Source organism: Adiantum capillus-veneris, chromosome 12, assembly GCF_014529385.1.
Source record: "Adiantum capillus-veneris isolate H3 chromosome 12, ASM1452938v2, whole genome shotgun sequence".
NCBI classification, from domain to species: Eukaryota; Viridiplantae; Streptophyta; class Polypodiopsida; order Polypodiales; family Pteridaceae; genus Adiantum; species Adiantum capillus-veneris.
Window position 1 is genome coordinate 101999641 of NC_140942.1, and position 72089 is coordinate 102071729.

At 40.4% G+C, this 72089-nt stretch overlaps 2 protein-coding genes across 2 annotated transcripts; one reads left to right on the forward strand and one right to left on the reverse strand.

Annotated features, from left to right (window-relative positions):
- Positions 1-4464: 4464 nt before the first annotated feature.
- On the forward strand, positions 4465-23652 carry LOC147446235 (uncharacterized). Its single transcript, XM_086525498.1, has 3 exons — positions 4465-5231; positions 5341-5470; positions 22315-23652. The coding sequence occupies exons 1-3, from the start codon at positions 5129-5131 to the stop codon at positions 23243-23245; spliced, it is 1164 nt and encodes a 387-aa protein (XP_086381624.1). The 5' UTR covers positions 4465-5128; the 3' UTR covers positions 23246-23652.
- A 1534-nt stretch (positions 23653-25186) lies between these two features.
- On the reverse strand, positions 25187-48829 carry LOC147446236 (ultraviolet-B receptor UVR8-like). Its single transcript, XM_086525499.1, has 13 exons — positions 48657-48829; positions 48284-48428; positions 48012-48122; positions 47869-47929; positions 46985-47100; positions 46833-46918; positions 46551-46752; positions 46406-46459; positions 26207-26317; positions 26073-26129; positions 25789-25958; positions 25417-25519; positions 25187-25275 (listed from the first exon to the last, which is right to left on the reverse strand). Exons 1-13 carry the CDS (start codon positions 48680-48682, stop codon positions 25213-25215), a joined length of 1305 nt encoding a protein of 434 aa, XP_086381625.1. The 5' UTR covers positions 48683-48829; the 3' UTR covers positions 25187-25212.
- Between the last annotated feature and the right edge of the window lie 23260 nt (positions 48830-72089).

Genomic DNA, 72089 nt, shown 5'->3' on the forward strand with positions numbered 1-72089 from the left:
TCTCTCTCTCTCTCTCTCTCTCTATTTCTACACCTTCTCTATGTATTCTCTACCTAATCTACTTAATCTCTAAATCCTCTCTATCTGCTCTGTCCACACCTCTCTCCACACCTAATCTTTTTCTAAATACTAACCTTATCTATCTAATCTCTATATCTTCTCTCTACTGATCTCTCTATCCCCTAGTCTCAACTCTCTCTATTGCTACTCTCTACGTATTCTCCCTCTCTACCTAATCTACATAATCTTTACCCCCACTCTATCGAATCTATGTACACCTCTTTACACTCTAATCTCTTTATAAACCCTAACCTTATCTATCTACTCTCTACCTAATATCTATCTCTACCTTCTCTCTACTCTCTCTATCTCCTAATCTTGACTCTCTCTCCACATAATCTCTATCTCTATATCCTTTATCTACTCACTTTTCCTCTCTACACCCTATATCCTTGTTTCTCTCTCTAATCTAACAATCTCTCCCTACTTCTCTCTATCTCCACTCTCTCTACACCCTCTATCCCTCTTTTTCTCTCTCTAATCTTTCTTCTTCTCTCTCTCATCCAATCTACACTATTTTAACACTTCTCCTCTCTCTAATTGCTCTTCTCTCATATCTTTTCTTCCCTCTCTTTTCTCCTCCCTCTAATCTCTCTCTCTCTCTCTCTCTCTCTCTCTCTCTCTCTCTCTCTCTCTCTTCCTCTCTTCCTCTCTTCCACTCTCTAATTTCACATACACTAAGCTGAATATTTCTCTCTTTAGTTTCTCTTTAAACTCTTTTTTTAATGTACAATTTATCATACTCTATCACTTCTTTTTTTCTAATGTTTAATACCTAATGTTTAATTATTTTCTTTTTGTCTCTCTATTTTTATTTCTCTAATTTAACATACACATCTTTCACACATCAATTCACTCTAAGTTAACACTAAACATACAGAAGTTTAATGTGTAGGTGTGATGTTTAATTTGACTTTTTCTCTCTCTCTACTTAAACATCTATTTAACATTAATCATGAAACCTATGTTAATCTCTACTTTAACATTAATTAACATTAACCATTAAATTTTCGCTAATTCTCTTTCTCCCTCTCTTTTTCTCTCTCCCTAATTACACACCAAGCAAGCAAGCAAGTATCTACGAACTAATCACACGCCTACAACAATCAATCAAACAAGCAAAGTGAGGTCAATCGAGTAGCAAGAAGCACCTACACCAAACCTGAAAGAGGTAATAAATCTTTGAATCTAACTTTTCTAGTGTGTGTGTGTGTGTGTGTGTGTGTGTTTAAGACAATGGGGAGTTTGTAGAAGCTTACCTCTTGTGTTCCTCTAGCATTCGAGTCTTCTTGCAGTCCTCTTGTGTAGAGCCCTCCTGCGGTCCGCCCTCTCCTCTCCAACGATCGTCAAGTGATGGAGCGCTCCACCAAAGATTGATTGTGCACGTGTGCGCGTGTGCGTGTGTGTCTGTGTGTGAAGGAGAGAGAGAGAGAGAGAGAGAGAGAGAGAGAGAGAGAGAGAGAGAGAGAGGTGAGCTTTGAGAGGGAGAGACGGATGTGAGCTTCGAGAGGGAGAGAAGGAGAGAATACGACTGTAGGTGCGATGGCAGTAGGAGTAGAAGAGCAAGGTATGCTGCAAAAAACGCGGCATACTCCGCTCTCGTTCTTTTTGAAATTTTTTGAGGTAATATACATGATAATATGCGCGGTAATACACACGATAATATACGTGGTAATAAGCGCGGTAATATTCACGGTAATATACGTGGTAATATTTAATTTACAAAATAAATCCTTCTCGCATCTCTCTCTCCTAATTTGGCCACCCCATTTTGCTCTCTCTCTACAAAACGCGATAAAGGGATGCAGTAAACGCTTTGCAAGTTTTATAGTGGATGTTAAAAATTTTCAACTTTCTTCGTTTGATGTAGATGATACCCATGCAGCAAAGGTGAGCCTTGTCACTCCTATCAAAGACAAATAGGGGGTGAGAGTGAGAAAATAAGATGCTCAAATAAAGGGTGATACTCATCATCATCATGCCCATGCCTCAATAGAAGATGTCATCCATGTTTAGCTTCTCATCTCTGATAGTGCTTGCTTTACATGGAGACACATGCATAACTTTAGGATGGAGCAGGCTCTTCCTAGTTTCGTGTTTATCAACATAGCTAGTTTCATGTTTTAATATCATTTTTTCTTTTTTCTTTTTGAATTTTAAATAATGTTGTTTAATTTTTATTAACAAGCAAAACAAAAGAAGACACCCAACTTGAAGGTTTAAGTGCTAAACGAGGTTCAATGATGGACGCGGTAATTACAATGGCAATAATCGCAATAACATTAGTGATAATATGCACGTCTATAACCGCGATAATATTTGAAATACAAATAAAAAACCTCTACCCTCCTCTCTCGTTTGGCTAGCCCATTTTGGACTCTCTCTCTCTCTCTCTCTCTCTCTCCCCCAAAAATGGAAAGGACGTGATAAACTTTTTGAGATTTTCATAGTGATGTGCACTAATCTTAAGATGTTGGAGATGGCAATGTACTTTGTTTTAGGATGTCAAAGAGCAAAAGAGCAGTGATATATAGATGTTAATAGTTACAAGTATATACTTATTAAGTAATATCTTCGACCATATTATCAAGTTGCAAAAAAGTAGACAATTTCCCTCCCTCTTCTTTTCATCACCTCTCACCTCTCACTTCTCTCTTTGCCCTTTCGCGATAAGGGCCATGGTAGTGGTATCAACCTCTCTTGTGATTCGCAAGTTTATCCAAGTCTAAGCTAATACAAAGATGGTGAAACATCTATGCTAGGGTTGAAACATATGAACAACCTATTGCTTTTAACAAGCCTAATAGCTAGCTTTCACATCTTGATATTAGCCCTAAGGTTACTAATACATCTTATAATCAAGGGGTTTTGTCTAATGAACATGATCAATACGAGGTTGTTTTGCCTTCATCTCATAAAATGTAGGCAGTTTGACTACGCAAATATGGTTGGTGTCATTCAACCTCAAAGAATGGTAGATATCAATCTCATTTTCATTACACTATTGCATGTGTACTTATCAAGATTGAGAGAACTAGTAGTAATTTATCCTTAAGAGTGAACCTCTCCTTCTGAAGCAAAGCATGTATTAGTGTTCGAGCACTGTTTAAAGATATTACCTGGTGAGCTACAATTATAGAAACAAGTTCGGCAAGTTTGTCTTAAGTGCCTTCTTGGCGTGTATTGACTAGATTTTCCTTGGAAAGTTAGAGAGAGAGAGAGAGAGCGCAAAGTTGAAGTTTGGATACTATGCATATGTTAATAATGTAGTTATGAATGTATGTGTGTATGTGCATAACATGAGAGAGAGAGAGAGAGAGAGAGAGAGAGAGAGATGGGGAGAGAGAGTTTGTAAAAAGGTTCAAGAATCAAGTGGCTTTTACATGATTTTGTGCAAGTGTTGTGGAGCTTTCCTTTGACAGAGAGAGTTTTTGTAGTAGACGTTTCCCCCACTTTGGGCTCCCCCCTTCTCGTGTGTGCCATACAAAGAAGCACAGTGGTTTCTCGTAGATGGTACAACTTGATTGCAAAGCTACACCAATCTTGTCATACAGAAAAAGATGGAATTGGAGGCGCATTGATCTCACGTTCAATCAATCACCTGACTTTTATTTCAAAGCTTGGCTCCAAAAAACCGGAAAATGCAAAACAATTAAAGTCACAGCCAGCCAATCAAAAGGGAGGAGAGTGACTTGGATGAAATAGGAGGGAAAGAGAGTTTAGTGAAAGGCAAACATTTGGCCTAATTAGCAAGCTATAGAGAGAGAGAGAGAGAGAGAGAGAGAGAGAGAGAGAGAGAGAGAGAGAGAGAGAGAGAGAGATGTATTTTGAGTAAAGAGAAAAATTATGATTAATTATGATATTGGGTCCAATATTAAGAGGTGATGGCGATATATTTTGCAATAATAGGAAAAAAGATCAGCCTTAGTATAAATACTTTATATATATATATATATATAGAGAGAGAGAGAGAGAGAGAGAGAGAGTCTGTGTGTGTAATAAAAGAGAGAATTTTATACTTTATATGGTATTGAGATGTTGACCTTACAAAAAGCGCAAAATGTTTAAGAGAGGGATGTCTTTCTGTCTGAGAGAGAGAGAGAGAGAGAGAGAGAGAGAGAGAGAGAGAGAGCTCCAATTTATTTAGTTATATTAAAAAGTGTAAACTGAGAAGAAAAAGCTTAATGAGTATCTCACTTGTGTAAAGTGCATTGCATGGGCCCTTGGCTGAATTGTAGTCTTATTGACACTTGCTATCACTTGCCCATCAAAGCAAGCGGTCACTCTAAATCACTGTGTCATTGACAATAATCCGGATTATAGGTTATGGATTAATCAATATAAAGTCTAACCTTAAGACTGGATGGATCATGCACGCACAAGTATTTTCTTTTTTTTTAAGGGGCGCCAATGGTTTTTTGTTCTTATTCAGAAAAATTAATGGTGATTGATGGTTACCCGGGGTGATTAAGTAAGCTAGGTGGTAGTGGTCGGCATGCGCTCAGCCAACTGCAAAGCCTTGGGAGAAGAGAACCTTATAATACAATAGTACCGTGGGCGTTTTATATATTATATAGCGTATAGGCAGATGGATTCAGGGCTAGCCGCTAGAAGCTACGCGTGATCAGTGAGTGCAGCTAGCGCTGATAAGTACTCTCATAATTGTGCAAACCATGAATAGTGCTCCCTCTTAATTGATATTGCCTAGCGTAATTAGCGCTAACTGACGTCGTGTTATGATTATGATTATGATTATGGCTTAGTAGGGTAATTATCATCAAAAAGAATCATTGCACCTAATTATTGCTCATACCATTGGTCTAATAAATCCATTATAGATGCTAAACATTGCAGCAAATCACGTTGATTGGCTAATTATTATCCATAGCTTGATAAACACGGTTTGCTATGTTTGGAATATGGCGGTATTATATCTTATCGACCAGCATGCAGGGACCAACGCTAATTACTGCACGCAATAATTGCACTGTCATAGTAATAAAAATTGCATTTCTGTGTCTCCAAGCACTAAATATAGCTCAGCAAATTAGATTGGTTGAGAATACATATGATGAGGAAGGGATTATGGTCTCCAGAGGAGGACGAGAAGTTGAAGAGATGCATTTCCAAGTATGTGAATGGAAGCTGGAACGACATAGCCAAGAAAGCAGGTCTAAAACCAAATAATAATCCACAATTAATCCTAAGCTAATATGTAAGTACAAGGCAAGAGGTCCCTTATATTGCTAACTGTGATTGTTGTTATGTTATATTAATCAGGGTTGCAACGCTGTGGAAGGAGCTGCAGGCAACGTTGGTTGAACCACCTGAGGCCAGGCTTGCGCAAGGAAAAGTTCTCCAAGGATGAAGTCAAGCAGGTGATGGAGCTGCAAGCCCGCCTCGGCAACAGGTATAGGCTCTCTCTCTCTCTCTCTCTCTCTCTCTCTCTCTCTCTCTCTCTCGACTAGCCAAGCGATGGCAAGGTTCTCTTTGTCTCATTAGGCCATTAAGCCTGTTCAGCCCTAGAAATTACCCTATCCAATTTGGAAATCAATTTCAAATCTTACAAAATATAGTTATAAACATGAAATTTTACATAGATATTACCTTCTCCTGCAATGTGACATTTTCCTTAATTAACAAGTCACAATGAGAATGATTTGAAACTCCCCTCATAACTTAATTTTCTCATGCCATGGCCATGAGTCATGTGTGTGTGTGAGTGTGAGTGTGTGTGTGTGTGTGTGTGTGTGTGTGTGAGAGAGAGAGAGAGAGAGAGAGGTGTGCACACATTTACAGGCAACATTATTGAGGATTGGACTATGTCATCGATGTATGAGTTACCTCTAATTAAGGTCGATGTAGTCATGCAAAGCATAGTTATCAATAAGATGTTCATGATGCAACATTATTGAGGATTGGACTATGTCATCGATGTATGAGTTACCTCTAATTAAGGTCGATGTAGTCACGCAAAGCATAGTTATCAGTAAGATGTTCCTGATGCAGCTATGCCAAAATCTCCATAAAAAGTAACTAAGAACTATGCTTTGCATGACCACAACCTAAATTGACCTCAAACGAGATTGACCTTGTTATAACACTCGAAAAATAATTGTCACTAATGTCACGCAAATTTCTCAATTTTCACAACTTTTCTCTATTCTTAATTTACAATATTTTACACAACTCTAACTAATTTCGAAGGTTGTTACGATGATTTCTCAATTTTTGTAGCTTTTCTCAATTCTTAATTTACATTTTACACATATGATCATATCTAACTAAGATTTTACATATAAACTTTAAAGCTTTTAGTGCACCTACCCTAAATCTAGGTTTTTATCACGATCAAGTCAATATCCCTCATTTAGTAATTAGTGAAGCTTCCAAAACACATGAGGGGTGCACCTTGTAAGTATGTAGGTGTATCAAGTGGGTTTGACAAGAGGGTATATTATAGCTCATATCAGCTAAAACTTTACATTTACATAGCGGCATTTTATTTTACTTTTCAAAAACAATTACAAGTTTATGAAGAAAGAATGATAGTTTTATTCCAATCCACCAAATATGGAACGGGAGTTTTTTATTAGGCTCTGATCACACATGATATATAGGATTATGTAAGGACTCGACCCCCAACAAAACAGAGGGAAGTAACTTTGTAGCTTTTTGCATTGAGGGAGCTAGTGCATACCTATCGTCGAGGCTACATTCATTGAATTGGTGATGATTCCATTGCTAGTGAGTAAGCTTGCAAGCCAAAAGAATGCGCCAAGTGTTCTAGTTTTGGACATTTATACCTATAGGAGAATTTATTGCCATAAATGTGCAAATCTCATGTTTTTGGGATCATGATTTTTTTGTCTTGATCCCGGTAGCAATATTTTAGATAGTTATGGGCCATGAATTTTTTGCCAAAATACCTCTTGGCCAGTATCTCAAGTATACCCTCATTGGGCCAAGGGAAGATACAGCTACTGTGATATTCCCATTTGAGTGAAGATTTTAAAGATGCAAAAGATTATTACCTGAGGGGCATTGATTTGTGAAAGCAGTATCCAAGTGATGCTTACACACATCCAAAGAAACATAAGGGGCCATGTCAATTTGAGGGAGCTGGTCTAAAGCAATCATCAAGATTGGTGTAATGACCTTTGCATTGTGAGCACCACCAATAGTGTTTAAGACGTAGAAAGGCAGGTACAAAGATTCCACTAGCTGATACTTTCCCAGGGTATTCACTAAGGGTTACAATATGGTATCACATGAGTATACAATAGAGGGGTTTTGTAAGGAAAAAAGGGCAAAAACTACAAAGGGAAGTAGAGTAAATAAGGTTGTTTTGGTGCATGCATATGTATCTCTAGTAGTACTATTAAATCTCCTAGCTAGGGTATGTTTTAGGATGTCAAATTTGTCATAGAAGTTCGACTGAGCCAATCATAGGAAAACAAGGACACTCTCAAATCAAATCTACTTTGGCAATACCATACTTGAATTCTTGAGGTGAATAACCTTTAGAATGGTATAGGTTGACATCAGGTTTGGCATAATTGGTCAACATGAGCTATTTGGTCAAGCAATGATTGAAGACTAGAAATAAATCGTGTCATATGGGCTACAAATTTGTGTAGAGAAGATCCTTCTATTAGCTACTAGTCCAATTATAATGGAATCTCTATGTCCATTTGTGTAATAGTCATCAAGGTAACTAGTGGCTTCGATCAATTCAAAACTAGCATTATAGAGAACAAATACGTAGAAGATTTTTCTATAGTTTCTAATTTCATCCTACTGGAATCCTATGTCAAATTGCAATAGTCATCAAGGTAGTGAGTGGTTGCAAAACAACTTCAAAATTATCACATAATTTTAAGGGAAACGAAGAAGAAATCACATTTAATTAGTGGTAACTAAGTATTTATCAAGTCAATCTTTGGTCAAAGTATGGCTCACTGTATGCGTGAGATAAGTGTGATTCTAAAGAGGCATTCCCTACTTTTGATTTTAAATATAAAAACTCTTTCAAATGACCATTATTTCCAAGAAAAGCTTCCAAAAGGTAAGGTTGGCTTGGAAAGGTTTGCAAAAGCCCAACTCTTGTCAGTACTGTCTAATTGTAAGGCTTGCATAAATTGGCTAGATCAATGGGAGGTCCCTAACACCTTAAGGTGCTGGGGTCTAAATGCGCCCTATACCAATTTGTGGAAACCTCATAGTTAAGTGCATCTATATACGAACATTATTAGGATGGGTGACCTCCCACCCCCATGCCGTATCAATTGATATGAGAGCCACAATTTTTGGGTAAACATCATAAACCCAAGTTTTGAGTGTAAACTAGAAACCTCATGAAGTTGATGGCTACTTTACCTCCCTCTCCTAGTTTAAGGGGAGGCTCTTTAAGTAGCACCATGTTATGGGTAATTCTACAACCCTTTGTTGTGGAGTACACAAAAAACCCACGGTTGATGTAGGTTAACCAAAAGCTCATGACTGCCAGTTAACCAAAAACTCCATATGAAGGATGTGATGTCAAGGGGTAGACAACATAGAGATAAGATGAAGAAATTTCCAAGTTTAAGGGGGTGGTTGTTGGGTAAGCCCAACTTGCTATAAGTGACTTGTTGAAATATTGGCAAAAGAAAGCTTATTCTTCTAACGGGGGAGTGGTTGGTAAAGAATCTTAGCAAGCATGTCACTAAGAGAAAGTTTACTCTTGCAAATCAACATTTGACAAGTCATTGGTCTGCTTGTTTTGGTTTTGGGTCAGCTCAAAGCAAGGTAGCCTTAATGAATTACCTAACTTACCCACCGTACACTCAAACTACTAGGGTACTAGATTCCCAACAACACACTCAAAAGTTTAAAACAAAGGGGAGTGAGCAGAGTACACACTTACAAGAAGCTTAGTAGTAGAGGATCTACTTTCAGAACCATTATCCTTAGCAAGAATAAATCAACCAAACTAGGGTATTGTATGTTTTTGATACCATAATCAGTGTTCAAATATTTTGGTTTGCATCATAAATTTAGTAGTTGACAATGAAAAGTATGCAATATAAATTAATTAGCGTTAGTTTTGCACATTAAAATTTGGGAATTTATTTATAATAATCTCAATTGTTACCTTTTATTTGGCATGAATCTTGGTTGTATCATCTTAGTTTAGAGATAAAGGCCAAGAAAATGGTTTCCTCAAAACAAAACTGTACAGCAACAAGGTTTAGGAGTTTATGCCAAATTAAAATATCAAGAAGCATATCTATGAGTAATGGCATCATACACATCATTAATTGATAATTCAATAAAACATGCACACTGTTGTCCATAGAATTCTTGCTTCTTTATGCAGAATATATGTGTGGAGATTGTATTATTTCTAGGGATTCAACATCATTGAATGATTTATTTTTAGAAAAATACTTTTTCCAAACAAACACAAATCCCTTTGAGGAAAATCTCAAAAGGAACCTTGCATGATAAACTGTATATATTCTACATATGTAAAATATATTTTTTTCAAATTCAAAGCAAAATTTTTTCTCTTCAAATCTTTAATAGGTTGTTTTATATTAATTTCTAGCCCATTCAACATTAATCCAGGACACTTTTCTTGAAAATGGGTGCAAGCTTGTTATCGAAAGCCCTCATTATGGCACATTTTATTTTTGCAATTGTGGAGAAGGATGGAAACGTTCTGGTTCCAAGTAATGGCCTTTTCTCTTAAGTGAGTCAAGAAATCTTGAGTTATGATGAGGTTAGTATTTGTAGCACTCGTTATCGATCCAACAGTGAAATTTTCACCAACTACATAAGATTTCCAAAAAAATATGTTCCTTACTTCTTCTAGGAAGGACAATATATGCATCCCTGAAATCTTTGAAACATGGGCATGAGCAGGCCAAAAAAGAGAAACAAGCTACTTGATACCCAACAAGCTGAGGTGAGCTTAGGGAATGTTGGTTGTTGCAAGGAAATCTATGTTCACCTTTTGGAAGAGACGTGAGTGAGTCTAGGTCTCTCACAACATGGCATGATCTAGCTAGAAAGGAGAGACATAATGATATGGACAATGGTTATGTCTCCTTTTTATCCTAAGTATGCATGATTTTTCTTCCTTAGGAGGACAGAAAAGGCGTGTTCTCTTTTGTCCTAATTTAAGCAAAAGATGACATGATTGAAGCCCCTTTCAACACTTCATTTTCGGGAGTGAAAGGCTTGTTCTTGTCCTTAGCATCAACAACAGTTTTCTTGGCATTCTTCTACACAATACTTTCAAAAGGCTACAGTTGTAAAGCTTTTTCTCATCTTCACATGGCTTGACTTCTCTGGCATTCTATTCTTTTCTGATGCTAAAGTGAACAAATTTGCTAAATGCTTCCAAGTGGTTTTTCAAACATTATTTTTTATGTTTTTGAAATGTATTGTACTCTAAATAGTTTATTGTTACACTTTTTCAAGAAACATAATATTTAATTGTGATAACACAAATATTTTAAAAAATTAGTGCCACTTTCTTGCTTTCTCTCAAAAAAACCTTTTATTAAATTCTTTTCATAGCCTTATGTAGGCCATAGTGAACTTTCACCTTGTTAGCCAAGAAGTCCATAGAGAAGTGGTAGAGAAAACGTGCAATTCTCTCACCATCAAGTAGTCACCCTCACATTAACTTTTATATATAGGTGACATTTCAAGTCATTTCAAGCCTTACTATATTCATTTGAACATTTTCATTATGAAATGAGTTAGTCTCTCTCTCTCTCTATGTGTCTCCATTAAAGTGTTCACGAAAAAATATTTTTACAAACATAAAAAATTTCTTTTCTTGAATATGCCTAGAGAAAATGTTAAAAATTAGATTTATTTTTCAAGTTTTTACATTATTTTTCTCTATTTCGAGGTGGAACTTCTCCTTTTCCCCTTGCTCTCAATTGACATTTTTGAGATTGAAAAGGGACCAGTGTTAGAAAAAAACCAAAATCTAGTGTATTTTAACCGGTTAAAATTGAAAAAGCCCGACTAGATTTTAAGTTTGTCTTTAAAAAAACCAACAAATTTACACAAGTTTTAGTGTAATGGTCGGCAAAAGATTCAAATTTTGACCTATAAACCGAGAGAATTTCAAGTTTCCTCTTATTTTGACTGTTTAGGAAAAATGTATTTTTCTAGCCATGAACGACAAGATATTAAGTTGAGACACATTTTTCTCGAACACATACCATTAACATGTCAAATGTGTTCTAATAATTATTTATTACAACAAAAAATGATGCCTTCTTGAGGCCATTGTGAAGTGTTTACCTTGTTTATTTTTTCCCCACCATCAGCGCGGGGAAGGTAGTAGGGAGAAACTATACACAGATCATGTATTCTCCTCCCCTATTGGGAGGGGTGGTTCCCACGGTTGTAAAGATTTTTGTAATGCCCTCTTATTAATTGTCAATTAATGCCCCTAAGGAAAAGTTGGGTAACACAACTGCAAATGCAAGAAAGGGACTCTAAACTGATTATTAAAGTGGACATATTCATCTTTTATTCTCTTGTATGGCACCCAATATTTGGACTCCTACATAAACATACTTTCAGAGTGTGTGTGTGTGTGTGTGTGTGTGTGTGTGTGTGTGTGTGTGTGTGTGTGTGTGTGAGAGAGAGAGAGAGAGAGAGAGAGAGAGATCTGTGTCTAAATTTTAAACTATACATAATCATCGTTATTTGATAGTATGTGACCCATCTTTATTTCATAGTATGTGACCTATCCTTAGACTCAGAGGTTATCTACACTTGTGTGTGTGTGTGTGTGTGTGTGTGTGTGTGTGTGTGTGAGAGAGAGAGAGAGAGAGAGAGCTTGATATTGATTTTTGGCATATTAAAACATGCCTTATAGAACAAGGAAAAAGACGTAGATATTTTTTTAAGCTTTATTTTAAATTGTGAAATGGATCCTTTCGTTTAAAAGCCTTATGATTTCTTTTCAACTTGTTGTCTTCAAATGTATTTTTTGCCATGTTAAAGCATGTGTTAGAGAACAAAGAAAAAGCATACACATTTTTTAATCCAAGATTCTTTTTTTCTACTTTTGAATGAAGAGCCTCGTGATTTCTTTTTCAGCTTTTTGTTTAAAAAAGGCCTTATTTCCTTGGATTAGGATTGATGAGTCATGACTTTCTTTTCAGCGTTTTGTTTTAAAATGCCAATGTGAATCACATTGTTTTAGTAAATTGGTCCTCATGACTTCCTTTCCAACTTTTTGTTGGCTTTCTAAAAGAAACCCTTATTGTTATGTTGGGTTAGGAAGACTTTCATTGTTTTGAGTGCATGAATGATGGAGACTTACTTTTCATTTCATATCCTAACATATCTTTATTTTTCTTGCATTCTATTGTTTTAGAATGTTAAAGTGAAGTTTCAAATTGCATAATTTTAGTACATTTTACACACACATCTATGTTTTTTTTGCATTCTATTGCTATAGAATGCTAAAGTGAAGCTTCATCTTGCTTCTTTTTTTTTTTTTTTTAATAGCAAAACTCACAATTGTGAGTGAATTATATTGAACATCTCAAAAAATTACAAGAACTTGTCATTCTCGTGCATAATTTTAATAAATTCTATACACACACACATATATTAATTAGCTCTTTTTATTTCACCTTTCATTTCACAACTTCACATGGCTTTACATTTCTTGCATTTTATAGTTTGATGCCAATCAGTGTTAACGTTCAAGAAAGCTTCTTTTATTAAGCGGCTGTTGATCGAGTTTCCTCCTCACAAAGAAGAAAATCGAAAATACTAGCAAAAATTTTGAGATTTGTAAAGTTTTTGGACGACTTTCTCACATATTTCATCGGTTTTTCTTCCGTTTCCCATGGTTTGCAACTAGCTAGTCTCGATTTTCAATTGGCTCTCTCAAGACTAAGCTGAGGCAATCCTTTTTCAAACACTAATACGAGTTTAATTCAACCTAACAATTTTATCACTTTCTTATTGTTTTTGAAAGCCGTCGTGACCCTTTCACTTGTTTTAAAATGAAAGCCTGACCTTTATTTGTTTAGTTCTTAAATTTGTAAATGGATCTTGTCATTGAAATTTTTTATGACTTTCTTTACAAGCTTTTCATTTTTAAAGGAATTTTTGTTGTTAAATGGGACTTTCATTTAGGAGCCAACACTTGCTCTTCAACTTTTTGTTTTAAAATGCCAAGATGAGTCGTCACCTTGTTCAAAGACAATATATTCTGTTTTGACATGAGACTCTTCCCAAGAAGTTCGAGGGAGAACCACAAAACGAGAACCTTCATAGGACCTTGTGTGGTTGTCAACAACACTCCATTGGTTTCTCATTTCCCTTGACGCTTATGCTTCCACATCTAGGGTAAAGGGGCCAATAGGAGGCCACCTAAGGAAAAAACAAAATACTTTTGGGAGGATTTTTCATATCTTGTCAAATTTGAAATATGAAGAGTACATTGAATTCCTCATGAAAAGACGGACTAGATAATACCAAGATCGATATGTTTCTAGTTTTTCCTCAATAATCTATTTGAAAAAGTTTAATTTTGCGGGCTTTTTAGAGCACAGAGACACTCAAGTCGCAATAAAAGTACACTTTTTAGCAAATCAAATGAGGACACCTAAGTAAGCTTTCAAGCATATTCCTAATTTTTGTCTCTCTTTTGGGGGTGGGTTCATCCACCTTTTGGGGGGAGTCCACGTATTGGCCTCTTTACCCTAGGTTCTATTGAAGAAGGCACGGCGGGTACATGCACATTGCACCACCATAATTTGCAATAGTTTACTTTGAGTTTACTATATCTTTGTGTTCAAACTTTCTTGTTGTTCTATCATACATATGGTGCATGTAGTGGATTCACTTGACTTGACAATTGTGCATATCAGGAGAGTTCAAGAGCGTAGCATATTTCATGTAAGAACTAGGGAACTAGGCCTTGAGATCCTCCTCCCAACCTCCCTTTATATAGGCGGGCTCCTAGCCCCTTGCCCTAGACGGATCCCCTGTCCACACTACCTAGCCCGGCCCTTGGCCGTAGTCCGTGACTAACCTAGTTCTTAGGGTACAAGACCCTTGTCCTGACATTACTTCCCCCTTAAGGAAGAGTTTTCGTCCTCGAAAACACAAGTAGTAATATCTTCTTAAGAATACTGATGTTCCCTTTATTGACATCCCATAAGTGAGCCAGTTGTCTGTATGAACAATAATTGGTGCAGTGGGGAGGTTCAATGAAACCAAGAGGAGTATCTTGATTTTCGACATTGTCGTCCGTTTGCAACCACTTGGGTCTAAATGTTAACTCCATTTATAACTCACTTGAGTGCTGTAAAGTAGTAACCACAACTAAGAGTCACTTGGGTTTAAATGGTAACTCCATTTATAACTCACTTGAGTACTGTAAAGGAGTAACCACAACTAAGAGTTGTCCAAAAGCATAACCAGTTTTCAGATCTTCTGAAGGTACTGGAATAATGCAAGGAAACCTTGGCGTAACTTTCCATGCATTTGTGAGCCAGATTTCCTACTCGCTTGAGTATCTTGAAACTCCGTTACATGTTCATCCCTAATGAAGGTTACTTGCCAACATACTTTGTCAGCACACCTGGTAAGTCCTTGACGTATGAAAGTATTGACACAATCTCCAACCCCACCATAAGAGGTGTTCAAAGTCGAAAATCGTACTTAAGCAAATTCTAGAATAACGAGAAAATCATCTATTCAGAAATGCATTGTGCTAACGTATGCTCTTAGCAGATCCTTTAGCACAAGATTACTCTTTGTAATCTGCCTATCCCCTTGGATGACTGACAGTACTTAGGTGTATTTTCCTCATGGTTTACAGACAGTCGTCCCAGATGACTGGTAAACGGGGAATCACAATAGTGTATATCCATCGTGGTTAACTTGTAAAAATCTACAAACGCCCAAACCAAGCCATGACCTCTATTGGTGATTAGTAGATCCAAAAGTAATCTCATAGAGATAGTGCACATAGAGTGCATATTCCTCAGGATGTTGCTTCATAAGCAACATCCTGAGGAATATGCATGCCGTTCCAAATCAGCCTTTGCTAAACACCGAGGCCCATAACACCTAGTGTGCATGCATTTAGCAAAAACTGACCCGAACCTGTATATCCATAATGATCCTTGTCAATACTTATGGCAAATGTGATACGCCTAGCACACATTAAAAGGAATGTAAATAGTTCTGAAAAGAAACTAAATACTTTTAGTTGCAATCTTTTGCAAGCCTTGCTAAAACGTCTGAATCACAATAGAAGGTGAAACATTGATCACTTCTAGGTACAGACAATGAAACTTTTTCATTAACAACTTATAGCCTTGCTATATGTATAAACAACCATCTGTAATGTTGTGGAGTAGGGTACTTATACCTTAACAAGTCATTCTAAGTGACAATTTCTGGCCACGAAATCGCTCCTGATACGTCGTGCTAAAAATGGTCTAGAAAACAGATGTGACCAGCACTTAGGGACTTTGTCGTGACACATAATTGAAATAATGGAGCCAGTATCAGTCCAAAGACTCAAATTCTCCATATGTGGAATATGTCTCATATAAGGATGTGTGAAAAGGAACATCCTTCAAGTACAAGACGTACTTGTGTGTGGAGGTAATTGCAAACACTCTACGACGGGAGTGAGAGGGACCCTCATTAGTCTTGCTCCACTGGCTAAACCGAACTCCTTGAGTTCCTAGACCATGTTGTATCCCATGTGACAACATGTGCCAAATTGAACCCTACAAGTAGGTTCGTAACTGCATAAGGCAGAAAGACAGCTTGGACACTTGGCCCAAAATACTTTGTGCTAACATGCCCTTGGCATGGGTCGGTAATATTCAAGCATACTTAGACGTCTTGAAACAACAAGCAAAGCATACTAAACATGCAATTGACACCAAATCAATAGATGCGTACATGGAGATTTGAACGTAATGTTCACTTACCCGTATTCAAATGGAGAGGAGCATGTCCCCTACCTGAAAACAAACAGTATTGCACTGGAAACCCTGGTTGTTGCCTTTGCAACCCAAGCCCTTGAATTAGAATCTACGTAGTCAAATCCCTTGATAAGACTTCTTTGTAGAAACTGCTCAACTAGGAGATAACGGTAACTAACATAGTTAATCGTGTACAGATTGAGTGGAATCAACTTAAAAAGTGTGTTCGTCTGCTACCGCGTGGTAGATTGCGGAATTATTTCCTTGAAAGTAGAACTGGGAGAGATCAACTGTGATCCTCAATGCAGATCAAGCTGTGATCCTTAATGCCTATGGGGTGATGTAGCAATCACTCGGTGGGTCTTACCCCAAAACCGTATGTCCATAGACACTTCGTAGTGCTATAGAGAGAGCAGTAGACCCACACAAGTGAACTACCGATCCCTTACAACCATGTTGTCACCCCTGATGGCTGCGTCTATACTCTGTGGTAGAGACCAGCCGGTGTGAGGTTAAGATTGTCAAAAAACGCACATGAGCGTTTGTACTGAAAACATATAGTACGAAAATGATACCCTATACATTCGTAATGACATCTGTAATGACAAGACGCTTGCTTGTCAATTAACATCAATGTGTACTCTACTCGGTAGGGATTGTTCGATCTTGAGAACAATCATCCAAGGAATACCAACAAGTGGATCTTATCCTAGATTTAGCAATGGCCCGTAGCCAGCGTGCGTGGCTCCTAGTCCGTACGGCAATGAGTGTTCAATCGATAAACTGATGAAAATAAATGTGAATGGCACCTTGCCCAATTTGTAGCTAAGAATTGTAGAGCATCTTGGCTCCGGAAAACTCAGTAGTCAAACATGAAACAAACTTCGTAGAAAATTTTCATTTTGTTCGTTTAGAGAAAGAGATCAAGAACGAATAGAAGAGCATGCTGGGCTGAGGAGCTTTCCTTTCGTTGCTAGTATGTGTGTGCCCAGAATGTGTGCTCTTAGACATCTTATGCCTGACTGCCAGCTTATCGTATAAGCATGCAACCATCTGACGGTATGGTGTTCGCATCGCGAGAGGGACCACAAGTCACAGCGTGCCCATCTACCTTGTATGGGTTGTGAATCCATTAGAAGTTTTTAGGTTGTTTTGTGTGCCGTGATAGTCAACCGAAAATTATGGGAAACAATGCATAACTAATAGTGTCCTTGACAAAGTGATTTGTGAGAGCGTACTTTATACCATCTGGGTAGCATGCCTTGCATACAAAAATGGAAGCTCGTGGCTACCGTGACAACCGTTGAAGTCAACACCCTAAGTGCCTTGCACCGGTTAGACTGGTAGGGATTCGATGATATGATATCCTGAATAATGTAGGTGCCCCAAACTTGGTTGCCAACTGCTCTTGTCGTCGAGGTAAGCGGAGTACGAATTAGAAGCCTGATGTCATGTGAAATGGGCCAAGCATTTGGCTTTTCATAATACTGTCCAAAGTAAATGCGAAACGTAAAGTTGTAGGACACGTGTATCATATACACCCTAATTCAGTGATCTTGCATGCATCTCAGAATGTTTTCGGTAGATCATATAAGCCGAGATGATGTGACTGGTCATACCAAAAATGACTGTGGCAGAAAACAATTGGGGCGTAACAGTACCCAATTCAAAAAAACGTACAATACGCTGAAAATTCCATATTTAAGTATGAGAAAATGGCTAAGATAACATGTTCAAAATCCATATAACTACTGTGCCATGCACCAAAATTGGAGTTTATGTCAAATCATGAACTCATGCATCATGCTTAAGTTGTCCGACATGCGGGCACTGCTTTTTTTGATAAGTTCCTAAGCAAATAAAGCATAATTTTTGACTTTTTGTACGTTGAAAGTCGGATGGTGATAGACGCTTCTTGACCACATTGGTCGTGCCCCGATTGTTCCAACAACCGAAATATTGTGGACATGTTGGACCTCTTTGGTCATAACTGTAAATTGGCAACCCCCTGGGTTGCTAGCAAGTGGAGAGCTGATTCTGGTAGCATTCTGTAAATTAGTTGTGTAAGATTTTCTACTTGTGTAACCAAGATTTGAACCCTGACAGTGAGCTGCGAAATCGAGCATCAAAAGTTTTCCAGTCCTGTCGAGTGACAAACTCCCTGGCATCTGGCAATTGACTGTCATCCTCGAGAATATCCAACACGCTCTTTGGAGGAGGGGTTGATAAACGAGGAGACAGATATTGATCACTTGGGTGTGCACCATCCATCCCTGTTGCCACGAGGGTACTCTCCGTGAGAGTATCCGGCCCCATGACATCCATAGGTGGAGCCAATTCGAGGTATTAACATGTGTTGATCATCAATTTCCGCACTCATGGCGAATCTGTGTTGTGCGAACAAAAGAGAAAACAGTACCTTGGAGTGCAACAAAAACTCGTAACCGTATCAAACACAAAGGTAGTTAGCCGTGCTAACCTCGCCGGCGGTCATAAAGAAGGTGAATTTCCAATCCCGGTAGAATTGGCGAAGAGGTGAAATCACCGAGGAACTTCAGCACTAGCTCATAGCAGGTTGCGATAATTAACTGGGTAATTATGTCTTCAATTGAACTGAACGTCCAAGTTGAAATCGGATTGTAAATCCCAAGCCACTGTGCAATCAACAATTGATTTGGAGCCGAGGACGCATTTGAAAACACAAATCAATTCATAGTAGCCGATGCCGGGATTTGCATCTTATGCAAACGAAAATTCAGTCGGAGTTTGTAGCCTGCTCGGAATACTGAATTATTCCTGCAGCACAACGAACTGGTGGTCGTTTATCTTCCCAAGGAGCACGAGAACGGAGGAAGGCTTACCGGCCCTTGTCTATGCCGCCCAGTTGGTGGGAAGGGCCTTCCACTATGGCCAAAGCTCAAAGCCAATGGCCATAGGCCTTTTAGTGTGAATACAAAGGGTTTTTTGAAGCCCAAATAGCGCAGGCAGCGAGCGCTCTTCAACGAGGAGGAAGGTGACGATGGCGGGGCTAGCACAGGCCGGCTACAGCCGCGGTGTTCTGGCAAAAGCTCTACCTCCGCAGGGCGCTTCTTCCCAGCCCGACTCCTTGTCAAAGCATGCACCACAGTCTCGCGTCCAAAACACAAAGCTCTGTCCGAATTGGCAAGGAAAACTACTATTTTTGACAAAACTTCAAAAAAGCCACGATTCTCACCCAAAGTCCTTGCTTTTAGGGACCTAAAGAGACCACGCCCAGAGAGAGAGAGGAAGAGAGACTCTTAAGCTCTGATACCAGTGTAAGAACTAGGGAACTAGGCCTTGAGATCCTCCTCCCAACCTCCCTTTATATAGGCGAGCTCCTAGCCCCTTGCCCTAGACGGATCCCCTGTCCACACTGCTTAGCCCGACCCTTGGCCGTAGTCCGTGACTAACCTAGTTCTTAGGGTACAGAACCCTTGTCCTGACATTTCATACTTGAAAATTTCCAAAAAATATATAAGAAAGGTTTGATACATAAATTCTTCAAACTAAACTTTTTCTTTTAAGAAAGAGGCACATGATTTTCATGAAAGATTTGTAGTTATGGAAAAAACCACAACAAAAGGTCAACGAGTTGTTATCATAAACATCTTGATGTCATGCATTACACCCAAACATTAAACACCAATTTAACAAAGGTTGTTACACATTGGTGATTATTGTCCCAATTTTCTTTCTTCAATAAGCCTTTTTTTTTTTAGTCCCACACCCGCATGTCTCAAGGTTTGAACCATAGTGGGTGCGCTTAGAGCCCCTCGCCTTTACCACTAAGCCAACAAGTCTTAACTTTGGTGAAGAAGGGTCCCATTGCTAGAATTTGAAGGCCTCTCTACTCTTTCATTGTTAGGAACTAATTAGCCTTCATTATGGAAGTCATCTTTTCATTTTGCCCTTGTAATGATGAAATATAGCAAAAACTATTAGTTTTATATCTTAGCAACATGTTTGGTGAAGAATATAAGAAAGAAGTAGCTTTCGTTATGAAATGTCATATGTTTATTTTGCCCTTCTAATGATGACATGTCGCAAAAACTCTCCAAAAACTATTAGTTTTACATCTTAGCGACATGTTTGGTGAAGAATATAAGAAAGTAGTGTGTTTAATGTATTATGTTTGTAGAATTTCTATTTACAAGCCTATATGTAGATCACTAGAGTTTTGAAAATATATGAAGACTAAAAAAGACTTCTATTCTACATGAACTTCTCCATTTTCAATGCTATAGCATGTCCGTGTTTTCTAAATTAGATGGGCATCTTAATATACACTCCGCTTTCATTGGCAAGTACTCTATTTTATTCCACTTTCTTAAAGATGGGCAATTGTCTAACGCTCGAGCCATTCTAATGACATTTAAATATTTTGTCCACCCTATGATAGAAAAATGTCGTAGGAAGGGCAAATGGTCATCAAATCCTATCACAAGAAGGGAGTGAGGGATGCCTTTGACTTTTGCATGTGAAGCATTGAATCATTTAGATAATTTTTGACATTTTAGTTTGTAAAATTTGTGAATGCGCCCTTTCATTTGGACCCTCATATGAGTCCGTTTCTTTTTTTTTTTCTTTTGTTAAATAGAATGCCAACATGACCCTTCATTGTTCACCTTGTTTGAAGCTTTTAAAGGCCACTAAGCCTCTTCTCTTTCTTGGCATTAAAGAGGTAATAAAATGATGTCTTTTTTTTCCAAAATACGATAAGAAACCCCTTTTGTAAATGTAATCGTATAAATTTTTGGACTACATAAATAGTCCTTAAAGAAGGGTTGGATTTTGGGTACATCTCCGGACCATTGAATAAAGCTTGTGGATTAGTGTCACATGGCAAGCTAATGATGATAAACTCTTTTTTTTTTTGCCCTTTGTGAGAGAGTGTTGACATTTGTGTACCTCTCTCTTTTAAAAAGGGGCATTAAGTATTGTGTCAAAACATCATTTTTTATGCTATTGGAATATATTGTAATCTAAATAATTCATTGTTACCTTTTTTTTTTTAAAAACATAATATTTTATTATGATACTACATGTTTTAAAATAGTGTCACAAGGGGGGAGAATGGAGCCAAGAGGGCCATTATAATGTAGAGACACTCAGACATGGGGTGCAACACTAGTTGACTAGCCATGGCCGGTACTTTAGAAAGAGTACAAATACAAAGGCCATTGCACATATATCGAAAGGAAGGGCGTCACACCCACACACAAAAAAAAAAAGGTGAAAAGTCACATTGACCTACATAGGTGGATGAGAAAGAGTGTGAAACGCAATACTTAATGCCAAAAAAGTAGGAAAAAAGATGTCAGCTATCTTGGAAGCCTTGTCTTGCATAGCTACTTCTTCTCTTATGAGAATTAGACAGAAAATAAGTTTGCTATCATGAACCTGCCATGCAAAACTAATTACCAGCTTCATCCAATGGCTTGCAATTGCTCCTGAGGGTTATGTAGGCCAAAAACTTGTGAATAAGTTAAGCAAAGCTAATACACACCCTAATTCAAGTGGTTCTCCAACACACCTCTAGTATGAAATTCACTTACACATGATACTCCATAGACCTAAGGTGCATTTTGATTGTGTGCTTTAGGCCACATTTGATTGCATCAAGGATCATAGGTGACAATTTTCGACGGAACTACCCATTTTCATAGAGCTATCTAGATTATCAACTATTGTAAAATTTCTTTATCAAAATACCTTGCACCTTATAAAAATGTGTTAGAATAAGAAGAAATAGAAAGCTGTGTAAATATGGTAGAATTTCACACCGTTGAAGTCAACTCCTTGACAACTAATATAAAGAGAAGTGGATAAGGATGTCTTCCTAAAATTGATCAAGGAATTCACACAAGAAGATTTAGAAACATTCTCATGTAGGAAAAGGGAGTCTTTTTCAATGTTTTTCATACAATGCATAACATCATGAGCTTCTGCTCGAGAGGCACCACATACATAGCTAGGTACGATTGGGGGCACGGGACCACCTGGCCCCCCACGAGGTATGCGGTGCCTCCCTCACAGAAGCTCGTGATGTTGAGGTAAGTCACAATGTGGGAATTATTGTGAGAATTTATCCAAAACTTCTTGTGAATTGACACCATGGGAATGTTAAATGGTTGTGCAAGCTCTCTCTCTCTCTCTCTCTCTCTCTCTCTCTCTCTCTCTCACACACACACACACACACACACACACACACACACACACTAACATGGAAGTCCTTTGTTGTGAGTAGGTGGTCAGAGATAGCTGGACATTTGAGAGGGCGCACAGACAATGAGGTGAAGAATCTATGGAACACGGTGATTAAGAGACGGTTGGTTACTCTACAACCTACTCCAACAAGGTTGCAAGAAGAAGGTGAATCGTCAACTCATACAACAAGTAGCCAATCAGCTTCATCCTCCACGTGGAGCCTCCATGTCAGCCCTAGTGCCACTGATGTGGAAATTTGCTCCACCTTTCCTCCGATGGGCACTTTCAACGTGGATGATCAACCCTACCCTTCTCATCTCACCACAATAAACAACCCAAATGTCCCAAACGTTGATCAAAGCCTCAACCTTGATACTTCAAACCATCCAAATTTGGGTCAATTTGTAGAGCCCGTGCAATCACCACAGAGGGAGGACTTTAAAGAGGTCTCATTCCTACCACATTTTGTGCCTCATTCTCCATCCTTTGACTTGGCTTTGCCAAGCCAAAGTCATACATCGCTCTCCTTTCCACCCATTTTCGCAACCCTTGACCCAAATTGGAGTTCCGCCGCTAAATTGATTGATTTTGATCCCAACACTTCCAACACATCTATAGACCACAACTTGGACAAGGAATGTGCCGTGGCTCTTTCAGCCTTATCATCGTCTATGGAGACACAAGCAACTAGTTCTGCAGAGGGACTCGGCTTAAAGTCGTTACTTCTACCACAACAATATGGGACAAACCTCAAAGCCTATAAGGATGTCCCATACTTTGCTTCAACTCCTGTTCTTTGGAACATTCATGACTTAGAGTTCGACAATGCTAGTGCCAACATGGAGATGAGCAAACAAGCTCATGAGAGCTTCAGCTCCATATTACCTTCCAATCAGATAGGTCTTTTCGATGAAAAAGAATGCACACAAGATATAGTAGGCTACCTTTTGTGCAATGGGGGATACATATAGTCATGCCATCAAACTAGCACCATTGTCCAGTGTGACATAGATTGAGGTAAACCCTTAGAGTAGTAGGGTAGCGCTTTTCTTCCAATTATTGTGTTAGCTATTGTGAGGTGATACACTATTTCTATATATGCTACCCAAATCATATGGATTTCTGATCATTGAATATATCAACTCCCACAAGCCTAGTTTGTAAAATGTCTCCTCTTCACATGCGAAAGAAAGCTAGGAAGTGCCAAGAAGAATAGCTACAAAAGCATGTGATGGATGTGATAGCCCATCAACTAAATTGTGTTGTGTTTGATAAAAACCTACAGTTTGGCATATGCATGAAATACCATGTATTTGACAAGCGACACTGATACTGAAAAGCTTTGCTACAATAAGAATCACATTTTTGGGGCCTACAAGGATGATGTGAGTTCAAATAGTCCATGATTACTTGTCTTAATAACGATAAATTAAGAGTCATCTTTTTTTTGGATACAGTGGGATTGATCAATAAAAAAGGGAAGGAAGTCCTTTGGGAAGAGTAGGAACAAACTCTGCATATTACACAAGTAGGAGGCGAGGACTACCCGGAGGCGAACATGAAGAGGCAATGACCGAAAACGACCATATTGGGAAGGCTAACAGTAAATAATATATGGAGGAGAGGTGCACTCAAACTAGAAACAAAATACAAAAGTACTTCAGACTCCATGACATTGTGTTACAAGTCATCTTAGTGACTTATTTAACACATCATTTGAGAATAATAGTCAACAGAGAAAACATACGAGGCATTTTTAATTGGGTATTTGTAATAACTCTCTCTCTCTCTCTCTCTCTCTCTCTCTCTCTCTCTCTGTGTGCGTGTTTTGTGTGTGTGTGTGTGTGTGTGTGTGTGTGTGTGTGTGAGAGAGAGAGAGAGAGAGAGGTTTTGCATGACTATTATACACTATCTTTTGGTGTCAAGAACTAAACTGAAGCTACATGTGTGCCATCCATGGATTGTTTTTGGTGAGTGGCTTCTTTTTGGAAATAATAGAGAAAAATGTCAACACCTCTCCCACAAATGCCTAGTGATATGCAAAAGGCAATGCTTAGTTAATGCCTGTCTTCCAAGGAAAAGGAAGAAAATAGCTTGTAATCATTAACTTTCCATGCAGTACTAATTAACAAGCTTTACTCGACAGTCCACAGTTGCTCCAGAGTTCAATGCTTCACCATGGCCATCCAATTAACTATAGAAAAAGGAACCTCGCCCCGCCCCGCCCCCTCCTCCTCCAACATCTGCCAGTTTCCAAGCCTCCCCTCTGCGTTACCATGCTGCGCACGTGCCCTCTCCCTTCACTGCCATGCTGCCCTCTCTTTCCTCGTCCATGGCCTTTTAAAACCTTCCATTTCTAACTAATACCACCATTTTTTAATTTTTCACCGACTGATAGAACGCTAGCTATTACCACCATTTTTTAATTTTTCACCAACTGATAATAGCGCTAGCTATTACCACCATTTTTTAACTTTTCACCAGCTGGTACGCCCTATTACTAGCCATACCTTTTCAGAAATTATTTCTTCTATAGACTCCCTCACTCTTGTTCCTCTTTCATCCTCCCTCATCCTCACCCTGCTCCTCTTTCTGCCTCCTTGCACCTTCCCTCTTCTTCCATTATCACTCGCACTCCTTGCATACCATCACTCGCTCCACTCGTTGCATCTACAGAGAGGCCTTCATTTTGCATCTACTAAAAAAACCAAAGCTTCCTTGCAAGTGTCAAAAGTCACCCAAATGCCATCGAGATCTCTCTGTGCTTTCCCTAACAAACCCTAAATAGAAATCTCCTCATGAATTCTCCCTCCCATGTTAACATGTTCCCCGATGCATGCATTAGCCTTCAAGACAAGAGCATAGGTGACTACATAGGTAATGGCATATGTAGCGCACAGAGAGAGAAAAAATACTCCCATGAACTTGAGCAATACATTCACTCATTTGGCCTCGTTAGGCAGAGCTTACAAAAAATGGACTGAGCCATGCATTCGAAATCCTGGACACGAACACAATTAACTCTTCAAAAGATCAATGCTTTTACTAAACAACAAAAATGACGATGTAATTGATTGTGTGGTTCTCTTGAAAATCTTTAGCATACCATATTCATTGAGGTAGGCTATTTATGCATTCTTACCTCTGCAATTAACAATCCCTCTTTGTAGGAACAAACATTTGCTCCAGAAGCACTGTTGCAGGCACAAATGCTCTTGCACTGAGCCTTCCAATGAACGTCCGGGCTATGGTAAACATGGTACAATGTCACATACTATTATTTCCATACTGCTCTGACAGCGTTCGTAAAGCTGCTTCCATTCAAGTGGCCATTTCCAAACAAATGACAAAAAGGCATCATTTGTAATCCTTCAAAAAACCCTCATTGAAGTCACTGCTGTCACAAACGAGTTCCTGCATTTCTTGTGATCTGCTTTATTGCATGTGGTCTGAGGATATCCAAGAAGCCAAAGCCAAAGTATGCCTCCCACCACAGGCAATGTATTTGACTGACCAACTGCCATCTGATGGATCACTTCTCTTTTTACCATTTCCTTCGTAATATTGACTTTGCCCATTGCTTAAACCAGAGCTCTTCCTTCCAAGTGTCACAGGCACTTCAACAGGATGTCCAGTAGTGACAGCACGGTCAAACCCCAGGCGCCCATGATCAGCTCGCCCAAACTACACAACATATCGACCAATTGAGAACAAAATGCGATGCGACTTTGAGAGAGAGAGAGATTCACACTCAAGACATGGACATTGGGAAAAAAACAAACTAAAAAAAGGCCTTACAGAATACATCCGGCCTGCAGCTGATAATGCCACAGAATGTGTACCACCACAAGAAACCTAAAGACATTTTAGATTATTAGTATCTGACTTGTAATTCTGTTACTCTTAAGCAGAAAATCCAGCACTTCTCAAACCTGAACAATGGTCTCCTCTGCAAACAGTGATACTTTTTGAGGGACCATTTTACTGCTCTTGTCATCACCAAATCCTAACCTACCATGCTCACCCCTGCCCCATGCATATACCTGTCAAACAGAAAAAAAGCCTCAGTCAATCGAACAAGTACTCTCAATCATAATTCTCAGCTTTAATCACCATTGCATCACATCTCATAATCTTAAGAAAGCTTGCAGCTGAATGATTGAATAGTCTTGAAGTGTTTGAAAGTTTAGTAGATGAAACAGAATGTCACAAGAAGTGTCCAAGCTATCCGTATAAAAGATTTCCCAATAGTATTGAAATCAGATCCAAACAAGTATCAAACAAGTTCAGAAAGCACCCAAACAAGGTTCAAACAAAATCAGACGGGTCCAAACAGTACCTAAACAATTATTCTCAAATAAAATATCCATATACATACAAACAATAGTTTTGAAGACAAAATCATTCAGGGTTGCTCTCCGTTAGTCTAACTCTGAGAGTAATCGACTTTCCATTTTGTTGCAGGATAATAACTCGTCATCAAATAGCGATGTTCACATCATTCTAAGGACACCAAAGGCAACAACGCATCGCAATGCCCTAATTTCATAATGGGACTGGAAGGGAGCCAATAAGTAGTATAAGATTGCTTGTGTAACCAGTAGCTGCCTAAATTTCGCAACCAGTTTGATTGCAATCACTATCCAAACTTTTAAGAAAAAAGGGTGAAATGAAATTCTTACTCCCTCTCAGATCAAAGAAGATACGTGCGTTGATGCCTTAAATTTTTCTATAAGCTCAACATAATTCTTTGGATGCATTTGGCATGGTGAGGGCACAAATGTCTAGAACCAATCCCACTGTTATTTTTGCCTTCTTGGCGGGAGGGACTTGTTTATCTGTTTTATGAGGACAAATGTAGGAAGTATGTCCTGTCTGAACGCATTCAAAACACCTTCCTTCTTGCTAAAGAGTCTCTCGTTGCCTCTGAGTGAGTCGTGGTCGTAGAGGCAGACTGGAGGTATCTTTATCCTTAGCCACAGGAGCTTGGATTGTTTCGGCCGCAAAGACAAGCTTCCCCTTCATGAGTTCATAACCAGGAGTTGCATGGTGCCATGGTCCATAAGCTCTTACATGGTGCTCACTTGCTTTGAAAGACAATACTTTTGGAGTGGAGAAGGTGATCGAACCATATATCGCTCACATTAGAGCCAACTTGCAGATCCCGACCGAGGGGCCTAATCCCTAAGTAGAAGTCCTACCAACTTATGGGACCCTGTCTGATGGGGCCCAAGTAAAGCCGGCAACCACAAACACACACAAGCATAACGACCTGATGACGTGGCAACGAGTACAAATTTCCGCAAATCGCGCTGCTAGGGTGGCAACCAGTACGGATTTTCGCAAATCACATTGCTGACGTGGCAAGTGTACAAATTTCCATAATTTGTGCTAGCATCTTTTTGGGTTCATCACTTTTGGACCGGATGCTTTTGAGTTTATAGCTTTTCATGTAAACTGCTTTTGAATGGCCAAGGGCCTTTAAATATGAAATGTGGGCTCTCACTCTTGGCAGTTTGCCCGCAAGAGATGCACAGCAAGAGCCATAGAGTGTACCTTGTTTAAGCAATATAAAGAAATACCGAAAGGGGCACCATGATTTGGGGCCAGTACTCTCAGGGGTGGAATTACGCCACTCCGTGTCACGTGTGCTCTCTCTCTCTCTCTCTCTTTCTTTAGTTGTTATTGAAGTGCTAAAAGTATGTTCAGTCTGTTCTTTTCTATCGGCACGTGGTATCATCTCGGTTACAATTTCTCCATCCAAAAATCAATGTGAATGATATACTATTGGTGTTGCTAAACTAGCTTTATTTGACAGAAAAATAATTCTAAATGAATTATTGGATTTATAAGTGAGGGTTTTCTCGCTTGGAACACCAAAAAAATTATAAATGAATTATTGAAATTTTAAGTGAGTTTTTCTCACTAGAGACATCCGAATATAGATATTTATAGTGCGTCATTCAGAGTAATGACAGGAGCACTGTGAACGGGAATATCTGTAAGGCCACCAAGAACGAGTACTTCTAATGTGTCACATCAGATGGGTGACAGGGAGCATCGGGAAGAAGTATCGGATCATTCGAGAACGGACATCTCTGATGCGTCATAGGATGGGTGACATAGAGCATCGCGAAGGAGATTGTACCGTAAGTTCGGTAGGATAAGACTAGGTGATGGGTATACCTGATGGGTCACAAGGTGGGTGACGGGTGCATCGGAAAGGGAATATCCATATTCAGGAGGAAATTCTGAACTGTGTTAGAACTGTGCACAAGGATGAACAAGCACTTGAATGAAGATGGGTTCAAAGGAAACTTTGAGGAAAAACGGATGCTTTCTGAGAAAGCGGGTTGCTTTTCGGGAAAGCGGATGCTTTCCGATGAGAAAGTCTATGTCTGCATTGCAACTGTGCATGTGATTGCATCCAGGGACACCTAGGAAGTGCTGTGAAAGCATTGTTTTTAACTTATAAGGTTTTATTGAGTTTTTGGGCTAATTCAAACTATTTTTAAAATACGCCGGCCGCCTACTTAATAAGTGGGCAGCCACCTGGAAAATAAAGCAGCAAAAACCAGCCAGCGATCTCTCTCTCTCTCTCTCTCTCTCTCTCTCTCTCTCTCTCTCTCTCTCTGGCAAAAGAGCCAAAAAAAAAAAACGTCGCGATCTCTACGAGGACAGCCAACGCTCAGCTATTCTTGTCGTGGCCAAGGAGCTATAAAAGCATCACACGCCCTCTCTCAAGAAAGGAGTTGCTAGCACCAACAAGAGGAGACTCTGCTGCCAGAAGATGCAAGAGATCGCGAGACTACGAAGCACGGAGGTCGTTTTTCCAGTGCAAAGAGCAAGAGGTATCAATTGTGGATTCACCATACAAATTGTTATCCCGTGTTTGTGTGTGTTTGCAGGTGTACTTCCTCTTCATGAGGGAGTAGGAGCAAAGGAAGGCATGAGCCTCTGCAGGAGAAAGCGCTCAAAGGAACTAGAGCCAGATCAGCCCAAGGGTTTTGTACCCAAGTTTGGGAAGTAGATCCACGGATCAGAGAGAGGTAGTCTCTCGAGTTGTGATCCGGAAGTGGGGATTCCCAAGTAAGGACTCCGTGTCCGGGAAAGCAGAGGTTGTTCTACAAGAAAAGGACTCTGGGAACAGAGTCAGAAAAGAGTTGCAAGGATGCCATGCCCCGAGTCTCGAAGGTGAGATCCAGAGGCGAGAACCTTGGTTCTCGAGGATTTGGAATAAGGAACGGAAGTTCCTTGGAATAGAGTTTTGCCCTAGGAATAGGAAGCCGAGGCTTCTAGGAACCATCAAGTCTTATTCTAGAATGAACGTGGTAATACGTTCGGTTCAAGTGCTTGTATAGACTCTCCTCAGTAATAAAGATACTGTTACGTAAAGGGACCTGTCACGAGGACGTGGCGATTGCTAACTTGAGTTGTTGGTTTCTTTCTTATGATTTTTGTTTAATTTTTGGGACCCTCTTTTTTAAGTTGCAAATGACCGGACATTGCGTGGCCAGTGTGAAACGGCCGACGGCCAGGAGTTTCACCAGCAATCGGGAAGGGCAGGTCACCACGAGTTGGTTGGGCTAATCGGCACTGTAATCCGAGCAGTAAAAGGGTGTCTAGGCTCAGTTTAAAGTCATTTAGGCCCCTCGCGACACTTATAAGTTGGTGGGTACTAGGGAATTAACTCAAAAGAGGCAAACTGGACACATGGCGGCTCCAGGCTGATCTGCAAGATCTGCATGAAGAGGGAGCGCCCGATTTGAGAGTGGAGACTGGTTTTTGTTCATTGGGGGTTGCTACAGTGTGTGTGAGTAGTGGGTGCAGGTGATCACAGCTTTAATGGAAAGCTTGCCTTCTCCCTTGCTCTATGTAGCGCGACGATTTGCTCTCGAGCATCTCTCTCCCCCCTTTGCGCATATGGTAATGCCCCACTAGTTGGGCTTCTCAGATGACCATGTACAATTATGGGGGTTTTATGCGCGTTTGCCAAGGCAAGAGCCTTCTGTACAAAATCGGATTAGCTAATTGCTAATCCCCTTCAGGTACGCACAGTTCCATTGTGAAGGAATGCGAAAACGGAGAGTTTTCTCGAGTGAAAACTCGTCTGATTTGAAAGGGAACTATCCCATTGCGTGCGGGAGCACCTGAGACACGCATAGGCGTGCTCGCTCCGCTCGAAACGGTCCAGAACAGAGAATTACAGCCTGCTGTGTTTTTCTGCAGGTTTACGGTTTCGCACCTAAACTACAGGGAATCGCCAAGGGAGCCTCAGCAAGGCCTTGGGATGCGTGTACAGGGCAATAGGCACCTAAAAGTGGCAAAACAGAAAATTACAGCATGCTGAAATTGACCTGCAGCTCACTAGAAAGCTTCCATACCGCAAGGGAAAGTGTCCTTGATGTGTACTTTTGATCTACAGGGATATTTGCACCGTTATGCTGGCGAAATTGGGTCAAAAACCTGCAATTACAGCTATGGACAGGTTTGGATAGCTTGGTGAGGGCTAGGTGCAAGGGTTCGGATCGTATATTTGTCAAGGGAGCCTCGGGAAAGCATTAGGTGCTTGTACAAGCCATTTTGGAGAGATTTCCCGCGAGGAATCTCATCTAATTCAAGGGGCAAGTGACCCTACACGTGCGAGAGCTCGAGGGCTACCCTAAAAAGTAATCGGCACGTAGATCAGAGCGCAAAACAGAGAATTCAGCAAGCTGCAATTTCTCGCCAGGTTTTGCAAAGCGCTCTAAAGTGCGTGGAAAGTCAATGTTTGCTCGGGATTTTGTCCATGGAGACTTCTACTGTGGTTATGTTGCTGAAATCAAGTTGAAGTAGAGGAATTTCAGCCCGATAAAAGTGGGACATCCTGTGGAAGTTTACAGGGTTTTCTCAAGTATAATAAGAATAAAGAAATACCGAAAGGGGCGTCAGTCTTTGGGGCCAACATGGTGTCGTTGTCTGCTTGGTAGTGCTCTAGCTACCAGGCCGTGGTTTGTCTTGAAGTGTTGAATTCTAGTCACATGCTTATTCATGAAGTTTCTCTGTGTGTCTAAAGTAAAGTAAAGAATTTTGGGTGAAAGCCAAAGCCTACCGCCCCACGAGCCGGTTTCAGGACCACTCATCTCCTGGTCCCAGTACTGTGTCGATCTTCTCACTCTTTTTTTCTCTCTATTTCTCTCTATACCCTCTGGCTTCAGTAATAAGTGATAAATTCTATTTATCCGAGTATATTATATATTGCTATGCGATCCCGTTTGTGACAAATGGTTTACCTTCACCACTACCCAAGAATTGCCTCTCCAAGCAAGTCACCACTATACAAAAACTTATAGACCATGCAATTGGGGTTGAGTTTGAAAAACCGTAAATTTATATATTTACAAAATCTTCATTCATGTAAATATAAACCATATCTTCTAGAGACAAGTGAGAAACTTGCAACACTCCTAAAGACGATGTGACTTAACCTTATTCAATAGTTTTATCCGTCACTAACCTCCATAGCTTTTCTCTTACGTTTGTCTCTCTCTCTCGCGTTCCTGTGTTAGTGATTTTCTTCAGTTGCACACTCTGACATGGTATCAAAGACCCTGCTACTCTCGCATGATATGCTCCTCTCACCATTGCCCTCTCCATGCCTCTACTTCGTGTCCTCTCCCTCTCCCCCTTTTCCCGAAATCATTTAGGTTTGTTGTAACACCAACCTTTTTACTTCTCCAACGTTTTCAAACTATTACGTAGTCTTATTATCCATATCATCGTTTCTTTATAATGTCACTTATTAGGTTATGGTTAATTACCCGTAGCTTTTTTTTTCAAGTATCGCTTTGTCTTCTGCTTCAATGTTTTTCCTCTTCTTGGGGAAAACGTACTACCAGCAATCAATCACCTATCTCTCGCTTCCTCCTTCATTGCCTTGCAACCTTGGGTCTCCCTTGTCGGCTCCTTCTCCTTCAACTTCGACAAGCTCTCTCTTTCTTCCCATCCGTGTGACATCGCCATCAGCTTCCGTATTATCGGAGCTTACTCTTTTGAACTCGGTATTCTCTCTCGCTACTCATCGCTCTCTATTTGCAGGATTGCTTTATCATCTGTCTCTGCCCGTGGTCTCAGCAATTTCTTAGCCTCCGTGATAAATTCTAGTCACTTCCACCTTCTCGCATCAACTATTTGTGCTTCATTGGGCACAGCTTTCACATCTCCTTTGTTCTTGTGTTTCTACTCTGTGAGAATTTGCGACATTTTGGTGTACTTGCGATTTCTTACAGTTATGTCCGCTTTTGGCAACGGCATGCCGATCTTTCATCCATTGGAGATGTTGGACCGTTCCAACTCATCATAGAGATGCAGATCGTGATGGTTCATCTAGGACCGGGGGACAGCTTCTCCCCCTACTAGTTCCCAATGCCTCAGCTAAATTATCAATTGCGAACGTTTCTCTTAAGCCAAAAGCTTGATCTCTGGCCGACTTTGACTTTCGTAAATCACGTTGACATGCTGACGTGGCTTGCTGTACGAAATTTCGCAATTCACTCTAACAATGTGATGGTAGCAGGCTGTATGGATTTTCCTATTTTGCGCTAGCTACTTTTTGGCAGTTTTTCGAGGGCTTTTGGAGAGGAGGTGATTTTGGTTGCAGTGCTTTTGGATTGTGTGTTGGGCTTTGCTTTTGGGCATCCCTTGTACTGTTTGTAAGTGCCTTGAAGACACTCTTCCGCAGAGCATCTGGACGCAGAGTCTCGACTCGCGGAGAGAGTTGGACCCTCGAGAGTTGTACTTATGCAAAGCGATAGTAAAGATATACCAAAAGGGGCGCCAATCTTTGGGGCTAGTGTGTCTTGGCCCGGAACTCCACCGTGCCGTGTCTAGTCAAGTTTAGTGATTTCGCAGTATTTGTTCGTGTTGCCATTGATTTCTTGCTTAGAGCATCTAAGCATGTAACATTGAGCCCCTTGATAGGAACCTGTAAGTTGGAACAACTTCTGCTTCATTTCACTAGGTTTTTGCACCCCTCTGTCGGGCTTGTCCTTTAGGCCATGCCACATCATCACTCTGTGACCCCTCCTGAAGCATAACACTCTCACCAAAGGAGAAAGGTTGTCCATGTTGAGAAGAAATCGGCACCAATCTAAGTTCAAAGGAAACAACATAGGTATAAGGTGTAGCGGAAGTGAATGTTGAACTTTGCTCAAGATGAGTGTTCCGAACTGTGCTCAAGGGTTCCTTTTACTTACGGAAGGAAGAGCCTTCCGTTCCTTTAGTGAGAGAGTGCAATGGACACAAACAACCATCTCACCACCCAGAATAGTGGGATACGTAAGAGTACACGCATGCATTGCAAACCATTGTTTGCCATTTCCCATTAATCGTTACATGGACTCGGATTTCTGCAGCAAACAATAGTCCCGTATTCTTTAGGTAGACCAAAGCAAAATTGCTCAATCTGCTGCTTAAAGGTGATCTTTCTAAATGAAGAGGTTGGTAGAAAAGTATCCTAAAATCTCTGACAATAGGTGTCCAATGTGTCTTCCTTGGTCATCCACAAATGATTCCAAGCTATGATCACGTCACATTCGTACTCCTAAGTGAACCATGAAGAAGTAAAAACTAGCTTTAACTGTAGCCCCTTCATTGGTGCTTCCCTCCGTAACAGTAGGGTAGACCACCATTGTAACAGGCTTGGACACTCCAAGCGAGAAATCAATAGCAACACACAAACAGAAACTTCAAAATCACTAAAATTTAATAATAATAATAATTTATATATATATATATATATATATATAGAGAGAGAGAGAGAGAGAGAGAGAGAGTCGACATGGCACGACGGAGTTCCACGCCCAAAAGCATTGGCCCCAAAGACTCGCACCCCTTTCGGTATTTCTTTATTTATTGATCTCAACAAGGTACAACTCCCGAGGGTCATCTGCTCTCACACTCTGCGTCAGATGCTTTGCAGAGTGAGGCTCCAAGGGCTCTTATAAACTTTACAAGGGATGCCCAAAAGCAGAGCCCCAAAAGCATCAAGTTCAAAGCACTTTCACCCAAAAGCTCTAGTCTCTCATGCTAGCGCCAAAAACTGACATCGTAAATCGCAAAAATCCATACACCCTACCACGTGGCACCAGCAACGCAATTTGCGAAAATCCGTACAGACCTACCACGTCAATATGTCAGTGCGAATTACGAAAATCCCTTCCAAAGATCAAGCTTCTCTCTTTTAGGGTTTTGGACCCTCCGCCGGTGCTGCATAAGTTCTCTTAGTTGATCAGTTCAGTTTCTCTTGTCTACTCGGCCATTCTCGTCCAGCTCGTCATGCCACGTCATCACTATGTGACATTTCCCCCTCTTGAAAGAATTGTAATCGCCCTCGATTACACCTGCAAAAACAACCAAAGGACAGAAACTTTCTTCAGTAGACATTCACTCTATGTACTCATACACCAAACTCGACCAATCTAGCACTTCTACAAAGACATTAGCCATTGATCAATCATATTTCTGTCAAGGGTCTCAGACACAAATCCTAATCATTGTACCCATTTAGCAATCACATCCACACCACATTGATGTCCTTGATCTACTAAATCGGGTTACTATCAAATTCATATCTTTATGGATGTCCTTGATCTACTGAATCAGGTTACTATCAAATTCATATCTTTTCATTTCACATTTCAATCAAGCAAACCATGCCCATGACCATCCCCTCAAGACAGTACATCCACATAGCATGCAATTCACAAATCACACACTTAGTTAACATTGAACATTCAAATCACGTTCACTATGTCCATCGAGATATTAGATCATGATCAATCGGCAACATGTTTAGCAATCGCATCTAGATCTATCCCAAATCTCCACAAATGTCTCGATTGACTAATTCTTATTGCTATCATGTCCATCTCGTCTCTTTGGAATCACAAGACCAAATTGTTGCAGCCATTTCGTCTTTCAAACATGCACTCAAACACTACTCACATGAGAGAGCACAAGTATCTCAAATATATTTTAGGAATTCCCGGTTCATAAAGTCATCCAGCACAATATTGTCAGCCCCATGAGTATCCTTGAAATCCAAAGAAAGTCAATGACTTTATTCCATCTAGGTAATCTGTGACAAAGGAGCAGAGTAACTCCCCTCTTATGCAGTCCCGCATGCACCAGATTCAACCCGCTGATCTCCGAGAACTCTTGGAATAGTCGAAGCTAGAGCAAAAGCGTCAAGGTAAAGTTCCAAATCTGAGGAGTATCTGCTAGGTCCTCCTCCTCCATCCACTTCGCATCCAATGCCGGATAGTTCTTATCTAAGAACTGTCGTTCACTTTCCCTTTCTCTTTCCTTTCCATGTGAACCAGTATCTGTTCTGAAATGAGAATCTCCTCGTTCTCTTCCACTTTAGGTTGCTCCTCAAGCTCCCTGTCCACTGACACTTCACCTAGATCTGGGGAATTTTTATATACCTAGATGAATCCAGGATAAGCGAAGATTCACCCTTAAAGGGAAGTGCAAAGTATAGGCCCGTGGTAGTCATCCACAACACAACATAACCATCAACTCCATCATGCATAGTATTGACTAATTACCACGACATCCCCACTAACGTCGCCAGTGCCCAATAGTGGGTGTAGAACTAGGTACTAACATATGCTCCCAAACACAACACACACCACACGCACGCACAGATAAGCATACATCAACACAAAGTGTAGCATACTGAGTTTCTGTCATGACTCCGAAGATCAAGGGCAGACTCGGCCATAATGAAGCCTAGCACTAAAAAAAGCATTAAATCGAAAAAATTAGCACAAAAATGAGGTAGTTGATAGGGCATACGCACCACAAAAGATAGAAAGAATTAACACAATATCAATAGGTTGTAACTTGGACAAAAACTTCACAATGTGAAGTCTGCACCCACAAGACCCGTGGTAGCACCCACAAGACAATATAACCATCAGCTCCATCATGCATAGTATTGACTAATTACCACGACATCCCCATTGACGTAGTCAGTGCCCCATAGTGCATGTAGACCTAGGTACTAACATATGCTCCCAAACACAACACACACCGCACGCACGCACACATGATCTACCAATTGATTCTCTTTCTCCTTTCTTTCCTTGTGCCTTGGGACCTGTGCGTAGCTAGCCTCCCCTGTCCATCGGCACGTAAGTCTCAATCAATGGAACCTTGAGATGCACTATTATTTGATCCCCTTCCTTCTCCGAAATCCTCTGATGAACGGGCATCTGGTTCCCTTAGTTCGTCGGAACCCTCAGATGTGCTACCATCTAATTCTCCAGAGTCCTGTGGGTGAACTATCATCCGGTTCCCCTGATTCATTCTCTTCACTAACAGACTCTTGCCTTGCTGAGGTGGATACTATCCTATCCGTATTGATTCCCTTTTTCCTTTCTTTCCTTGTGCCCTTGGACCTGTGGATAGCTAGCCTCCCCTGTCCATCGGCACGTCAGCCTTCATTGGAACCCTAAGATGCACTATTATTTGATCCCCTTTCTTCTCCGTAATCCTCTGATGAACTCACATCTAGTTCCCTTAGTTCCTCGGAACCCTCAGATGTGCAACTGTCTGATTCTCCAGAGTCCTGTGATGAGCTCTCATCCGGTTCCCCTAATTCATTCTCTTCACTCAATGAGCCGGCATGCATTCCAAATCGTTGCTCGACATGTTCCATAAGTCTTTGAATAGAGTTAGAATTTTGGTTTAGACAATAATCTCGAATCTCTTTTGGTAATCCACAACAAAACAGCTCAATCTGGTCTCTCAAAGTACTCTTCCGAAACAAAGACACTGGCAAATAAGTATCCCAAACCCTCTCGCAATAGTCATCCAATGTATCTTTCTTAGTCATTCTCAAGTGATGCCAAGCCGTGATGACATCTCTTTCATATTCATCTGGTATCCAAGTTGATGTGAAAATTTTCTTGAATTTTAACCACGTCACAGGTGCTTCTCTGTGTAACAACACAGTAGACCACCATGTCTGTGCAGTTCCTTTCAAGTAAGATGCCACCCTTCGCACCTCCAGAGAAGGCGACGTCAAGCTGTTGTACAAACTCAAGGGCTCGATGGGTGTCGTGGTAGCCTGAAAACATCTCGAACCTGACGGCCTGATCCCCTTCCTTGAACTCCTAGGTCTTCTTGCTCATATGGTCATTGTATGAAGAGGACGAGCTCTCCTCCTCTTAACTGATAGATGGGCTTCCATGCCTTCTATGCTTTTTCAAAAATCCGTTGTTCTTGCTTTTTCTCTGCTTCTTCCGCCTTTTCTCAACCTCTCTAGAATTAGAGGACGACGAACTTCGGAACTCTCTGATGATGAAGAAAAATCTGAGTCATCCTTGACAGGAGCACGCTTCTTCGATCTGCTTGCCACCTCGAAACTCGATTTCCGACCCAAAGAACCGGGGAAATCCACCAATTTCCTTTTCTTTCGAGAGTGCTTCAAGCCTTTCATTATTTAATTCATCTTTTGGTCAACAGCTCTATCCAGTTCTTCCTGCGAGTACAGCTTCCGCTTTTTTGCACTCGTTTGTGCTTCACATTTCCTCCCGACCTGAGAGGAGAATCAATGGCCTCACCCCATCTTGAGTGAATTTCATCGATCAGGTAATTCCTCAGGTGTTTCGCAAATCTCAGGTCTCTAGAGTACTTGATCAATCTTTTCACACACGTGTCAACCTGCAGTTGGCACTTGTACTCCGCTCTGGCAAACTTCTCCGTCAAAAATTTGCACACATCTTCATTCTTTTCTTCACTTCCCGCATCAGATTTCAACTTTTCTTTGCCTACCCCCTGAAAGGTGTTATTTTTGTCAAATTCTCTGTGAGAACCCATATGTAATCTGGGGTTCTTTATGGCTTTATGCCCTTTAAGACAGAGCGATGAAGACGGGAGCGCGCTCGACGCACAATGAACGAAGGGTGGGAGTGTCTAATAAGTCCAAGGTCGGGGCACGAAGATTCTTTCATAAAAATCTCCCTCAAAAAGGATCGGATCCATGTCACAAACTACTGACGTGGCAAGCCACTGAAGAACGGAGTCAGCCTACAGATCCCAGCCAAGAGGCCTAAGCCCAAAGAAGAAGAAGCAGAAGAAGTTTTACCAACTTGCAAAGTCTTGCCGAGTAGCCTATGTTTTAAGAAGAGTTCCCACCAACTTATGGGACCCCATCTGATGGGGCCCAAGTGACAAAGACATAAATAAAGCTAGACCTACACACACAGCGTAAAAATTGATGACATGGCGCTGCACGGACAACCCGAAATTCACGATTGCTGCTGACGTGGCACACTGTACGGATTTCCAAAATTCGCACCGCAGCATGCTGACGTGGCAGGGTACGAATTCCCGTGATTTATGCTGGGAAGCTTTTCATCGCCAATTTTTGAGGTCAGATAATTTTGAGTTTGAAGCTTTTCATGTAACTGATGTTCATAGGCCAAGGGCCTTGAAATATGTGCAGATGGCTCAATCTCTAGCACGCTTTGACATGGAGTGTTAGGTGCAGCGGAATGAATGTTGTTCTTTCTCAAGATGAGTGATCCATATTTGCTCAAGGTTCCTTTTAGTTCTTATGAAAGGGAGAGCCTTCTGTTCTTAATGGAGAGTGCTATGATCATGAACAAAGTGAGTGGACACTGTGCGTGCAAGTGTATGAGACTCAGAGATAGAGAGAGAAGAGAGATACGACACCAGAGACATTGTAAAACCCTCCTCCGAAGGCCCCATTCTCGTTGGCGAGAGTGGTCTACGATTGATTGCACAAACGGGTACAATGATGATGCATAAAACTGATGCAGAACTAGGCTATGTTGACGATGACGACGGGGATGACGAACTCGACCTAAGGGCTGAAATCTGCAATCTTTCTACTGCTGTCCAAAAACGCTATGAGCTGGAATCTGTGACTAGTCCAAAAACGCTGATTTGGGGGCTGTTTTCTATGGGTCTTTGACACTGAAAATCTGCAGGTTTAGGGCTGAAAACTGAGGTTCCTAAAGGCTGAAAACTGATGGTCCTTCCAACTGAATCTGCTATCTTCTTAGGGCTGAAATCGCAGGCCCTTCATGGCTGAAAAACGCTGCCAACATGCAAAGGCTGAAATCTTCCAAAACGCCAGGCTGAGATGTCTTTGCAAAAACGCTAGCTTGCTGGGGTCTTCTAGCGATGGCAAAACTGATGCAAAACGCTAGGATCTGGGACTTGTTGGCGATGGCTTGTGGAAGGAAAAACGCTATGCTTGGGGGTCTTTGCTTGGAGGGAAACCACCAAGGCTTGGTCTTGCTGAGAAGTTGCCTGCTGAGCTTAGCTCCTGTTGCCTCTTCTACCAAATAGTGCTAGCTCTAGTTTGTTTATATACAAACTTAGCAAAATTGCCCTACCTACTTTCCAACAAAAGTCACTTAAAAATAATAAGTGAAAAATGTCAAAAATAGGGAAAATAGGCTAAATGCACTGGAAAATTCTCCTAAAGGATTCTGATGGATTCTAATGGGAATGCTTATGATCATGCTGTGTGCAACCAGAGGATATGCATCTACACTAAGTGACTGGACATGCACGGTCTACGAATAGACTCACAAAAGTGCCAAATCACTTCTAATCTAGACTGACTGGACTGACTCAACCCTTATCGTGTTGTAGCTTGTCCACGGACACATAGGGTTGGATGTGTCACATGACATGGAGGTGCAAAGGATGGAGTATCGACGTTGTATTCAGTTCAAGCAATATAAAGAAATACCGAAAGGAGCGCCAACGTTTGGGGCCAGTGCTCTCTTGGAGTGGAACTCCGCCACTCCCCGCCTCGTGTGTCGTACGTCTCTTTCAATTCCGTTGTTATTTGAAGCGCTTAAAATTGTTCAATCTATTCTTTTCCGTTGGCACGTGGTGCCCGTCAGCACGTGCCGTCCGTTCCCGTGACAACGGTATCAAAGTTTCAAGCGTGTGCTTTTCTGAAAGCATACCGGTCCTACCAAAGAGCAGACAAAACAAGTTGGCACTTCCAAAGCTTACTAAAGGATCTTCGTGTCCCGACCCGAGGCTTATTAGCCACTCCCACCCTCACTTCATCGCGCATCGGGCGCGCTCCCGTCTTCATTGCTCTGTCTTATAGGGCATAAGCCATAAAGATCACTTGCAAGAGAAGGATCGAAGATTTTTCGAGCCACTATTTTTCTCAGAGGCAGTGCCATGTAGTGGTAGAAGTCCATAGCACACTCCAACGACTTGGTAAGGTTTTAAGAAAAATTTTGCCCGAAGTTACATGCCTTTAGACATCTTCCTTGCAGCTTCTTAAAAGGTGGGTATCTTGAAAGGCTTCCCACAAAAACCCTAGCAGATTACAACTTAAAATTTTTCGACGTCTTTCAACAAGTGTCTCATCTCGAGCTGATAAGATTCGAGGTCCAGTGTGTGATTGCTATGTCTTGGGACTACCATCACCGCTACAGAAACACTCTATCGAGGCTTGTTTCAACTATTCAAGAGCTTATGGACCATGCTATGGTCGGCTACAACCTTAAGGAAGAAATCTAACCTAATTTTACGAACACGTTTTAAAACGAAAGGCTTGTCGACTTTCAAGCTTGATTCATGTCGAGAATGCTTTTTCGCTTTGATTTACCACTTTTCTGAGTTCTGTTTGAGACCTTGTTTGATGATCCTGTTTGGAATTTGAATGAAATGGATGGTATCTCTTTTAAACCTGTCTTGGTGTCGATTTGAATTGTTTGACTATGGTTTGAATACTGGTTTCAATGCTTGGTGATTTACTCCCGGGTGTAGTAGTGAGAAATGCCGTTTTGGTAGTGCCTGAACCTCAAAATGACACTATGCTTGAACCTCCAAACAACGCACGCTGCGGTTTGGGGGGCGTTTGGTTGTAAAAGGCCTCTATATCTCCCGGCCTAGCCCCTTTTACATTATCTGCAGGAGGAGTGATGAGGGAGTCGTTGAACAGCTCATACCCCGACTTGGATGCAAGGGGAGTGTTCATTGGCAGCTTTATGTTTCTATGTCTTGTAACATGCACATGTGAGCATTTGTGTTGCATTGTGATGTGTCAACCACTGAAAATATTCCTACCTGGGTAAGATTGCCTACGTATGTAGTTTTAGTGCATCAAGACACCCATTACAAATCGACGTAGTTTGGATGTGATGGCTAATTTTACTACGCAAGAATTTCAAGAGCTCCGATCTTGAATGAAACTCCTTATTGGATAAGATTTTTTTGGGAAGCCAACGACCCAAGATATCAAGAGCACCAATTTGGAATGAGAAAACTGATTGTCTCTCGAAATGACCCTCGGAAAATTTTGAGCTAACTTGAGTTGTTTTGCAAATATCCAGTAATCGCAAACGATTATTTTTTTCAAGAAGGGGAGATGTCACAAGCTGTTGACGCGTCAAGCCACTGAAGAACGGAGCCAACATGTAGATCCCAGCCGAGGGGTTTAGGTGCTTTTGCTATGTCTCTGAGTCTTTCTCCTCTTCCTACTCTTTCTATCCTCGTCACTAGAGTCAAAGGAGGAAGAACTGTCTGAGCTATCAGAAGAGGATAAGGATGAACTGGAAACACCCTCAAAGCGCACACGCTTCTTTGACTTGTGCATTCTCAAAAGTAAATTTTCGACCCAAGTAGCCAGGATAGTCTACTGCTCGACTCTGTCTCCTTGGCTGCTTCTTGGTCTTCATGAGTCGACTGACTCGCCTTTCTACTGCTTCATCGAATTCATCCTCTGAATACACCCTCTAATAGGTGTTGCCGACATAGGTGTCTTCTACAAAATTGACTTCAGACATGAACGCATGGTCGTATGCCATCGGGAATGCATTTCGTCAATCGGGTGCTTGATCAAAAATTTTGCATACCGAGGATCTTTTGAATACTCGAGCATCTGCTAGGGCACAGGCATCAACCTGTCGTTGACGTTGCATCTCCATTCGTTCATACTCCGTGGATGGAGGTGGCTCGTACTCCCCTTCCGAATCGTCAAAAGGTGACCAAGGTCTGTTCGAATCTTCAATGTTTTCCCCTGAACCTGAGTGGTCGTATGCAACAGTTTCTTCCTTGCGAGACTCGTCAACTAAATCCATGTGTGCTGCAAATAAAGGGATCGGATTTTCTGTAGATGGAAAAACCGTATGGGCTCTAATACCATTGTAATAGACTTGGGCACCCCAAGCCAATAATATGATGCAACACACGTGAGAAAACTGAAACAACTCAACAAACTAAACAAAACTGAGAAAAAGAGACGACATGGCAAAGGCGAAGTTCCACTCTTAGAGGGATCAGCCCCAAAGACTGGTGCCCCTTTCGGTATTTCTTTAATATTGATGCTTCACAAAGTACAATGTCAAAGGGTCCTCGCCTCTGCCGCACTCCACAGCGTACAAACTGGCAAGCAAGAAGCCCTGGCACTTTATTTAAGGCATTCCAAAAGTAGCTACATGAAAAGCTTCAGTTCTAAAAGTATATGGGCCCCAAAAGCTAGCGCTAGGGCAGCCATCACAAATTGCGGAAATCCATATGGTGCCACATAAGCAGTCGGCGCGAATCGCGGAACGTCCATACAACGCTGTCACGTTAGTATCTTCACGCAATTTTGGATCCAGCTTTATTTAAAAATAGGTTTTAGGCCCCTCGATCGGGGACCATAAGTTGGTACAACTTATAAGCTTCAAGATCTTTAATTTAGGCCTCCCAAGGGCCGGATAGGCTCTTTAAGTTGGTTAAACTTTACTTGCATCTTTCACTAGAATTTGGACCTCCCTCTATCCGCAGTACGTCCAATCGGCAATGCCACGTCATCACTTTGTGACACAAAGTCGACATGATGCATATGGACAGCCATCAACCAGTTCTGTAAACGGACCCACTTTATTCCGATAAAGAGAACACTAGAAGCCGACCATTTGGCTAAGTTGTTTGTCTCACAAATTTTCAAATTACACGGTATGCATGAATCTATATTTTCAAATAGAGATCCTCGCTTCACAAGCTTGTTTTGATTCTTGAAGAGCAATATGGGAGAATATAGGCACACGGCTTAAATTCTCATCCTCGTTTCATCCACAAACAGATCGGCAGGTGGAGATAGCCAACTCAGTGGTTTTAACTTATTAAAGTCATACATCTTTGATCAGAAGACTAAGTGAGAAGTTTTTGTCCTTGGTGGAGTTTGCTTACAACAACATAGTTCATACGTCTACAGGTGTAACAAGATGGCACCACATGTCGACGGAAAAGAATAGACTGAACACAACTTTAGGCACTTCAAAAACAATTGATCCCAAAGAAAGACTTTACGACAGACACAGAGTGGCTTAATTCCACCCCTTGAGTGCACTAGCCCCAAACTGTGGCCCCCCTTTCAGTATTTTTTCTTCAACGGGGTACAACACTTGAGGCTCTGCTCTGCATCTCTTGCCGATAGAATGCCAAAGAGTGAGCTCATAGTACATATTATAGGCCCTTGGCCATCCAAAAGCAGTTAAATGAAAAGCATCGAGTCTAAAAGCATCTGGCCTCAAAAACTAACGCCCAAAAATCTGTTCGTACAGCGTTGCCATGTCAGCATCAAGCTACGAAGAGCCACGTCAACAACCTTTTACGCACTTTGTTTGTGTGACCTACTTTATTTTTAGGCCCCATCGAACAGGGTGCAGTAAGATGGATTGGGTTACGATTTTATAATCCTTAACCCTTGTATTTTAAAGCCACTTTGCAAAAACCTACAAGTTGGTGAGGACTTCTTCAGCTCCCTTCTTCTATTAGGGTTAGACCCCTTGGCCGAAAGTTGTAGGTTGGCTAGGGTTAGGACTCCGGCTAGGGTTAGGCTCAGGGAGTCCTAACCCTGGGTCTCCAGAGGCTCGACGCGTCATTAGTTTGTGACATCCCCCCTTCTTAAAAGAAGAGAAATCATTCGTGATTATATTTGCAAAACAACTTAAGTTAGATAAAAACATCCAAGGGTCATCATCAAGGTCATCCAGTTTTCTCATTCCATATCAAAGCTCTTGATATTCTGATGTAGCAAAAATTAGCCATCACACCCATACTGTGTTGATCTTTAGAGGAGTGTCTTGATACACTAAATTTACATACCCAAGCAATCTCACTCAATTAAGTACATTCATTGGTTGACACATCACAATGCAACACAGATGAGTATAAATTCATGTTACAGAACATAGAATCATATAATGGTCGATGAACACTCCTCCGGCAAATAACCAAGAAGGTCCGGGCCATAAGATATTCAACAACTTCCTCATCACTCCTCCCGCAAATAACCTAAAAAGGTCTGGGCCATGAAATATAGAGGCCTTTTACAACCAAACGTGCCCCAAACCGCAACCTGCATCTCTCGGAGGTTCCAAGAGTAAATAATTCTAAGACTGTAACCAATTTTCTTTTCAATACTTCAAATGAACACGCGGGAGGATCTCCTGCTACATGTACCGCCTATGGATAGGTGTCTAACTAACCACCTGGCCATAGCCACTATTCAACAGTGCCCCCTCACTGGGACCAACATCCGAGAACATAGGCGTGCATTGGGCGTCCCATATCACCCGGTCTCACCTCCTCAAAGTGACCTTGCGAATTCCTGTCTCCACAAGCTAACCGCTCGCACTCTGCCACTAAGGGTCGATCACTATAAATAAGGCCTTTGCCTCCTTTTATAAAAGTGACTAGCCACACTGGCCGGGTTCACACTACGTCTGCCCAAACTCTGGGCACCCATCTTGACGGTGTCATAGACTAGATCCCCTCTCCTATGAGCGGGACATAAGGCGGCTCACATAAAAGATACACGAACATCCAAAGGAAGAGCCGATTATAACATATGCATGAAAATGGGGATGTCGAAGCCCCGAATTCAACTAGTGTGCCATGATTGCCAAATGGGTCAGTTGTGGTAATGGATACAAGAAATCACATAGATACAATTCAATTTTACGACCAAGAATGACGAGTCTATGGACCTGTAGGTACAAAAAATCACATATATAAACTTCGATTGTGGTGGCCAAGAATGATGAGCACATCAAGCAAGAATGTACAACATAAGTTGTATGAAAATGCAGTAAAATTTGATCAGAAAAAGTAATCGACTTAGAGAACATTAGTGGCAGTGTATTGTAAGCAAGAGTTGGCAATGCAGCAAGGGGTTTATCAGTGTAGGAAGCTCGCAATTGCAAAGTTGTTCGTCCTCCGATTCACCTTTTCTGTTGCACCTTTTACATAACCACCACAAAATTGTGAGTGATACGGCAATTCTAATCCTTGTAGGCTTACAAAAAGGCATGTTTTGGCCATTTTGGTGCCACATTTTGTTGTTTTGGAGGTCTCTCATTGACCTCTTTTGAGTAAAACTAATGAATCGAGAAATTTTGAAGCATAAGTGAAAACATTATTTGAGCTCCAAATGCATGCAAATCCTCATGCTTTTGCTTCTCATAACCTCTTGAACACACTTGTAACGGACGGCATTCGGCACAAGTCGCACTTCCTAGGCAAAATAAGTATTGAGCACATTGCATTTATTTCATTCGCATTACAAAAGCCTTGCCCCATCGGCTACATATAGACATGACGATAACCACTAACAATTGCATACACTATATACATTGTGCACATTGCACCATGCAAGTAGGAAAGATTTCTAATAAAATCTATCGTTTTTATGAAATAACCAAGCCACAAATATCATCATGCAGCCACAACAAGAAGGAAATTTTGAAACACTTTAGAGTGAATTCATTGTTACATGACATGTAACGAGACGCTCTTTACTACCAAGCTCAAACCCAAACACTGAATATATCCTAGTTTTTGCAGAAGCGGATTGTTGAAGCAGCACAAATTTTGTGTATATACGAGCATATACATACACAAAAAGGTTTGTTTTAGTGTTTGAAAACTTAATTGAAAGGCTGTATATGCCTCACATGGACATGGATGCTAAACATACCATCAAGAAAAGGTTGTCACAAAAAAACAGTGAAGATTTTCATAGTATTGCACAGCCAGCTCAAGAAAATTGCATTACTGTGTAAAACAAACTACAGAGCGAATGGTCTTACCTCTCCCTCAGGAGTCAACGCCATGGAATGCCATCCACCAGCAGCAATATCTTCCTATAAAAACCACAAAACTTTGAGGACGCTAGGATCTACCCACCCAAAAGGGAAAAGCAGAGGCAACGAAATAAGTTGAAAAGTTTCAAACCATGATTAGACCATCCAGGCCTTTCACTGGAACCGGCAGAGCTCGTGGTTGGGTATCCCCTGTTCCTAATTGACCATATTCATTGTTACCCCATGCCCAGACTTCGCCACGTTGCAACAAAGCCAAGTTATGAAAAGCACCGACTGCAATAAGTCTGACATTCTCCAGTCCCTGTACTCGCACAGGAGTGGAGATTTGTTTGCTGCAAACAATATAAAGAATATAATGGATACATTTACATACTTTCATATTCAATAGGTAGGTAATGGATTCAAAACATACATGTCACCCGGTGGCCATGGCTGCCCCCATGTCCACACAAGTCCATCATATGTAAGGACCACAGAATGCGTCCCACCTGCTGCCACCTGCCCAAATCCGTGCTCAATTCTGATAACTTCTGAAAATGCTTTGAAAGGCAATCATATATTTACCTGGCGAACCCGCAAATGGGGAGCACAGCGTTGAGGAATGACAATATCTCGCCTTAACACTTTGCTATCCCCTTTTTGCTCTGGCTCTTCTGCACACTGTCCATACTCATTACCACCTGAAAATCCAAGCACCCTTGCAATAACCAGGGTGCAAAGGAATTAGGGAACAACTTGATAGAAGCGTTCATAACAATTAAGTGCAAGAAAATACTTTAAAAAACAGTAGGCCTCTACAATTCGCACAATGTAAGAAATCCTTTCAAAGCTGCAACAGAGAAAAGTCGGAAGTAATTTAATGAAAGGAAAGTCGAACAAGGTTGCCATTGAAGAGTCCCAAGACCTTTGGAAAGTCAAAAGATATGGCCCTCTTCTATAAGAAAGGTTTGAAAAGTGAATACCACTGTGTATGTCTTTGTACCTTCTACTTCTCTTCATCTCTTCTTTGACTTTGCCTTTTCCTTGTGTTTCCTTTGTAATTTTCTTGCCCTATATATTGAATGTAGTGTTTATGGGTCCATTAAAAGATGTCTAGCATCTATACATGCAATTAGTATTCTTGCAAGCTGTGCCACAATGAATCTTACTTGCACCAAACGTAAACATACTTGTCAATAATTTGTTATCTTTGAAAGAGGTATGCACATACTTTTTTTGTATATGTCTAGCATCTATACATACATTTTAGTATTCTTGCAAGTTGCGCCACAATGAATCTTACTTGCACCAAACATAAACATACTTGTCAATAATTTGTTATCTTTGAAAGAGGTATTCATCGCAATACCTCCATATATATGCATTTTTGTTACTACACAAACTTGAGAACCTAAGCAGGTAGGATGAGCCACCCATTTGCCAACTTCGATAAGTTAAAGTGCACCTACCCCAGGCATATGCACGCCCATCCGTATCAACAGCAAGACAGTGCCAACCACCAATTGCCGCCTGGCCACCATTCAGCTAGTTAACAACTATTGGAAATTGTATGCAAATGCAGGAAACACAAAGAATGAGCACTGTTTATCACCTGAACAATCTTCACGTGTGCAAGGGCTTCCACCTGACTTGGAGAACATTCAGTCTTGCTTTCTTGTGGATGCCCAAGGGTTCCTCGTTGATTCCAGCCCCAAGTGAAGAGCTAAACAGAGAAGTTGAACAATGGCCAAACCACCATCAATGACATAAAAAGCAGCGACACAAAAGGAAGTAAAGCGGGGCTCCCTGTGTGTATCATTGCATATGCGTGTGTAATTGCAGATGAGTATTAAGGAAGGGATGGAATGACAGTTATATTACTACCCGCCCGTCATTGCAGATGGCCAATGAGTTTCGGCTGCCAGCAACCACACATGTCACTTGCTCATCTTCCAAAGCTTCAATTTCACAGACTCCAGCTTTGTCACAAACGTCCCCAAGGCCAAGCTGCCCATCTTCTCCAGCTCCCCTAAGACCAAAGATTCACCCATTAAGTCAAACAGAACCCCTACACATACGATCATCTTCTCCTGATAACGGTGAAGACATATATACAAAACAAGCAATCTTTATCACGCATATGTTACTCGTGACGATTGAAAAACATCTAACATGATCTCTCTCTCTCTTTCGCTGTGTGTGTGTGTGTGTGGAGAGAGAGAGAGAGAGAGAGAGAGAGAGAGAGAGAGAGACTCACCAAGCTAAAACCGCCTCGCTCTGCATGCTCCCCCGGTCATGTGCAGGAAAATAGTCGAGCTGCCAGCCGTAGGTTTTCGTGCAAATGCGCAGTACAGCAGCAACTATACTTGCGCAACAATGCAACTTTCGATGGATTAAGCAGCAACTAAACTTTATTTACTTGTTATCTCCTTGATGCTTTCTCCAAAGTACCTTTCCTTTAGAAAGGTGGGATATTGCTATGACTGTTTGTGCACTTAATTTGGGTGGCATGTATGCTCTTCCTTTTTTGCCTAATAAAACTTGGAACCCTTGGGAGCATTTGTGGACCATTGGATTAACCTTGTTGAGAGCAAACGTGGACCATCAGATTATTTTTGTTGAAAACGGCCACATGGCAAAGTCAATGTTTTCAGCTTACATAAGGCCTACGAGACTTTGGAAATCAATTGTGGACTATGAATCTTGTTGGAAACGACCACATGACAAAGTCAATGTTTTCAGCCTTCATAAGACCTAAGTAGACTGTGGAACTCTTAGGAGCACTTGTGGACCATTTGTTGAGTGGGCCATTAAATTTAGCTTGTTGAATAAGGCCACATGGCAAAGTCAATGTTTTTTCCTGCTTTTGATGGGAGTCAAGAGCGTTCAAGAGAGGCATTAACTAGGGGGCCACACTCTCTCTCACACACACCCTCCTCATCTTATTTAGTGTTTTAGAGGGGGACCAAATGCAAACTCCCATCATAATATGGTACGGTGACTATTCACTTGATGTGTTGGCCAACAGAACCATGGATGCAATTTTAATGCTCTCGTTCAAGAGACAAAATGCAAACTCCCATTATCTTATGTAAGTCATTGTGACTATTCACCTTGATGTGTTAGCCAATGAAATTGCAACACATAGTTACGCAAAGGGCCTACAAAATACATAAAATCTACATACTACAGGCAATAAATCAACAAATCTACATACCTGATGAAGTGTGTATACACCAATTGACAACAGTGCATGATCTAAGAGAGACAGAGAAGGGAAGAGAATCAAAGAACACGTGCCAGTGCACCTCCTAGAGTGGAGTGCTACACAGGCACGGCGAGATAGGAGAGGTGAGAAGAGAGAAGAAAAGACACAGACATTAGGTGCAATCCCCCGTGCACCTAACGTTTGTGTCTTTTCTTCTCTCTTCTCACCTCTCCTATCTCGTCGTGTCTGTGTAGCACTCCACTCTAGGAGGTGCACTTGCACGTGCTCTTCGATTCTCTTCCCTTCTCTGTCTCTCTTAGATCATGCACTGTTGTCTCTTGCACGTATTTATTTATAAATTTCTAAAATGCTCAAAGTGATATATTGTCCGCCCAGACGTACAGTGACCATAGCTCATAAAGAGCACCTTAATGAAATATTAATAAATGTGATATCCTTTCACATAGTCTATTGACCGCTTACGCTTTTGCCGTCTGTTAGCTGCAATAAATAAATATATTTCCATTTCCATTACATCTCTCACCGGTAGAAAAGCAATTGTCCTCAATTGCTAAGGTAAAATCTACAAACCATACTTGTGAAAAATAATGATTTAAATCATGTATCAAAAATAAAACTCATAAATTTACACAAATGAATTTGCTTATGCCTATCGCATCCACATACTGCGTATTCTAGTGTCACATTATGGGAATTCTGGTGATAAGGGAAAAGAGAAGATGGTTGCCATTATTGTAAAGATAATGATCTCTTGATCAAGCAGTGCCCAAAATTGAAGGCAAAAGAGGCTAAGAAGAAAGAGGCTGGATCAACTGCAGAGTCCAATACAAGTTGCAGCTATTGTAGAGTCTTCTGTGAAAGGAGATTGTGGGTATTGATGTAGATGCAGAGTGGGCTTTTAGTGCAGAGTGTACTTATGATCGTGCTATCCATGATGCATGCATGTCAATTATTGCAGATTCACATGTGTGGTATTTTGGTGCTACAAAACACATTACCTCACATCATGATTTGTTTACCTCTCTTGAGTCTGTCCCTCATGGGAATGCTACTACTTGTGCCAACAATGCCTCTTATCCGGTTCAGGGAGTTGGAAAGATTGTGGTTACTGCTGCAAATGGCAATTCTTTCACACTTGTTGATGCATTGTATATACCTGGGATCAAGATAAATTCTTTGTCTGTATCTGCACTTGCTAGACTTGGTCTTATAGTCAAATTTGTGGATGACAGATTTTCACAGTACATGATCTTAGTTTTGGTGATGAAATTGTTGCATCTAGCATTTTATGTTGTGGGCTATATAAGCTCACTTTGTATGACAAGTGTGGGTAGAATTCAACAAATGCTGTTGTGGATTCAAAGGTTGTTTCAGATGCAAAACTTTGCCATGCATGTTTTGGGCATCTAAATTTTGCTAGTTTGCTGCGTTTGCAAAAATTTGATATGGTTGCTTCTTTGCTGCCTCTTGAAGCACCTGCCAAACATGTTTGTGAAGGTTGTATTATTTTGAGTAAGATGCATCATTCAAAGTTTCCAAAGGATGGTTCAATTAGGGCCACATGTAGGTTGCAGCTTGTGCATAGTGATGTTTGTGGGCCCATGCCAACTCCGTCCTTGGGAAATTACTTGTAATTTCGTGACTTTCATTGATGATTACTCTAGGAATGCATGAGTATATTTGCTTAAAGTTAAGTCCGAAGTGTTTATATGCTATAAAAAATTCCTAGCTATGGTTGAAAATGTCCCAAAATGTACTATGGGCACCCTCCGTTCAAATCGAGGGGGGGAGTATATGTCTCAAGAATTTAATGCATTTCTGGCTAGTTGTGGGATAAAACACCAGTGTACAGTGCCATATACACCTCAACAAAATAGTGTTGCTGAGAGGAAAAATAGGTCACTTCGAAAATGGCATGATGTATGGTCAAAAGTCAAGCTTTGTAGCATTTATTTGGCTTAAGGCCATCATGTGTGCCACTTATGTACTTAACATGTGTCCTACAAAAGATTTGGAGTCTATGGGTCCCATATGAAGCATGGCATGATAGAAAGCCTTATATTGAGCACATGCGTGTTTTTGGTTGTTTGGCATATGCTTTTGTGCCACAAATGTAACACAAAAAATTGGATGATAAGGCGGTTAAATGCCTTTTTGTTGGCTATAGTGTTGAAAGCAAAGGTTACATGTTGTACCATCCCCAAACAAAGCGTATCTTGGTTTCACGAGATGTTGTGTTGTGGGAAGATTCTGTTTAGACTTTGCTGTCATGTACTAGAGACAGTAATGTAAGCTCACAGGACATTAAAGAAAGTTTGTTGCCTCTTTTTAGTGGTGGAAGTTTGAATGTAAATTCAAATGAGGGAAATGTACTAGAGGCTAGAGGTATTCCAAAATGGCTGGTGCATACTTTACGTGACAGTGAAATGGATGCATCTTTGTCTAATCGTACTCATTCACGTCCTTACCATGCATCTTATGCATCAAATTTTATGCTTTGGCTGTGTCTAGCTTATGTGATGTTGAGGAAACTCTGTCTTTTGATGAAGCACAAAATTCTTGGTGGATGGTTGCCATGCAATTTGAATATGATGCACTTATAGGACTTTATGTGATTTTCCTCTTGGCAAAAAGGCCATTGGTACAAAGTGGGTTTACAAGTTGAAATGAAAGCTGGATGGTGAGATTGATCGCTATAAGGCTCGACTTGTTGCAAAAGGCTATGCACATCAGAAAGGCATAGATTATGGAGAAACTTTTTCTCCCACTTGTCTTATGACTAATATGTGTTTTCTATGTGCATTGGTAGCTCAGTTTGCTTGACATAAAATTGACCTATTACCAATGTACAAGGAAGGTTGCCTCATCTTAGCCTAAAGCTAGTTGACAACTTATGATTGTTGATTTTAATTGTTATCTTCGTTGGCTAGCATCTTAAGTACAAGTGGGTTAGTATTGGTCATGGTAAGCTTGGGAGCTCTCACGAGATTGGAAATTTTTACAAATAAATATAATGCTACTTGGGCATGCTTAAATACCAATTGAACATTACAATAGCAATTGTAAGGGAATACCATTGTTTGATATAGTTCAATATCGTGCTATGTGGTTGAGGCCAATCCTCAAGAGGTTTATGATTGAGTAGCTTGTGGCGAAGGAGTATCCGAGGTCATGGAAAGATGAGGGCTTTCACAACCATGTGATTGGCTGTCTTCCGTGAAAGACCTCTCGCACCGTGATTTAATAATTTAGAGATATATAGGACCATTGGTAGCAAGGGTATCCTTGTGCATCATACATGTATTCTTGGATCTTCATCAACATCTTTTGTGTGAGAACATGTAAATGAAAATGATGAAGTATTCAAGAGACTCAGTGCCATTCTCTTTGAAGAGTTCGACCAAGCACTCACTTTTTGTATGTATGTGTATGTTTGCATGCATTGATCATTGTACCAGAACTTGTCGTATGTGGATGATCATTACAATGAGTAAGAGAGAAAAACAATTGTTTGTGGGTGGGTAATTGGACAAGTCCCATAAAGGTTATAGAAGTAGGAGACAGTGGAGGCTACAGGGGAGTCCCAAGGGGGTTGTCAAGTGAATGTGCATGTGTGTAAGAGAGAAAAGGGGCATGTGCAAGAAACACAATAAATTGGCCAAACTTGCCCACGTGCTGCTATAGTTGGCTTAAAGGATCTCCACTTGATACCATCCATGATGGTGACTTGGGGTGCACTTGATCCCATGCAATCCAAGCATACCTTTCAGCACTACTGCTAGCTCAACACAGTACATTGCTCTAATATATGTTCTACAACCCACCTTGCTCGATCCATTAGCACTAGTTGTTGTCCTTGAAAGCAATATCACAACACACTGTCAATATTCACATGCAATGATGACAATGACAGCTTACTACACCTTGCCTAATCACAAGGTCCTTCTATTTTGGAACTAGACTTTGATTTGGTTTGGCTCGATTTTAGAAAGGATGGGACGCTCGCGGAGGAGTTGCAGACGATGAAAAGAGATGGGATTTGGGCACTTTGATAAAGGAGTTCCAGGGCTTGTACCTGCTACTACGTTACCGCACATACTTGAAAGTTTTTACACATTTTGCATCCTTCATCTTGGACATCACCACGAGAGAATGGAAGGGGAGCTCATGTATAATGCCCCATCGTTTGTTGAATGTGCTTTAGTGTCAAATTCAAAAAAGAGGCCACAAATGAGCTAGATGTGGTTCAAGTGCACTCTAGAAAGCAAGATTCACTTCTTTATCGCCTATGTACAATTACTGGAACAATCATTGCTAAGGATTGAACACAGCTTGTGAATAGGGATGCAATTTGACAATAGAGGGCCTTCTAACCTTGGAGGACCTTATTAGCAAGAGGCGACTCTGGTAGGATATGGGCATGCACTCTTAGCCTAGAAAAAGAGAGGGATTCATTAGGGAACATTTGGATTCTCAAAGGGGCCCTATTAGGAGGTTTGACTTTGCCTCTCTTGTCCAAAGTGGGCAACCCAATGAAGTACAAAAACACTTTGTCAAAACTCTATCAACCAACATATCATTGGAAAGGTCTTAGAAAGTAGGTTCTAAATCCCCAAACTCCGACAAATTTGGAGTTGATTTGTAGAAGGTATGGCCTCCCCACTGAAGCTGAAATGTGGGGATAGATTCCATTTATTAGAGGGAGTTGTCACATAAAAAAATGGAATCTTCTAGAATATAAGGAATCTGATGGCATGCTATATATCAATGGATAGATCTCAATCAGTACATTCTAAATCCAAAAGGTCCAACAAGTTTTGATTTCATTTGTAAAAAGCTTACCGTGTGCCCATTTTGGACAAGAGAGAGAAAGTCAAAGTCCTTATAGGGCCCCTTTGAGAGTCCAAATTTTCCATAATGCATTTTTTGAGAGTAGTTTGTGAACACTTCGGGAATTGTGAGCAGGAAACGTGGCAGGTCATCCACCTTGGCAACCCCCTTTTGCGTTAGCCAACATGGAGGGAGCAAAGTTTGAAATTTATCACTAGCCAGATCAGAAGCTTGCCACGAAGAACGATGAGCGAGTCCAAGCTGATCATGGTATGGGGGAAATCGAGCAAGAACTTGCCAAAGCTTTAGGACACACAGAGAGAGTTGGCTCGCTGGTTTCTTGAGTTTCGAAGAGAGTGTGTTTGTTTGTTTATGTGTGTGTGTGTGTGTGTGTGTGTGTTGTTAGGAAATGACAAGCTACACACAGGTGGGAATCGTCAGCCCGTAGACAAAGAGAGAGAGAGAGAGAGAGAGAGAGAGAGAGAGAGAGAGAGAGAGAGAGAGAGAGAGAGAGAGAGAGAGAGAGAGAGAGAGAGCTATCTATGATATGTAAAGTAGGGTGGGGGTTGTTTAGCCACTGCATGGCAGTGTGGCAGGAAAAATTGTAGTCCAAAAGGAGGGGGTTATGGGTAGTTGGAGTGTGTACGTAGTGGATAATGCTCGGGTGATAGGCATGTAGGTCACGAAACAAGTGAGAGCCTTAAAAGTTGGTGTGATTTGGAGGCTCCAACTCTGCATGGAGGGCTACGCAGCCTAATAGGAGGAAGAGATTGATGCATGGTGATGACAACTACAAGTCGAGAAGGGCAAAGCAAACGGGGGGAGAGGGAGAGAGAATTGGCTGGTGTAACGAGCAAGAGAGTGCTACACTTACACTGGCGAGTGGCAGGGGTGGTAAGGGGTTGGCATTGCTGCATGTTGCCAATAGCCAACGACACCAAGAGCTACCTAATCTAAAGCTACATCCCCCATAGCGCATCCTAAGACCTTCGCCTTGCCCATATGCCTACCCTCTGAGAACTCAGAGCCGTGGTTTGTTGCAGTAAAACCTATTTTTTTGTTTAATAAAATTTTGGAGCACTATTTGGGGTTGCTTCTCACTATCAGAACCCACGAGGATATCCTAAGACATCTTCTTCTACTTTTTGCTCTTTCCTTCATATGCATATTCAACTCTTACTTCCACATTGTCATATCTAATCATACCCAAATTGCATCATCAAGTTGATAGATTAACTCTATCTATTGGGTTTCAATTTTTGTACGGAATTGCTCCCTATGATAAGAGGAAAGAACCACAAAAGAAAATCCTATTTCTCCCTCTTTTTTTTGTGTGTGTATTATAGAACTCATGCGTACTTCTACCGCTATCATTATTTATGTTATGATGTTGATAATTGTGATCGGTTCCTATTCAAATTGCTTTCTGACTATTTACTTCTCTGTTTGAATAAAAACGTTGGTACCCTAACCGTAAGTATATCAACAAAGAGAGATGATACCATGCTAAAGAAACACAAAAAGAAATTAACGCATAAGAGGGAAATGAATTAGCTCTTGTCCTTGAAGCTCTCAATAGATTTACTTGCATTCATAGCAACATAGCCATGGCTCTGATACCATTACAACACACAGTAACGTAGAGGCCTTGCAAAATACATAAAATCTACATACTATAGGCAATAAATCAACAAATTGACATACCTGATGAACCGCGTTGTCGTGCTGTGGCACGTACATAGTAGGAACGCATGCTACAAGAGTTATCTTGTAACTTTTTCGATACATAGTTATATTTTCTATAATGTACATATGCATATTTAAGTATAATAATATGCTTTCTATCTCATCCTATTATTTATCTCAAGGGTAACCTATTCTTACTTTACCATCAGAAAATACTATGGAAAAAGCGTCAATAGCTCCGCCTCTTTAACTTAGGGCAAAAAGCATTGATTCTTTATTTCTACTATCTCATTGTCATCTCACACCCTAGCTAGATCCTATATCTAGGGTAAACTCCAATATATATATATATTTATATATTCTATGTATTTTTTTATATATTTTATATATTTCTTTTTAAATAGCTACTAGGAGGGAATCAAATCCTAGTGGGACACTAAGTGGCATGATTTCAAAGATACACTTATTTTAATGCATTATTGCAAGCATGATTACAAAACTTTATCAAGGAGCAATGTCATGCTTTCATATGGCATGAGGTGTCCTTTGGAATCAAATGAAAGTCTAAGCTAAGGGGACCACAGGAAGAATTTTGCTGCCAGAAATGGACCCTATTTTGATGATTTTTTTACACAAGGTTCCAATCCAAATTGTAGAACGATTTTAAAATGAAAATCGTAGCTAATGAGCTTAATTTTCTGTCCATATTTTTACTTTTTTATTTGGAGCCACGGTTGAGGAGATATGATCAAAATAATGGACCCCAGCCTGCCCACATCATGCAGGGACAACTCATTTCCAACTTTTCCAATTTCTGTTCACACTGGCTCTTCTCTTCTTGTGTAAACCCTTGGGGGTTCTCTTCACCTATAAAAGGGGACCTCTTCTTCCTTGAAAAGAACTCAAGCATTCAAGCCATTGATGAGAGGAATTCATGAGGGAGTGAGTAGTAATGCCAAATTGTACTTAGCCATTAACATAAGCCTAAGCCTACACTTTCTCCTAGAGGAAGACTAGCCATTCTTGCATGCTATCCATGGAAGATCAACTCTAATTAAATAAGGTCTTGGACTTGGCGTATCAATCAAAGTGGAGTTCTCCCCTCTTCTTCTCTCTCCATCAATAATGGTGCCGAAGGGTTTGTCAAGTAAGATGTGTTCTACATTGATGTTTTCTTGATTTCTTGTTGTTTTATTTTTCATCTCTAATCCAACATATATATATATCTAATCTCATCTCCTTAACCAAACTATCTCTCTCACTCTTAGTAATTCATCCTCTCTACAAATTTTAGGTTCTCTTTGCTACAGGTACATCTCTCCCCGCAGTATCCTTATTGCCTACGGACAAGAATAGGGCTTGGGAGGGAAACTTCTCATCTCTTCACTTGTCTCATATCTACATTTCTCACATACTATCCTAGATGAATAACCCACATGATGATCATTTCTATCGCTTTCACTCTGTACGATCTATTAGAATTAACGTATGGATTAGCCGTAAAATACACTTTCAACAACGTATAGTGTTTCTCTTTGGCCCAAAAAGGCTCAATGAAATACTTCTATCACCGGATCCCATCATACTACCTCTCATAGACTATAAATTTTCTTTTGATGTAAGCGTAGTTATCTTGCTATGAACCAAAAGGATTTGTATACGCAATTAATCCCAATCACTAGACAAAATATATATATTATGGTAAGCAAAAAACTACAATTCCAAAGAACAATTCGTAGCCTATTTGGTCAGCCAAGATTGAATGCCATTAACTCATCTATTAACCCTTTCATACTACCCATGATACGATATGACCATAGCCTTGATGTTTTCATCTTTGTGTTGTTTTGACATTCTCTTTTGTGTTCTTTCTTTGTGTGTGTGAGTGCAAGAGAGAAAGAGTGAAACTTCTTTGATTGCACTTCCGTCCAAACCCTAGTGTTCATGGCATCTATGGTTTAACTCCTTCATATAGTTTTTTGGAGTTCTCTCACAAACTCTCACAGCCATAAGCCCTGTGCTTTCCCGGCAAGACCGCAAATTTCTCGACAACGTATACACCAATTGACAACATTACATGATCTAAGAGAGAGACAAAGAAGGGAAGACAATCAAAGAGCACGTGCCAGTGCACCTCCTAGAGCAGAGTGCAACACAGGCACGATGAGAGAGGAGAGGTGAGAAGAGATAAGAAAAGACACAAAGACTGGATGCAATCTCACTATGTGCAAGAGTGAGCATTTTTCTCTTGTATGTATTTATTTATAGATGTCTTGAATGCTCAAAATGATTACAGATTGTCCACTCGGACGTACAATGACCATAGCTCATTATGACCATATCTATGGTCATAAAGTGCACTTTATGACCATAGCTCATAAAGTGCACTTTAACACTAGAATGGTAACCTAACCAGACATAAAAGTGTCCTTTCAGGGTTTTAGGAAAAAATTATAAAACCATAGTAGATCCACTCATTTTGAAAAATCCTTTCATGAGCTTATAGTTCAATAACTACTACATATGGAAAAAATGAGAAACTTGTAATTTTTCTTATCCCTTGGTCACTACAAGCCTCCAAAGTTGATGGACCAGTGCATTTTGCCCAAAACAGCAATTTCTTACGGTTGATTGCATATAAATAAGAGTGGGGATTTTTGTAGGACATAAGATAAAATGCCCCGTTAACTTCAATGGGTTGGTGACCAAACCATATGGTTGCTTTTACCTCTCTAATTTTTTTTTTGGCAAAAAAATAGGTACAAAAAAGTTGCATTTTTGCCATTCTGCGGACCTATCATCAAAGTTTCTATAGTCACACTCAATACATATACTATATACATGTTTTCTTAGTTCCCTTTGGGCCTTTGGATTCAAAAGGATCCATGGAGCATGTCAAAAGGATAATGGGTCTGTTACAATTGGAACTTTGGGGGCAATGATAAAGTGCTAAATACAGCAAACATGAAAAAACTGGGTTTAGCATTATGACCTCTAGAAACCCATAGAAACTACTCAATATCTAGCCAAGTTTGTAGTCTATGATTAGATATGGTTACTACCTACAAAATACACACAATTGGCCTAAGAAACTACCAATATTGAGAAAGTTATACTTGCTACTCTAAAATGTATCGTATTCTTCAGCAATCAAAAACCTCCACCATCATCATATACTATGCTATATAGCATATTAGGTCCCCCAAAACTCAAGAAAGATTAGCTTTATGTTATACATTACACTTACACAATCAAAATTGAATTTGGATATTAAGAAAGCAGCCAAAAAAATCATAAAAGTGCTAATTTGCCCAAAAAACAGGATTATGCAATTCTTGTAAATTGGTCATAACTTTCAATTTTAACACTTAGCTCCCCCTACAAGCATCAAAACATGTTGAGAACTATAAAGGCCTAACCTCTAGCCATCTAAACCTCACAAACATGAAGTTGAGAGTGGTAAGTTGCCAAAAATTAAAAAAAAGCCAAAAACAGGACCCGTTTTTTCACACAGTTTAGGTTCAATAATGTTGTGCAAGAGTAAGGTTAATGGTGAGATCGATACTCCAAAAAAAATGCTAAGTTTTTTTCAGCTCATAAAGCAACTTTGTGGATATATAGCACCTAGAAATTCATTTTCATACTCTTCAAATAATTCAAGCAAAATGGGCACTTAACAGGACACAAAAGTGTCCAAGGACATAAAAGTGTCCTGTTACCATTCTAGTGTTAATAAACTATTTCTACATGTGATATGATTTTGCATAGTCCATTGACCACTTATGATTTTTCCACATGTCATCTGCAATAGGTATATTTCCATTTCCATTACAGGAATCACAGATGCCACTTATATGCTCTCTCTCTCTCTCTCTCTCTCTCACACACACACACACACACACACACACACACACACACACACACACACACACACACACGCACACGCACATGCACACGCGCACACACACACACACATGCACACGCACACGCACGCACACACACACACACACACACACACACACACACACACACACACACAAAAAAACGAGCTATGCATTGTGTTTAAGAGACCTCTCGTGATGTAGGAAACATACACTACATGAGTACAGTGTGAGTGCTAGTTAGATATACATCACGGTGGCATGCAAGTAGAGTGTAAGATAAACCCCCAAGGAGGTGCATAGTGCCACGTGATGTGTCTCTGATCCAAAAAAAGAAGAAGAAGATTATGACCATAGCCAAAGAAAATAGTGTATATGTCGCTACCTTGGAGGAGTATACTTATGCATCCCACTTGCTACAAAGAGTATTCATCAATTTTGACCAGATAATAGTCAAGGTAGTAGATGTCGAGGAAGGCTATGGTCTCAATATATGAGCACGCCAAGCCTTCCACATAATCTATAAGAAGGTGGCACCCAATCCACAACCTCTGCACCTCGAGAGATTATAGAAACACATGCCTAAGTGTTGGGGTTCAGCCCAACTTGCACATACTCAATGTGTGAACACCTTCTAGATCCCTTTACCATTGTGCACTCCTGGGATAGAAACTTCCTAGCCCCTGTTCCCATATGCTCGTAGCAAAGGTTGAACATTATAAGCAATTCCTTCTAAAAACCTAGAATGCTTCAAAACTTGGCAAATGCACCAAGAAAATGATCGTGACTTGGACTTGCCTATGACACATTAAAAAGTGTGGCACCTCATGTGTAAGTCCATGGATGCATTTACTCTCCACATGTGAAGTAAACCCCAAAACTAATGTCTTTCTCCAAAAAAGCACAAAAGCCTGTGTGGAGTGGCTTCACTAACCTCAACAAGATCCCAAAAACTTATCAACTCCAGATTTTGATGGATGTTAGACTATGCTCAGTCATGCCTACACAATATCTAAACCTACATCCCTATATTTACCCATATGACTTGCACCATCCTTATAAGTTTAGCCAAAATGTGATTCTACATTTGATCAAGGCTACCATACACAACACACTTGTAGTCACTTGATGTTGCAATAGTCAAAGGTGTAGCAACCCTTGAATGATGATCATGCATGCGTGCGTACACATACACATACATAACAACATACTAATAGAGAGCAATGCACACTCACCTCTTAGAGGGGAGTGCTATACGTGTCACAAGAGAGATTAGATGAGAGGTACACCAAAGAAGAGAGGAACAACATGAGCACTAGGACAATGGCTATTCCCATCCACATGGACCCCTTAATGAACCCATGCAAGTCTATGTATGACCATGAAATGTTTTAAGAATATAGAAAGAGCGTATATGAACATAGTTGTTTTATTCGTGAGCATCTAATATCCACCATTAGATTCAAAAAGATAATATAACAATGTAGATTGTTTTCTACCTTTCAACCATACAGTAAATATATGATTAATATGCCATACATAAATATCATTATATGCCCCTTTGTTAAGAAAGAAATCACCCTCAGTTGCCATGCTATTAATCTGCATATCATGACTTGTAAAAAATAGTGGTTAGATCTGCATATAGAAACATAATATATCAAACTAACATCTTACGAACTTAAACAATCTAATGTGATTATGCCTATAGTCGCCCACAGATTGCATATTTTAGTGCCTTATACCACTATAATAAGTAGTATGTGTCATACCCTGATGTATCGGAGTATCATTGATGATCAAAATCATCATTCAATGACCAAGATCCATCAATATCAGGCCAAATCATGAATAGTGCCATCATCATCATGAACCAAATCCAGATCCATATCAATACAATCCAAATCACTTCCATCATATATCCGGGTTAGTAAAACCACACTATCATCAATGGTGGCTAGCCACTGCATTTTGTAATTGATGTTACCTAAATTGATGAGTCGACACCAAATGGACATGCTGCCTAAATCGATGAATTTGTGTTGAGATCTTGCTGCTTAAACCGAGGAACCTACACTAAATAAACAAATTGGTGTTGCCTAAATTGATGAATTTGCGTTGAGATTGTACTGCTTAAACTGATGACTCTACACTAGATAAACTAATTGGTGTTGCTAAACGGGTGAATAGAAAGAAGATGAAATTTGTACACTGTCTAAATTGGTGAATCATTGTACTTATGACCAATGGATGAGGTATGGCAGAATCCACTTGTTTAACACAAAATTTGAGTAGTTTTAAGTAACGAAGTACTTACATGACCTTTGTTGATCAGTGTATTTGTGTTTGTTCACTTCAAGTTACATAAATGATACTATGGATAGGTTCTAAGCTTGGCATAATTAAAAGCAACTCATATCCAAAAGCCACAAAATTGCAAGATTACAATAGGTTGTCTACTTGATTAGGTTGTGTAATCTCCTTATGCATGTTGAGATGCAGTCAAAGTCTTCTAATGCAAAACAACTATATGTGAGTAGTGTTGATCGGGTTCATTGTTGAAAGAGGCCCTTCACGATGTTGACCGTGGGAAAGGGTGCTACACTACTATTATGGGGGATCTATAAAGTGATAACAGGCTTTGAAAATAATGGCTTATTATCTTTCAGTGTTGCTATTACTAGAAAAATAGGGAGTTCTTGTATAATTGAGGAAGGTTGGAGTCTCCACTTTGTGCCAATTGTGTTTGCGTGTGCATTAATGGAAGTAAAGGTAGGTTTTTGTTGTACAATGAGGGAATAGAGATGCCTTATGGTGGCTCAGGGAAAGGGGCTTATCGCAACTACTATGAGGAATTCATCCGTGTGTTGATTGTGAAGTTACAGTCGGTTTGCTTTGGAAGAGTGAGGGAAACACTTGCACTAAGAAGCCTGCAACTGTAGTCGATCCTTAGATTGTGTAAAAGATTAAAAAAAATTGTGTGTGTGTTTGTCAAGGCTCAAATTACTTCATTCTACAAAACATATAAAGGGTTGAGAGTTTCTTTTGGATTCTTGGGATTGACTTCAAAGGGTTCAATTTCTTACAAGAAATCTAGTGACATACGCAAATGGGAGAAGCAATATTTTTGCAATTCCCAAGATGCTTTTCAAGATCAATCTTAGGGTTTTTTAAAGAATTATTGTTTGTGGGTTCAATGGAAGAATTGGATGAGGTTATGCAATCCACTATGCAAGCTGGGGTTGACTTGGTAAAGACAAATTTAGTTGGTATGTATGAAGTTCTTATGAAGTTTAAAGAATAATTGGATGCAAAATAAGTGCAGGTTAATGCTAGGTACAAGGTAGTGACAAAGAAGGTCAGGCTTGTAGCTGTATCTCTGCCAAAAGAAAGTGATGTTTTTATAAAGAAGTCTTCTCAACAACCTACTCCTATGGATCCAAGGAATAATGGGCACTTGTTTACTAAAGAAAAATTAAAGGAATTGAATGCCCCGGTGATGAAGACTTCTTGAATAAAGAAAACACGGGGTGCTTTGAAGAGATGTTGCAAAATCATGGAAAATCTTTGCTTTCCAGGCATAATGAGATTGGTTGTGTGGATCAAAATGTTGTAGCTCCAATAGTAATATTCATTGTTCCTTATATGCCTTGGAGTTTGTGGCCTATTCCTTTTCCCGGGGCTCATCTTCCAAAGTTGATTGATTAACTCAATGAAAAGATAAAGATGGGTATTTTGGAACCTTCTTGTGCTCCTTATCCAGAAGAACAACACATTGAGGTTCATACAAGATATACAACCAGTGAAAGAGAGGTAGAGTTAGACACTCAAAGCCAGATTTCATCATCTCAACTTACCTTACATAGCTCCTACCATGGTGGTAGAGTATTTAGGGCCTTTAGGTATAGGGCTAGAAGATGGCATGGATTATGCTTGGGGGCTTGACATGCTACTCTCAACACAACTAGATTGGACTGATGTGTAGAGACAAATCCAAGGATTGATATAATCGTGGATGCTGTTGAAAGACTATATTGGGAGTTATACAAGATTTAGAGTTAATGAAATTATAAAGTGATAGCCTTTGGCTCAATTTATTTGTATTTCCTCTATTTCCTTACTCCATAATCAAAATGTTTAATTTTACAAGGGGTGTATAGCTAAACAAAATTTTTGTTTTCAAAAAGGATATCATACGTTCTTTACAAAATGTTCTATGCTCTTTACCAACTGTTCATATTGCTTTGCAAACTGCCTGCAAAGTCTCTAGAAAGGAAGCCTAAGAATTTCCATAGCGAGTGCCTTATACTCTCTCCTAATCTCCTTGAAGCATGTCACTCTTTGAGAAAATCTTGTCTGCTTTGGAAGAGGCTTAAGTGAGATTTTGATATCAATTTCTTTCATATGCGATTATATTTTTTAATTGGAAGCCTTTTTTTTTTTATTGCTTTGATCTCTCTTTTTGATATCAAAGAATATCCCAAAGGTAGAGGAGTCCATTCACATCCCAAAGGATGAGCTTAATCTCTTGTTATGCACAAAAACTCTACCTACCTAGAAGATAAACAATAAGGAGTATGTGGTGCTCCATGACATGCAAACTCTCTTTGATCTCAGAGAGGACTATTGGCTTGTTATTCTTGCACAATGGGTAGAGCACCATGGACTACAACACACCATATCCATCAGTAGTAGTACTTGATATAGAAGCTCATCAATTCATTTATCAATATCTAATTGGAAAGAATGTACTTGAAGTTTTCCAAAGATATGAAGAGCAAGGACTTCTCCCATAGGAAGAGTTTCATCAAATATAAAAAAGATTGAAAACTGAGAAGGTGCTAGAGAAGGTAAGGAGAAAATGCCAAGCTTTTTCATTGACCTTTGGAAAGATGACATTTTTTGGAGATGATGAACATCCTAAGGCAAGCCAAAAATCTTGCAAGCATAATGTCTAGGCCAATGAAGTTTTGATTGCTATAACTAATTATTATTTCTTTACACGGATTGACATTCTGGACATTGATAATTTTGGGAAGAGGAAAGGAACCAAGGCTTATGGATCTGAAAAGGAAGGACCAAATTTTGGGACATTACATTGGGAAACTCAACAAGGAGATGTAATTAAATATACCATAGGAAGCTCTCCCAATCACCCACTCTCCCTATGATGTAGGGCTTGACTAAGGCGGATAATGATTAGGACATTAGATTAACACGCTAACCTAAAAAATGATGTAAGAAATCAAAGTGAAAATAATACAAAATAGGTAGTTGATTCGATAAGATGCATCTTTGTACAATGAACTGTGTGCTTATATAGCACTAGGAGAGTGTAGCATTAAGCCACATGTTGAGCCACATGTCCTAATACATGGCATAGGAGGTGGCACATAGATGCAGGTCATGCAGAGTGTAAGATTTCTTCCCACTAGAGTATCTGAGAGTAGCACCATTAGAGGTAGTTCACATAGGCATAGGATGGAAGTAGGTTTAAAACCCTAACAATTGCCTTCTTAAACCTGATTTCATCCTAGGATTTTTTGGATACATCGTGGCTAGTTCTCAATGGATACATTAGCTCATGGTTCACTATGACAGTTTTGGGAATAGACACGAGTTCACATTTGGATTCATCAAGACATGGTTCTAATTAGATGCATCATGCTTGGGTTCACACTTGGATACATCCATGCATGGGTTTTAGGGTAAGTTCAGTGTGTAGGGATTAATGGTTCATCCTTACCATAATGTGATCCTTGTTCATTATGTTGTAGTCGTCATTCATTATTGTTGATGTCATCCTTTTTATCTTCATTTCATTGGCTTTGTATGTTGTCGTCATGTTGTCATATTGACCTTATTTGGTCCATTGTGTTGTTGAGGATGCAATCTCGATCTCCAATAGGGTAAAACACACATATGTATCATTGTGTGTGTGCTCATGCTTATGGGTGGTCTTACCATATACATGATGTATTGGTAGTGTCTAGAACCCGTGTGCATGTGTGTAGTGTCTTTGTGTATATGAATTGCATACATATTATGTGCCAACTCAAAACAATGCACAATTTGGACATACGTTGCTTTGTGGGCAAAACTTAATGTGCTTGAAAGATAAACTCGGCAAGAGATCTCTTGCATTGCACCACATGAAGAGGTTTTTGGGCCCGACCCAAGGTGATGAGGATCGTTCCTTGCCTTTAGAAAGCACGACCATCCATTTGGGAAGGAGGCTTTAGCTATGCTTGAAGCGAAACAGTGTGGGAGCCAGCCCTTAAGTTTTGAGTCCCTTCGGGCAATTTCATATTCTATGGCCACAAAATTGCTGCTTGATTGCATGTGATCACATGCTAAATTGGGACAACTGTCACCTACTTGAATCTTGGAATTCTATAGCGGAAGAGGGAGCTGTAGGGTAGCAGGCATGAGTGCTCTAGGGTCGACCGCCCTTCCACTAGCATTCCTAGGAGCAATAGCGGCCTTTTGGCTGAAGCTTCAAGTCATGATGGCTATGGAAGATGTGAGCGATGGCATGAGAAACTAAGCAACAATTGCGGCTCTTGTAAAAGCTTCAATTCGAGAGTTGATGGTGATGTAGGAAAATTGCAGCAGTAGTGGAGCTGCAAATGTTTCCAACAAGGGAACCGAGCAGTGCAGAGAGATCGTCATGGGAGACCTTCAACACAACCATAAGAAATTTTTCACCTAATGGCAAGCTAGTTTTTAGCGATGTTGCTAGTATGTTGCTCATTAAGGAGATTCAACGCCAATCTCTTGATGCAAGAGGGCATGGTGATGCGTATGTGACTAGTGGCAATCGTGACAAGCAAAGGCATCGTGGGTGGTCGTAGCTACGGTCATTCTCAAGATCGCAGGCAAGGTCGTAGCAAGAGTCACGGCAAAGACATGAGAAATGTTGAGTGTTATTACTGCCATACAAAGGGGCACTTGAATAAATATTTCCGCACATTGAAGCGTGACAAGGGCAAGGAGAAAGTGGTATGACAAACCTAAAAGCAACGTAAAAATTGAAGAGATTAATGTGGTTGAGTCTCCAGCTATTGAGACAGTTTTTGATGTGCCAAATGATGTGTTGATTTTTGCATAAGATGTGAGTCCTGATGCATTGTTAGCTCTTGACAAGTGTTATGTGCATAATTGGATTGTGGACTCAGGTGCTAGCTTTCACGTGACTCCTTACAAGGAGTGGGTTTCTACATACACTACCACACATGCTCGGGGGGGGGGGGGGGGGGGGGGGGGGGGGGGGGGGGGGGGGGGGGGGGGGGTCATTTAATAATTATGTGACTTTCACGTGAGTGCAGTAGAAAGGGTTATTAAATTTTTCTTTTTCTCACATTTTCACATACAGAAGGTTTAAAATGGAATCGAGAAAAAAAAAATACACATTGAATAGAAAAAGTGTGTATTTTATTTGTCAAAAATTCATAGACAAGGAGTTTTAGAAATAGTCCTTGAATGCATGCAATATATACAATTTATACATAGTGACCTCCCCAAGTACACATGGCATAGTGACGCTAGGCAATTCTTATGAGCTTGATATATGCGTGTGGACAGCATCAAGTTTTCTATGCGTAATGGCAATGAGTTTATGTTGCACAATGTCAGACATTACCCAAATTGACATAGAGGTTTGGACAGTTGGATGATTTGGGTTACACTACCATATATGCTCATGGATCATGGATTATCAAGAAGGGGAATCTGGTCATGCTTGAAGGCCAAAATTCTGACTCATTGTACTCACTTTATGTCTCTTTCGTGAAAGACAATTCTATTTGTGTAGACGAGCTGCTGTCTACAGAGTTGTGGCATAGCCAGCTAGGTCATATGAGTCAGAAGAGAATGAAAGTCTTGCAGCATTTGGGTTATATCCCTATGTTATACTCTAACTTCTCTTTATGTGAGCATTGCATCTATGGCAAACAAACTAGGCTGACATTAGTGCCTTCAGACAAGGACTTAGGAAGTCCTCTAGATCTCTTTCATAGCAACTTGTATGGACCTATGCCAATCAAGTCTCTAGGGGGGGGCATTATACTTCTTGACATTCATAGATGAATCTACTAGCAAGGTGTGGGTTTATCTCTTGAAGAAAAAGAGCGACGTCTTTAGTGTCTATTAAGTTCTTAGCCTTGGTAGAGCCAATTGGGTAGAAAGCTTAAAGATTTGCAAAGTGACAACGAAGGCAAGTACTTCTCCTCCGAGTTCAAGGATTTTTGCAGTAAACAAGGCATTCAAAGATAGTTTACCACGCCTTACACACCCGCCCAGAATGATGTGACTGAGAGGATGGATATAACCATTCAGGAATGGGTCACTTCTATGTTGTCTATGACCAACTTACCTCAAGAATTTGGGGAGAAGCTGTTATGACGGCTGCTTATTTGATCAATCGATTACCTAGTACACCACTAAAGTACAAGGTTCTGCAGGAGATGTGGACATGAAAACAACCCTTTTATGACAGATTACATGTATTTGGGTGTGAGGCATTCTCACATGTGCCAAAAGAGCTTAGACAAAAGCTGGACCCCAAATTACACAAGTGCATCTTTATTGCATATGGTGTGGACGGAGAGATGTGATATTGTCTCTGGCACCCAGAATCTAAGAAGGTTATACGCATCTCATAGGTGATATTAAACGAGTCTAAGATGCATAGAAAGCCAGTGAAAGACATTGAGTATCACAGAGTACGGTTTGAGGATGTTGCCTCACTACTAGTTACACAGAATGTTGGACGTGCTAGTGATGCACCGTCCACTAGTACACACACACATGTTGCTCCAGAGACACTACAAGAGGTTCTTCATATTAGTGGCGCTAGCAGTACAACGCTCAAATGTGAAAATCCACGGCGTGGCTATTGTCGCTGCTATGCTCGTCGCTATACTACTTGTTAAATAGCTACGACCATAGCGACGTCAACAGGGGTAAAAAAATAAATCGAGAGTGCCAAAGTTTCGACGCTCTAGCGAAACAGGTATACACGCATCTCTCTCTCTCTCTCTCTCTCCCCCCCCCCTCCTCTCTCTCTCTCTCTCTCTCTCACACACACACACACACACACACACACACACACACACACACACACACACACACACGAGGAGAGGAAGGAGAGCCAGGTATGCTCCTTCCCTCTCCTCCCTCTCATGTTCCCTTCCCCTCTTTCTCTTTTTCCCACTCTCTCTCTCACACACACACACACGCGCACGCACACACACACACACACACACACATTGTGTCTTTGAGAGAGAGAGAGAGAGAGAGAGAGAGAGAGAGAGAGAGAGAGAGAGAGAGAATGTACACACATGCATTAACAAAAAACACATACACACACACATTGAATGTACAAAAAATGTACACATACATACATAAACAAAGAATGCATACTCACACACACACACACACACACACACACACACACACACACACACATAGAGAGAGAGAGAGAGAGAGAGAGAGAGAGAGAGAGAGAGAGAGAGAGGGGGGGGGGGGAGAAAGCAAAGAGAGAGCGAGAGAGAGATAAGGGGAGAAAACAAAGAGAGAGAAATAAATAAAACAAGTAGAGAAAATATGAAATGGTATGTTATATTAAGATTTAGGGTTAGGTTAGATTTAAGATTGAGTTAGATTACATTTAAGTTAAATTTAAAATTAGGTTAGATTACATTTAGGTTTAGGTTAGATTTAAAATTAGGTTAGACTTAAGATTATGTTAGATTTAAGATTAGATTAGATTTAGGTTTATATTAGATTTAAGATTAAGTTAGACTTAAGATTAGATGAGGAGTTAAGTTAGATTACATTTAAATTTGATTTAGGCTAGATTTAAGATTATGTTAGATTACATTTAGGTTTATGTTAGATTTATCTTAGATTTAAGATTAGATTAGATTTAGGTTTATGTTAGATTTAAGATTAGATTAAATTTAGGTTTATGTTATAGTTAAGATTATGGTAAGATTTAAGGTTAGGTTAGACTTAAGATTATATTAGATTTAGATTTAGGTTAGATTTAAGATTAGATCTATGTTAGATTTAAGATTAGGTTAGATTTAAGGTTAGATCTAGTTTACCTTTAGGATTACGATTTAAATTTAGAGTTGGGCCAATGGTTATCTCTCTCTTCCTCTCCATGGATGTGGCCACTTGGTGTAATCATATACATGCTACCTGTGCTTATCTATTAGAGCTTTTAGGGTATGTCCCTCGAGCAAGGAGCTGTTGTGAAGAGATGTTAAGCTGCTGTGAATTGCTATAGCTAAAGAAGAGGCAAAGGGTTTCGTCCACTACATGCATTGTCATGTAGACGTGGGTGTGTAGATTTCTCGTACCCACAAATATAGGCATTGACCAATAAAAACGAGATTATAACCCGGTGGTTCTGATCTCTTTGCACCTCTAGACCGATGTGTGCGGGGATTGGACATGACTAGAGAATGTGAGGTAGTTTACAGTGTGATCTAAGAGAGAGAGAGAGAGAGAGAGAGAGAGAGAGAGAGAGAGGATGCCAATAGAATATTAAATTTATGTTCAGGTTAGAAGGTTTCACATTCATTATGAGTAGTGACGACGATGTGGGGCCGTCCAACCGAAACACCTATCTCTCAACAAGGATCTTATGTCCTTGTAATCAATGCAAACATGCTGTGCGATGGACAAGACATGTTTCTTTGCAGTATGTTCACGAATTTGGCGAGACTGACCCATCTATTATAGATTGAGTTGTTGCCAATTACAACTTGTCAGACTCTGACGCTGGCCAACAGGCAGCAATCTTGCAACCCAAAAGACGTGTTCGCAGGCGCTTCGGTCAAGCAGCATACGCGAGGCCACAAGATGCAGTCTTGGACAGCTCGGAGGGTGATCATGCAGACCACCGTCCCAATGAGGCTATGTTTGAGCCCAAGATCGATGAAATGATCCAGATGATCATGGATTCAGAAAGGCTTATCATGAAAAGTGAAGCCGATACGCCATTGTATGGTGGAGCACGTGTGTCTAGATTGGAAGCGCTCTTGGTTTTTCTCAACATGCAAGCAAAGTTTGGATGGAGTGACACTAGCATCATAGTGCTTTTCAGGTGATCTATTACAATGTGTTTACTTCAATAAAAAACTATAGATGTATAATGATCTGATAGATTACTTACACAAGTGTACCGTATTTTTTTTCGCTGTGTAGATTGCTCAAAGAGCACATACTGCCAATTGATAATGTGATGTCAGATTCCAGAGAGGAAGCAAGAAAGATCTTGCAAAACTTGGGGATGGATTACAATTCAATTCATGCTTGTCCTAACGACTGCATTCTTTTCAGAGGGGAATACATAGACATGGAGAAGTGTTTGAAATGTGATTCCGAGAGATATCGAGTAGATCTCCATGGACAAAAAAATCCACAAAAGATTTTGCAACACTTTCCTCTGCTGCCTTGCGTCAAGAATTTCTTTGAATGTAAGTCCATGGCCACCCTAGCATCATGACACGAGGAGAATAGATCTTTGAATGGTGTGTTGGGGATTCCTGCAGATTGTGCAGCTTGGAAACATATAAATGACACATGGCCAGATTTTGCGATGGAAGCTTGAAATTTGTGCATCGACCTGGCTATGGATGGCATAAAACCATTTGGTCAGAGGTCAACGTCTTACAGTGTATGGCCGGTTGTCATCGTCAACTACAATATTCCCCCGTGGTTGACTACTATTAGACGGGAGAGACTCACACACCCATGAAGTGCATGCAAACACTACCTAGATCAACATAATGTCAATCGAGGACACAAATGACACAATAGGCACACGGAGGAAATCTCTTAAGCTTGTCAGGCTGAGACCATCCTACACATACAACACTCAGGAAGGCCAACTAAACCACAATCAAGAATCTCACTGCTCTCAACTACACCACCTAGCCACATACACACATACGGAAGGTAACTCACCTAATCATGCCAGATTCGTATGAAACTTAAGGAACACCATCCCCTCACTAGGATACACCTGTCCCTAAGCTTCTACACTCAAAAC

What these genes read in the sequence shown, in the direction of transcription:
- LOC147446235 (XM_086525498.1), top strand. Translation starts at nt 5,129, where the DNA reads ATGATGAGGAAGGGATTATGGTCTCCAGAGGAGGACGAGAAGTTGAAG. An exon ending in CGACATAGCCAAGAAAGCAG is followed by an intron (nt 5,232 to 5,340) that starts GTCTAAAACCAA and finishes TATATTAATCAG; the next exon opens with GGTTGCAACGCTGTGGAAGG. An exon ending in CAAGCCCGCCTCGGCAACAG is followed by an intron (nt 5,471 to 22,314) that starts GTATAGGCTCTC and finishes TGTTGTGAGTAG; the next exon opens with GTGGTCAGAGATAGCTGGAC.
- LOC147446236 (XM_086525499.1), bottom strand. Translation starts at nt 48,682, where the DNA reads ATGCAGAGCGAGGCGGTTTTAGCTTG. An exon ending in CCCATTTGCGGGTTCGCCAG is followed by an intron (nt 46,919 to 46,984) that starts GTAAATATATGA and finishes GGATTTGGGCAG; the next exon opens with GTGGCAGCAGGTGGGACGCA. An exon ending in GCCTGGATGGTCTAATCATG is followed by an intron (nt 46,460 to 46,550) that starts GTTTGAAACTTT and finishes TGGTTTTTATAG; the next exon opens with GAAGATATTGCTGCTGGTGG.